Here is a 72,089-nt window from a genome sequence, read left to right on the forward strand (position 1 = left end):
GCGTGGGCCTCAGCAGAGAGCGGGAAAGAGGATGCTTTCAAGAGGGGGCGGGCTTTGTCGGAGTAGTTGGGGACCCATTGGGAATAATAAGAAAATAACCCAGGCACCTTTGCAGGGCTTTGGGAGTGTTGGGCAGGGGCAGCTCCCGTAGGGGGCGCAATCGGTCGGGGTCTGGCCCGATTTCCCCATTCTCCACCACGCTGCCGAGTATGCAGAGGCGCGTGGTGTTGTAAACGCACTTGTCCTCGTTGTAGGTGAGGTTGAGTTTTTGTGCGGTTTTCAGGAACCTCTCGAGGTTCGAGTCGTGATCCTGCTGGTTGTGACCGCAGATGGTGACGTTGTCGAGGTAGGGGAAGGTTGCCTGCAAGTGGTGGTCATCGACCATGCGGTCCATCTCCCTCTGGAAGACCGAGACCCCATTCGTCACCCCAAAGGGGACTCTGAGGAATTGGTAGAGGCGTCCGTTCGCCTCGAAGGCAGTGTACGGGCGGTCCTCTGGTCTGATAGGGAGCTGGTGGTACGCTGACTTGAGGTCGATGGTGGAGAACACCCAGTATTGGGCGATTTGGTTCACCATTTCTGATATGCGGGGTAGCGGGTAGGCGTCTAGTAGGGTGTACCTGTTGATCGTTTGACTATAGTCGATCACCATCCGTTTCTTCTCGCTACCCCTTACCACTACCACTTGGGCGCGCCACGGGCTGTTGCTGCGTTCAATAATGCGCTCTTTCAGGAGCCTGTCTACCTCGGTCGCGATAAACCGCCTGTCCTCCCAGCTGTACCTCCTGCTTTTGGTCGCTATTGGCCGGCAGTTAGGGGTAAGGTTCGCGAATAGCGAAGGCGGCTTTACCTTCAGGGTAGCCAGACCGCACACTGTGAGGGGCGGCTGGGACCCACCGTACTTGAGCGTGATGCTTTGGTGGTTGCACTGGAAATCCAGGCCCAAGAACACGCTCGCACATAGGTTCTTCATGATTAATACTTTAAAATTATCATATACAGTTCCGTTAACGCACAATTGTACCGTGCAGTAACCCAGAATGGTCGATGTCTGGGTTTTGTCAGCCATAGAGATGGTACCCTGAGTAGGGACCACCTTTAGGGAGAGTTGTTGTGCCAGTTCTGGGTGGATAAAGCTCTCCGTGCTTCCACTGTCAATTAAGCATTTAACCCGGCACCCGTTTACCTCGATGTCCACCATTGATCTGGATAGCGGGTGCGGCCTGGTCTGGTCCACTGTGACCGATGCCACTGTAGGGCCCTGATCGATACAAGATGGCGTCCACGCTGTCTGCTCACAAGATGGCGGACCCCACGAGGTCGGGCAAGATGGCGTCCAAGATGGCCGCTCCCACGGCGCACACGCGGCGGTGGCGGGTTTTCCGGCGGTTGGTTTTCCGGCGGGGTTCCCTCTGCACACCTTCCCGAAGTGCCCCTTCTTACCGCACTTAAAGCAGGTGGTGCCTTTCGCCGGGCACAGGTTTCTGGTGTGCTTTGGCTGCCCGCAGAAGTAGCAGTTGGGTCCCTGACGCGTCGCGGCTGTCGTAGGGCTTCTGGGGGGAGAGCGGGGCCCAGCCGGTGTCGGGCTGTCGGGCGGGGAAGATGCCTTCCAAGATGGCGGCGCCCTCGGTGCACACGTGGCGGCGTGGACGGCGCGGGCTGAAGAGTAGGCGTCCGAGTTTCTCTGGGCCACATCCAGGGATCGCGCGGTGTCCGCAGCCTGTTTCAGGTCCAACCCCGTTTTTTCCAGCAGTCTTTGCCGGATGTAAGTGGAGCTGAGGCCTGTGATGAAGGCATCGCGAACAAGCTCGTCAGTGTACACTGCGGCTTTTACATCTCGGCACTTGCAGTCTTTGCCAAGCATTTTCAGGGTGCTTAGGAACTCCTCCACCGATTCCCCAGGTCGCTGTGCACGGGTGGCGAGCAGGTGCCTAGCATACACCTCATTCGTAGGCTGCTGGTAATGCGCCTTTAAGATGTCGCAGGCGGCCAGGTACGTCTCGGCGTCTTGGATGAGGGGGTAAACCCGGTGGCTTACCCAATTCCGCAGAATTCCGAGTCTCATCCTCGCAGCGTCCGTAGCGTCTTTGACAGCTGCGGAATTGTCCAGGAAGAATTCCATACACTCAAACCAGTGTCCGAAGCGTGCTGATGCGTCCGGAGCATGTTGATCCAAATCCAAACGTTCGGGTTTCAGGAGTTGATCCATAGTGTTGAAAAATAAGTTAATAACATTGATGTGCCTCGATAATTCCGAGACTCGAAGTTAGCAGAACAAAAACAAGGCTTTTATTAACTTAGAACGTAACACGTAAGCGAGCGAGATGTCGTCCTTCTGGAGACTGAGGCCAGACTGAACTAGCTTACAAACGGGGCCAGGTATGGGCGGAGCCCTACACACAGCACATTCCAGCACATTCCAGTATACAATACAGCACATTCCAGTACACAATACAATGAGGTCTGGGGGAAGGGAAATGACACTGAAACCGATCTCAGTCACAGGCAGTGATGAATGGAAATATTTCATCACAAGTATCAGCCTAGTTTATATACTCACATCTCTGGAGCTGGGCTTGTGCTCACAACCTTCTGATTCAGAAGCAAGAGTTCTACCAACCGAGGCAAGGCTGACACCTTGACGATGACACCTAGATGGATAAACTTATGAATTGAGTGGCCATCCTCATCTGTATCTATCTTCTGACCTTGTGACCAGGACATAGTCAGTACATACCTTTCTGAAATCACTGAGCAAAATCTTATTTCGATAAAATCATGATTTAAAGGTAGATTACTAACTTGTTGGAAGTTTGACTGTATCATTAAAGGGCACAGTGATAATTGTGTGAATGAGGCTAATCTTTCCATACATTGGGCATATATTTTCCATATATATCTTGGAAAAAATTTAATGTAAAGTTGGCTTTGTACCCACCTGACTTTACCACTAACGGCCTTGTAGATTTTACAAGGTCAGTCTAATTATCATTGTTTCAGCAGGCTTCCGGCTTTCCCTGTTCCTAAAGCAATGTTGGATACCAGGAACATGCAGGCATCCCCTGCATCAATTATTCCTATAATAATGATCAAAATTGTGATGTATGATATTACACCTAATCCATATTTGGGCCGACGTAAACTTAAGCTCATCCAAAACTCTGCTGCCCGTATCCTAACTCACACCCAGTCCCATTCACCCAGCGCCCTTGTGCTCGTTGACTTACAATAGGTCCTGGTCTGGCAAGGCCTCAATTTTAAAATTCTCATCTTTGTTTTCATATCCTCCATTTCCTCGCCCCTCCCTATCACTGTAACCTCCTCCAGCCCTACAACCCAGCTGATTGCGCTCCTGATTCATTAACACCCCCACAATGGGCAGGAGAGTCGGTTCAAGACATAAATATGGGCAACGTGTCCCCATCACTCCACGCACATGCCCCCCACCTTTTTTATGGCGGCAGATATCGGGGCATCTGAGTGTCCCATCGTGGAGAGGTGGGACACTGCATTCACATATTTAAATCGGGCTCTCACAGTGCAATTGTCAGCCTGATTTAAGATTCACTGTTGCTGAATGAGTTTCCCTGGGGCCTGGAAACCTGGCAGTGAAAGGGAGGCGGGATCTGCCGGCTCCACAAGGCAAGTGCCTTCCTCAGCACTCCTAGTGGGCCGGGAGGAGCAGGAGTGCTCCCCCGGCCCCTCAAAGAAGCCTTCGGCCTACCCACTCCTAATCAATGACCTCTCTCCCCCTCCACATCGCGGATTCTCTCCCTGCCTGCCGATTGCCGAGATTGTCCCCAATTGTTTCATGCCGCTGGTGTTCCCTGCCAGCCACTGGCTAGGCTGTCAATTTGGCCAGCTGCCGGGTGTGAAATGGAACAAAACAATCACAATGAGGCCCTGCCGTGAAGTTCAGCAGGACTCCACCTTCAGTGGTTTTCGGTCTCCCCCGCACCCTCCCCGCAAATATAGGGTCATGATGTCTGGTAAATCTGTGGCAGAGCGCCAGCTCATATTGAGTTTAAGTTGCATCTCTATTAGTAAAAAGAAAAAACCTGCCCTTATATGGTGCCCTATCATGTTCTCCACATAGTCAATGAATTATCTTTGAAGTGTGGTCATTGTTGTTAAATAGGCAAACACAAAAGTCAATTAGCGCACAGCAAGGTTTTACAAACACCAAATGAGAGGCTCTCTACACAGGAGTCCTCACTTTATCTATTGGGGACTTGGCCTGGAGGGTGTTGCATGGGGCAGTCCTGTGCAATAAAGTCTTAAGTCGGTTCAGGGACTCCCGGGCAGCCTGGAGGAGTCAGTGTTCCATGTGTATGTTGAGTGTGAGAGGTTGCAGCCCCTCTTCCATTATTTGATTTTTGGCTGCATTTCAGTTCCACGCTCCTGATCGTTGGTCACCCAGTGCGGGGCAGGGGGGGGGGCTAGTGGGCAGGTCGGGGGACCTCCTCGTAAGACTGCTCCTGGGCCTGGCCAAAGTGGCCATCAATTTGTCCAGGCAACGGGCGGTCAAGGGGGTCGTTCAGCCCGACTGCCTGCCTCTCTTCCGTGGCCACGTTCGCGCCCGGGTGGCCCTGGAGATGGAGCACGCGGTGTCCGCCGGCACGCTCGAAACCTTCTGCAACCTGTGGGCATTGCAGGGACTGGAGTGCATCATCACCCCCGGGAATAACATTTTAATTTAAGTTGTTAAATTTCCTTTCATGTTATTTGTTAAGTTACAGCTTATTTGTTTTTGTTGTCACCAAAACGAGTACACCAAATGAGATGAATTACCAAATAATCTGTTTTGATGATGTTGGTTGAGGGCCTCAGTTTGATGTGTCATCCAAATACTGGCACCTTTGACAATGTAGCAATCCCTCAACAGGGCATTGAACTGTCAGTCTAGATTAGGTGCTTAACTCCTGGAGTGGGGTTTGAACCATAGCCTTCTGACTCATGTGAGAGTGCCACCACTGAGCTAAGCTGAGACTTAAGTTCCAGCTTTGTATGCCCAGCAAAATCAGGCTGCACTTGCCTGTGGTGTGGACAGACTCATGCTGGGAGCAGTGAAGACTGGCTCCCTAGCGCAGGGACACCTTATTCAATTGTAACATGCCTACCACATCCCCACTTTGCTAGCATTTTGCAAGACTCCGGAAATAGGGAGCACCTGAATCGAGTGTGCTGATCGCCACACCTGATTGGGTCTCCCTATTGGCACTCCCATCAAGTGAGACTCCACACCAGCAGCAAAATCTTGCTAAATTGATCCTATTGCCTGTAAAATATGCTGTGTGATATTATCATACAAATGCTTAGCACATTCAGATAAAATTCCTCTGTCCAATGTTTAAAGCAGATTACAACCTTTGTTCAAATAGCAGACAAAGGAACTTGATATGACCAAGGCAAGTATTCGTATGATAATATACCATAGGGTAATTGCCAGGCTTATATTCATATATCCAGGCATCAAAAAATACTTAATAAAAATGTATGACAGGTATTATTTCATTTACATGTTGCAACATTGCTCCTGTCACATGATACACTCAATATAAAAAAAAATCCTAAAGCACTCAAGTAAAATCTGCTTTTCATATAAAAATCTTTACTAGAACACCAAATGAAGCTATCTCCAGAGGCTGCGAGACACAATTTCTCCAGTCAGCAGACAAGCTGTAAATGAATGAAGAATTTGGGCTAATATTTCATTTGACAACAAAAAACTACACACTGTCTGCTGAATACATTTTGCCTTATCTACATGAATTAGAAACACAAGAACCTGATTGTGTTCAGTAAGCATATCACCTGTGGAATAAGAAGGGGCTTATTTGCATGAATTAAATAAAGCTAAAGTCATTCCTGTTCTGGTCTTTGTTATACAACCTCTCTAATCCTAATGTAATTTACTATATAAAATTCACTGTGTGCACTGACTTGGAAGAGATATGCCTTGCGTATTTGCAAATGATAAATTTAACATTTTGGTGTAAACTCAAGTTACAACCAATTCTAAAAATGTAGTTAGTCTATGTACAATTTGCACCAACCATGTGTTCATTTTTCAGGATGAACTGGTGACATAGCGCTTGCATAGGGATTGGTGCCATGTGTCCTACAATTCTTCACACAGCAGGTTCTGATCTGAATCTAGTTGACGGAGAATTGCTGTGAGTGAAGGCCAGGCAATTCCAGACTTGGAGGAAGGGAAAGTGAGCGAACAATTCAATCTGTGTTACTCTTGCCCAGCTCCCAGTAGTCAGTTCTAGAGTGACATTGGTGGCGGTCTGGGAGCAGAATAACCGCCTGCCTTTTTCATTAGTGAATGATGAGGCGAAGGGGAACTACTCCGGCGTTGAGTACATCCCCAACTCTGCACTGCAGAGATCACAGAATCACAGAAACCCCACAGTGCAGATAGAGGCCATTTCGGCCCATCGAGCCTGCACCGACACATATCCCACCCGATCCCCATAACCCCTACACCAACACATATCCCACCCTATCCCCGTAACCCCACGTATTTAATCCCCCCTAACACTGAGGGTCAATTTTTATCATAGCCAATCATCCTAACCCGCACATCTTTGGACTGTGGGAGGAAACCGGAGCACCCGGAGGAAACCCACGCAAACACGGGGAGAATGTGCAAACTCCACACAGACAGTCACCCGAGGCCGGATTCGAACCCGGGTCCCTGGCGCTGTGAGGCAACAGTGCTAACCACTATGCCACCGTCACTAATAAATCCATTAGGGAATTCAGAAGAAACGTCTTTACCCATAGAGTGGTGAGAATGTGGAACTCGCTACCACGTGGAGTAGCTGAGGCAAATAGCGTAGATCTAATTAAAGGAAAGTTAGATAAACACATGAGGGAGAAACGGATAGAGGGTTCTGCTGATAGGGTTAGATGAAGTCAGGTGGGAGGAGGCGTGTGTGGCGCATAAACATCGGCATGGGCCAGTTGGGCCGAATGGCCTGTTTCTGTGCTGTAAATTCTATGTAATTTTATGCATACAAAGGCTGTTTCAAAATAAACCAACAACAATAACAGGGAATGAACAGTTCAAGCCTTACAGCCATCTTTTTCTAATAACATAATATTCTAGGAGAAATTACATTTCAGGCTACAAATCACTATACAGCCGTAATTCATTTGTATTCTCCCATCTGTGGTCAGTTCAAGGGAAAATCGACAGTATTTTTAAACCTGGATGCCATTTTGGGGTGGGGTGGGATGGGGGGATCTGAGATTCAGCACTAGTCTTGGATGCCCCCAGTTGACATCCATAGCTTAAAAAAGTCAATCCACATGGAGTTATTTAATGATAGCTGACGTCAGCTCAACACCCCTATTGCAAGTTTGAAATTCACAATAGCATTCCTGCAGTCTGTACAATTACTGTTAAAGTTCTGAGCCTGGATATTCTGGTGGTGCCTATCGCCGCACAAGAGACACCCACTCCACATCAGAGACATCAGAATCTCAAAATGGTACTCCAACTCTCTGAGAGGGGGAGCCAGAGGCCACTCCAGCTGAAGAAGATAAGTTAGAATAATTTTATTCATTTAAATCCAGTAACATCAGGTCCTTCTTCCAATGGCACTCAATCCTGTTTGTTTTGGTGACTGCGATATCCATTTTAAGCCCAGAATGGAATCTATGCCTGCTCTCAGACAATAGGTTCTACTGGGCCAATCAGTGGCCTATCTGGCAGGATTCCCAGGGTATTTCAGAAATTGTACCAAACTGCTGCCAGCATGTATGGTTTGTGGGTTGAAATAAACTAAATATTGGGAAGGCCGAAGCCATTGTCTTTGGTCCCCGCCACAAACTCTGTTCTCTAGCCACCGACTTCATCCCTCTCCCTGCCCACTGTCTGCGGCTGAACCAAACTGTTTGCAACCTTGGCATCCTATTTGATCCGGAGATGAGCTTCCAACCCCATATCTGCTCCATCACCAAGACCGTCTACTTCCACCTCCATAACATTGCTTGTCTGCGGCCCTGCCTCAGCTCATCTGCTCCTGAAACTCTCATCCTTACCATTGTTACTGACACTATCTATATTGAAATTAATTTGCCAATTACATGCCTAATTTTCCAATTACACATACAATTGATAATTTTGTATAAACCATTGGTTAGGCTGTTTTTTAAATTCATTTTTATTATTCATTCTTGGGATATGGGCGTCACTGGCAAGATCAGCATTTATTGTCCATCCCCAGTTGTCCTTGAGAAGATGGTGGTGAGCCTTCTTGAACCGCTGCAGTCCATGTGGTGAAGATACTCCCACAGTGCTGTTAGGTAGGGAGTTCCAAAATTTTGACCCAGCAATGACAAAGGAAGAGTGATCTATGTCCAAGCCGATATGGTGTGTAACTTGGAGGTGATGGTGTTCCCATGCACCTGTGAAGGAATAGCCATGATTCAGAGAAATACACGATACTATGAACAGAATTCTGATATTACTAATACAGAACATACTGGGTTTAAGAGACACAAGTCTCAGCAGAAAAGGCTGCGAACAGAAATACAGGCTTCTGAGATAAAGATCAGTTGATAACAAAGCTGTAAACAAGCTTTGAAATGGGAATTAGTTAAATATACTAAAACAATGGAAGATTGAAGCAAACCATTGGTGCTTCTGAAAGGTCTCGAGTTTGGAGGTAACACAATGAAAATGCCCAGTTTAAAGTGTGAAGAGCTAACACGTAAAACAGAAATACAAACATTACAAGAGGCATGTGTCTTTTGTAGTGTATGTACCTTTACGAGCCCCTGTGTACTGTAATACCGGTAGTGACCACTCGGGCTATATAAGCCTGTATAGTGTCTTGTATCTTTTAGTTCACCTCCAGACTTTGTTCAGTAAACACCTGTTAAACCAACTCCTGCATTCCGTGTCTCCATTAACACACGGATACAACAGTGGCGACGAATTGGAAACGGACTTACCTGCAATTCGGCAGCACCTCAAGGAGATCAATTCCTCACATGAAGGTCAAAGAAAAAAAACAAAAAACTGTGGTTTCACCAGCTAGCCGGGCTGGTGGCAGGTACTGCACTAAATCCTTCCTGGGCGGCAGGCTGGGGCTCGATCGGGTGGCTCTGCAGCAGGGCCGAGCAGCGAGTCGGAAGGCGGAGGCAAACAGAGACGGAGGGTGGGGCACTCGGGAGACGGCCAGCGCTGTAAAGCAGGTCGGCGTTCGGACCAAGCAGAGGGAGGGAAAAGTCCCAGAGAGTCCGGCGGGAACGAGTCTCCAACTATTAAAAATATCTGTGTAAATAAAAACCGCGGAGAACAGCGTTGTCAGCAGCGGCAGCGGCGGGAAAGCGTGGGAGGCACCATTTTTTCTCGGCAGGGAAGAAAGGAAAGCGCAGGAGGCGCCATTTTTGATTTTCAGGATGCCTAAGACTGGCAATATTACTGCTTTCGATAGTGATATAGAGGATTGGACCACATATGTGGAAAGAGTGGAGGTATATTGCACGGCGAATGAAGTAGAGGATGATAAAAAGGCATCGGTACTTCTAAATCTGATGGGCGCAAGGACATACGGGCTGCTACGAAACTTAATCACTCCAGCCAAACCGATGGACAAGAATTTCAAGGAGATTGTTGATACCCTACAGGAGCACTTAAACCCAACACCGCTGCTGATAGCGGAACGATTCAAATTCTTCAGGAGGAATCAGCACAAGAATGAAAGTAACGCTGATTACCTCACCGAATTAAGAAAGCTGTCAAAGCACTGCCAATTCGGGGCAGGACTGGCAGATTCTCTACGAGACAAATTCGTCTGCAGTCTCCTAAGTGAAGGAACACAGAAAAGGCTACTTTCTGAGAAAGATTTGACACTGGACAAGGCTTTCAGTGTGGCTGTATCATACGAAGCAGCAGCAAGAGGAGCCGCAGAGATACAGCAAAAGCCACAGGACTTCGGCACCCATGAAATGACACGAGGTTTCGAGAGATGTTATCGCTGCGGCAGATCCACCCATGACCAGAGGGACTGCTGGTTCAAGGACAAAGCATGCAGGCAATGCGGAAAGATGGGACACATTGCACGTGTATGCCGATCGGGAAACAAAAAATCCACTGACAGAAAAAAAATCAATAAGGAAAAGTACAGAAAGGTACAAATGATGACGGACAGTAGCTCCGAAGACCAGAAGAGCGACAGCGACTCCGGAAACAAGAGACTAAGCTGTCTCAAATTACATAATGTAATTGCCAAAGAAGATTACCAGACCATTTGGGTTACCCTCACGATAGCGGGGTCCCCAGTTAAAATGGAGCTAGATACAGGATCAGCTCTGACCATCATAAGTCGACGGGATTACGAGCGGCTATTTCCGCATATACCTTTGAAAGACACATCCATTATCTTGAAGACATATACGGGGCAGAAAGTATACCCCAGAGGGAAAATAAGGGTGCCTGTTGTATACAACGGCAAGGAAATACAGAAGTTGTATTTATACGTTCTGCAAGATGGTGGTCCACCGCTGTTGGGACGTGAATGGATCAGGAAGATACATTTAGACTGGCACTCCATTCAGGCACTGACGGTGACCAGTAAAAAAAAATGACGATGACGTCATACCTGAACGATTAAAAGACATCTTGGCCAACGCCAAAGAAGTGTTTCAACAGGAACTAGGAACCTTGAAAGGCGTCACCGCCTCAATAAAAGTGGAAGATGCGGCAATTCCCAAGTTTTTTAAGGCAAGGCCGGTGCCATACGCAATTCGTCCAGCAGTCGAGGCAGAGCTGGAGAATTTGGAACAGGCAGGCGTGTTATCCAAGGTAGAATGGAGCGAGTGGGCAACGTTGAATAATGATAAATCTGAAGAACAGAGAAAAATTCGCATCTGTGGAGACTTCAAGGTGACTGTAAACCCGGTCCTTCACACGGTACAGTATCCTCTTCCGAGGATAGAAGATATTTTCGCCTCACTATCCGGAGGGAAACGTTTCACCAAAATTGACTTGGCACAGGCATATCTACAGATGGAGGTTGAGGAGGCCTCTAAAAAGTATCTCACGATAAACACACACAAAGGCCTGTACCAGTACAATCGACTGGTTTTCGGAGTAGCATCAGCTCCAGCTATCTGGCAAAGAGCTATGGAGCAAGTCCTGCAAGGGATTCCAGGGACTCAATGCTACCTAGACGAGATCCTTGTAACAGGAGAAAACGACAACGAGCACCTTGCCAATTTGGGGCAGGTGCTCACTAGGCTGAGAGAACGGGGCCTACGAGCAAATCGCCCCAAGTGCGAATTTTTCCAGAAACAAATATCATATTGTGGCCATATAATTAACAAAGAAGGGTTGCATAAGTCACCTGAAAAAATTGAAGCGCTCATAAAAGCCCCAGCACCTGAAAATGTCTCACAATTAAGGTCGTTCCTGGGATTGATAAATTACTATCATAAATTTTTACCGAACTTGTCAACTGTTCTGCACCCTCTTAACGCACTGCTACAAACGGGAGTAATTTGGAAATGGAGCGAAGACTGTAAACGTGCCTTCCATAAATGCAAAGGCTTGATCACATCCAAGGAAGTGCTGGCTCATTACAACCCATCACTGCCAATCAGACTGGCGTGCGATGCATCCCCTTACGGCGTGGGAGCGGTATTATCGCATAGATTCCCTGATGGCTCGGAGCGGCCGATAGCTTTTGCGTCACGCTCATTGAACTCAGCTGAGCGTAACTATGCCCAGATCGACAGGGAAGCACTCAGCCTGGTGTGGGGAGTGAAGAAATTCAACCATTACCTACACGGACAAAAATTTACCTTGTTGACTGACCATCAACCACTCGTCTCCATATTCAACCCTAAAAAGGGCGTTCCCATTATGACAGCGCAAAGGCTACAGAGGTGGTCCCTTTTCCTAGGGGCACACCAATATGACATAGAATACAAAGGATCAAAACAGCATGGGAATGCTGATGGTTTATTATGCCTACCGTTGCCAACGGTAGAAGAGGCACCTACAATGGACCCAGTGGAGATGTTCCACTCAACCATAGTGGAATGTCTACCAGTAACAAATTCTACCATTGAAAAGGAAACGAGAAATGACCCGACTCTCTCACGAGTCTACGATTTAACGGTGAAGGGATGGCCAGCACATGGCGAACCACTGTTGCCAGCATTCTCGCGAAGAAGAGAACAGCTGTCAGTGTGCCGAGGAACCTTGATGTGTGGATCCAGAGTGGTGATTCCACCCAAACTCCAGGATAAAGTGCTAAAGGAGCTTCACGAGGGGCATCTGGGTGGAGTGAAAATGAAGAACCTAGCCAGAGCGTTTGTGTGGTGGCCAGGTATCAATGGAGACATCGAAGAAATGACCAAGAGCTGTCTAGGATGCCAGAAGGTCCAAAACGCCCCACCACAAGCCCCTCTACATCCATGGGAGTGGCCCTCATCTCCATGGCAAAGGGTACATATCGACTTTGCTGGTCCATTTATGGACTCAATGTTCTTAATCGCGGTTGATGCACACTCCAAGTGGCCAGAGGTAATAAAGATGTCCTCCATCACCACGGAAAAAACCATCACAGTATTAAGGACCATATTTGCCAGGAATGGGCTGCCTGAACAGATCTGTTCTGATAATGGACCGCAATTTGTGTCCGAAGAATTCAGGAAGTTCTTAAAAAACAATGGGGTTAAGCACTACACGTCCGCCCCATACCATCCCGCCACCAATGGATTAGCTGAAAGGTTTGTCCAGACCTTCAAGAAGGCCATAAAGGCCATGGGTAATGAAGACATAAATCTACAACATAAGGTAGATAACTTCTTGTTTGCGTACAGGAATGCAACACATGTGGTTACAAACCAAACTCCCGCCATGATCTTTTTCAATAGAAGACTAAGATGCCGGCTGGATTTGATCAAGCCAAACATCAGAAGGGATGTAGAGAACCGGCAATTTCAAGGCATGAATGAAAGGCCAACTAGAACCTTCCAGATAGGTCAACAAGTTTTGGCCCGGGACTACCGTACCGAGAAATGGCAGCCTGGGACTATTTGCACACGACTAGGACCGCTGATGTATACCGTGGACATTGGAGAAAGCATAATAAGGCGCCATGCTGACCAGATCATAGAGTCATCCGAAAAGTTACAACCTACACCACAACTCTATACGCCTAATGGTGAAGCAGAGATACCCATAGTATCTACCTCCGATCCGGTGATACTGGAACCAGATGAACCCGACACTGGCATTCAAGCCGAATCGACCTTGCCAAAAGAACCTACTACACCACCGAAAACTACTACACCACCGAGGCATTATCCGGACCGAGTCAGGAAGCCTCCAGAGAGACTGACTTATAATTGATTAACTGCAGCAAATGTGTAGATTATTGTTCTTGTAAACATGTTAATTAATGATTACTTAAAATGTTATGTACTAATTATCTAAAAGGGGAGGAATTGTAGTGTATGTACCTTTAAGAGCCCCTGTGTACTGTAATACCGGTAGTGACCACTCGGGCTATATAAGCCTGTATAGTGTCTTGTATCTTTTAGTTCACCTCCAGACTTTGTTCAGCAAACACCTGTTAAACCAACTCCTGCATTCCGTGTCTCCATTAACACACGGATACAACACCTTTGAAACATGACATCAAGTAAAAGGAACAACTGCTGGTCAAATAGTTTTATTTTAAACTTGGATGACAGGAAACACGATTAAATATGCAACCAATTGAGATAGCTAGAAAACAAGTAAACACACACTTAAAGTGGTTTTGATTTACATATATTGTAAATATAATACCAACAAGAAGGCTTTGAAAATATGACTTCAATAGAGACACCAAGCAATTGCATTGTGTTTGTATTAAACTTGGAGCAGAACGGGGTCACGTCTGCAAAAAACCAGTAAAGCCAATATTAAGAATTGAATGAAGAATCTTCGATAAGAATGGCATCAAGCAGAAACCATTGCTGTCATTGTTTTTATGATGGTTTTTGGAACACCTAATGGTAGAGAAATAATTATGCATGCAATAGTAGAATTGATAGTAAGAATAGAAAGCATTCGAAAGAGGTATCAATAAAGACAATTAGCTAACATCGGCAGAGAACATCAAGGAAGAAACCACTGCCAAAAGGGTATAAAAATAAGACCTTTTCAACAGAAAAGTCAGAACACGCTGAACGGGCAAAGCGTTTCTCAACTCTTCAGAGAAATCTCTAAGTTTTTAACTATGAGTCTCGGGAAGTCAAGTTGATTGATTTTGGTGGATGTTCTGGATTTAGAAATAAGTAAGAAATAAGAAATGTAACGAAGTAAAGATTTGAGAATAAGGATCTCTGAGAAATAAGAAATGTAAGCTAATTGTATTTTGAATTGTTAATGTTGCGACTGATTCAACAGATGTTAACTGAAAGTCGGCTCTTAAGTAAAACTATATATTTTTAGAATTGTCTCAAAGAGTAATTCTGTATAGACTTGCGAACCCACATTTCTGTACACTCTTTTGTAAGGAGTTGCAGAATTCTGGGGGGTATTCCGGACCCTCATAATATCCGGAAGGTTACAGTCTAGTTCAACTTATTAAAAGTACTATCTGGAGGACGGTACCATCTTTAGTCATTCCGTTCCTTTAGGAAGAGATAGCCTGAACCTTTAGACCCATTTAAGCATCTTGTGGAATTTGGCTATCTCTAACTTAAGTTGAAGGTGAATGCCTGGGGAATACGCCTGATCTGGGGTAGCCCAAAAGGGCTAGGACTGTAATTATCCCTTCACACCTGCTGCCTAGTCCTTATAGGTGGGGGAGGTCACTGGTTTGGGGGATACCGTCAAAGAAGCCGTGGTGAGTTGTTGCAGTACAACCTGTAGGTAGCACACACTTCAGCCACAGTACACCGGTGGTGGAAGGAGTGGATGTTTAAGGTAGTGGATGAGCTGCCGATCAAGTGCACTGCTTTGTCCTGGATGGCGAAGAGCTCGAGTGTTGTTGGAGCTGCACCCACCCAGACAAGTGGAGAGTATTCCATCACACTCCTGCCTTGTGCCTTAGAGTACTGTGTACAGTTTAGGGTGCCGCACTATAGAAAGGACATTAAAGCCATAGATCATAAAGGAGTAGGTTCACCAGGTTGATGCCAAAGATGAGAAACTATATTTATAAGGAGAAACTTATTGGAAAAATTTCCTGGGGAATAAAGGCTGAGAGGCGGATTAATCAAGGTTTTTAAAATTATGAAGGGGTTTAATAGAGTCATTAAGGAAAGATTATTTCCTATGGTTGAGGAGTCAGTGATGAGAAGTCATCAATTTAAAATTGTTACTAATAGATGTTAGAAGAATTTTTTTTACAGAGGTTGTTGGAGGATGGAATGCTTTTCCACAGACAGTAGATGAGGCAGAGACGATTGTACCTTTTCAGGGAAGATTGAATAAATATTTGATAGAGAGAGAAATAGAGGACTATGAGGAGAGAGTGGGGCAGTGGGATTAGTTTTGGATTTCTCTCAAAAAGATACAGCACATTCATGATGAGGCTAATGGCTTTATTTTGCACTATAAACTTCTATGATTCTTCTTTAGTTCTACAATATTCCAAAAATGCCTGCCAGAAGTGTATATAAGTAGGTGATTTAGAGGATTAAATCACCTACTCACAGAGTGCTAGCAGCAGAGAGTGCCTTTTGAGAGTTTGGGTAAGTGAGAGAGTTCGGGTAAGTGGGGTGTGAGGTGCTGTTTTTGTTTTGTTTTTGCCTTGTTTTTCCTGCCAGTCTCAGGATTAGCAGACATCACAGAGGCGGCGCAGTGAGGCGAGGCCCAGTCGAGGCAGCCGGGAGCAGCAGCGGGTGTCGAGTCGGAGCAGCGAGGCGAGGCAGCCTAAACAGGCTACATTCCAAAGGGAGGCCAGAATTTAAAAGTGACATCTCAGCCAAGCTGGTAGGTGATTGGCTGGTTGGTGAGTACTTTTCCTTCCCTTTTAAACCTTTATAAGTAGGTAAGTTCAATTAAATAGAGGTGTGATATTCATCAGCTAGAATCGAGGCAGAGGGTATTTAAAAATAATAATAAATTTAATTAATTACATAGAATGGCAGAGCAGGTGATGTGTTACTGCTGCAATATGTGGAGCTGGTGGACACCACTGATGCTCACGGTGATCACATTTGCAGTAAGTGTTGGCTGCTCGAGGAACTCCGGCTCCATGTTGATGAGCTGGAGTCCGAGCTTCAAACACTGCGACACATCAGGGAGGGGGAAGAGTTACCTGGACTCTGTGTTCCAGGAAGTAGTCACAATTAGATTAACTAATTCAGGTGTATTCCATGGTCAGGGGCAGAAGGGTGCGACTATGAGTGAGGCAGGTACGAGGATCCAGGAGGTAGTGTTGGAGGAGCCACAGCCCTTGCTCTTGTCCAACAGGTTGGAGGCTCTTACTCCCTGTGAGGACAGGAACAGGGACTGCAGGGAGGATGAGCAACCTGTCCACAGCACCGTGGAACGAGGGGCCATTCAAGTGGGGGGAGTAAAAAGAAATGTTGTAGTGGTAGGGGATAGTATCATTAGGGGTATAGATAGGGTTCTTTGCAGCCGAGAGCGAGAGTCCCGAAGGCTGTGTTGCCTGCCCGGTGCCAGGGTTAAGGACATCTCTTCTGGGCTGGAGAGAAACTTGGCGTGGGAGGGGTAGGATCCAGTTGTCGTGGTCCATGTTGGTACCAACGACACAGATAGGACAAGGAAAGAGGTTCTGCTGAGGGAGTATGAGCAGCTAGGGGCCAAATTAAAAAGCAGAACCACAAGGGTAATAATCTCTGGTTTACTACCTGAGCCACAAGCAAATTTGGCTAGGGTAAATAAAATCAGAAAGTTAAATGCGTGGCTCAAAGACTGGTGTGGGAGAAATGGGTTTTGCTTCTTGGGACACTGGCACCAGTACTGGGACGGGAGAGAGCTGTTCCGTTGGGACGGACTTCACTTGGCCAGTGCTGGGACTAGAATCCTGGCGAATTGAATAACTAGGGCTGTAGAGAGGGCTTTAAACTAATTAGTGGGGGGGAGGTTTCAAGAGAGCGAAAAATAAAAATGTCAGCGGAGAAGGCAATAGAGCAAGGTAGCAGTGGGGGAATTAAAAACCAGAGTGTGTCAGGAAGGGACAGAATGTATAAAGATAAAGGTAGAGTAGTAAAGGGGGTAAAAGCAGGAATAAATTGTCACAAAACATATTTAAAAGTTCTTTATCTGAATGCACGCAGCATTCGTAACAAAATAGATGAGTTGATGGTACAAATAACTACACGAGTATGATCTGGTGGCCATTACAGAAACATGGCTGCAAGGTGACCATGACTGGGAACTAAACATCCAGGGGTATTTGACAATTAGGAAGGACAGACAGGAAGGAAAGGGAGGCTATAAAGGATGGAATCACTGCAATAGTGAGAAATGATATTGGGTCAAAGGATCAGGATAGTGAAACAGTTTGGGTGGAGATAAGGAATAATATGGGGAAAAAGTCAATAGTGGGCATAGTCTATAGGCCTCCTAACAGTTGCAACTCTGTTGGTCAGAGTATAAATCAGGAAATAGCTGGGGCTTGTAATAAGGGAACAGCTATAATCATGGGGGATTTTAACTTTCATATTGACTGGACAAATCAAATTGGGCAGGGCAGCCTTGAGGAAGAGTTCATAGAGTGCATTAGGGACAGGTTCCTTGAGCAGTATGTAACTGAATCAACCAGGGGGCAGGCAATCTTAGATCTGGTCCTGTGTAATGAGACAGGATTAATAAAAAAATGTCCTAGTAAAGGATCCCCTTGGAATGAGTGACCATAACATGGTTGAATTCCAAATTCAGTTGGAGGGTGAGCGAGTTGGATCTCAAACCAGCGTACTAAGCTTAAATAAAGGAGACTATGAAGGTATGAGAGCAGAGTTGACTAAACGGGACTGGGAAAATAGATTAAAGTGTAAGACGGTACATGAGCAGTGGTGTACATTCAAGGAGATATTTCACAACTTTCAAGAAAAATATATTCCAGTGAGGAAAAAGGGGCGTAAAAGAAAAGACAGCCATCCGTGGCTAAGTAAAGTAATAAAGGATAGTATCCGACTGAAAACAAGGGCATATAAAGTAGCCAAATCTAGTGGGAGGATAGAAGATTGGGAAGCATTTAAAAGCCAGCAAAGAATAACTAAAAGGTTAATTAAGAAAGGGAAGATAGATTATGAAAGTAAACTAGCAAAAAATATAAAAACAGATAGCAAGAGTTTCTACAGTTATATAAAAAGAAAAAGGGTGGCTAAAGTGAATGTTGGTCCCTTAGAGGACGAGACCTGGAAATTAGTGGTGGGGAACATGGAGATGGCAGAAACGCTGAACAAATATTTTGTATCAGTCTTTACAGTAGAGGACACTAAAAATATCCCAACACTGGATAAACAGGGGGCTATGGGGGGGGGGAGAGCTAAACATGATTAAAATCACAAAGGAGGTGGAACTCGGTAAGATAATGGGACTAAAGGCGGATAAATCCCCTGGACCTGATGGCTTCCATCCTAGGGTCTTGAGAGAAGTAGCGGTAGGGATTATGGATGCATTGGTGGTAATTTTCCAAAACTCCCTGGATTCAGGAAAGGTCCCAGCAGATTGGAAAACTGCTAATGTAACGCCCTTATTTACAAAAGGAGGCAGACAAAAGGCTGGAAACTATAGACCAGTTAGCCTAACATCTGTGGTTGGTAAAATGTTGGGAGTCCATTATTAAGGAAGCAGTAACAGGACATTTGGATAAGCATAATTTAATCGGACAGAGTCAGCATGGTTTTACGAAGGGGAAGTCATGTTTGACAAATTTGCTCGAATTCTTTGAGGACGTAACAAACAAGGTGGATAAAGGGGAACCAGTGGATGTGGTGTATTTGGACTTCCAAAAGGCATTTGACAAGGTGTCACACAAAAGATTACTGCACAAGATAAAAAATCACAGGATTGGGGGCAATATACTGGCATGGGTGGAAGATTGGCTATCTAACAGAAAACAGAGAGTTGGGATAAATGGTTCATTCTCGGGTTGGCAATCAGTAACTAGTGGTGTTCCGCAGGGGTCAGTGCTGGGACCCCAACTCTTTACAATCTATAATAACGATTTGAAGGAAGGGACCGAGTGCAACGTATCCAAGTTTGCCGATGATACAAAGATGGGAGGGAAAGCAGTGAGTGAGGAGGACATAAAAAACCTGCAAAAGGACATAGACAGGCTAAGTGAGTGGGCAAAAATTTGGCAGATGGAATATAATGTTGGAAAGTGAGAGGTTATGCACTTTGGCAGAAAAAATCAAAGAGCAAGTTATTATCTAAATGGAGAGAAACTGCAAAGTGCTACAGTACAAAGGGATCTGGGGGTCCTGGTGCATGAAACACAGAAGGTTAGTATGCAGGTACAGCAGGTGATCAGGAAGGCCAATGGATCTTGGCTTTTATTGCAAGGGGGATGGAGTATAAAAACAGGGAAGTCTTGCTGCAGTTATACAGGGTACTGGTGAGGCCACACCTGGAATACTGCGTAGAGTTTTGGTTTCCATATTTAAGAAAAGATATACTTGCTCTCGAGGCAGTTCAGAGAAGGTTCACTCGGTTGATTCGGGAGATGAGGGGGTTGACTTATGAGGAAAGGTTGAGTAGGTTGGGCCTCTACTCATTGGAATTCAGAAGAATGAGAGGCCATCTTATCGAAACATATAAGATTGTGAGGGGGCTTGATCGGGTGGATGCGGTAAGGATGTTTCCACTGATGGGTGAGACTAGAACTAGGGGGCATAATCTTAGAATAAGGGGCAGCCCTTTCAAAACTGAGATGAGGAGAAACTTCTTCACTCAGAGGGTAGTTAATCTATGGAATTTGCTACCTGAGAGCGCTGTGGAAGCTGCGACATTAAATAAATTTAAAACGGAGATAGACAGTTTCCTAGCTGATAAAGGAATAAGGGGTTACGGGGAGAGGGCAGGGAAGTGGACGTGAGTCTAAGTTCGGATCAGCCATGATCCTATTGAATGGCGGAGCAGGCCCAAGGGGCTGTATGGTCTACTCCTGCTCCTACTTCTTATGTTCTTAATGCTTAGTGCCAGGGAATGGGAGAATTCAGTTTGATTCCCTCAGTCCACTCAGTTTCTGATCTATGCGATAATGAGTGGAGAGTGCCGCAGGGAAGGGAAAATTGGATGAGAGCGCCTCACCAGGCTGCTGTTGTATGCCTCCTGGCAGCCAATCAAGGTGGACATTGGTGGAGAGTTTTGTAAACAGCCCACATTCCTGTCCTTTCAATGGCAAAGGCCCAGAACCCAGGTGAGATATTTACAAAAGGAAAAAGGTGAGGGTGCATACTCTTAAATAGAGGGTAAGTAACTTTCACAAAACCCAGGAAGATTTTTTTGACCACCAATGGTGCACATTACACAGTCAAGAAGAGCCCAGCACAAATTGCTGTCAATGACTGGGCTATAGATGAATCTACAAATCAGGTTTCACCCTGTTTAATTATGCTAGGTAGGTTTACAAGAGGGGATAGTGATAGTTTTATGTTGAGTTAAATTTTAAATGACAATCCTAATGCCAAAACTAATAAAATATTGAAGCTTAACTTCTTGAAGACTGTAGTAGCAGTCATGCACCAGAACAAATATAATCAACACATTTGTGGATTTGTGACCCATTAGAGCTCAAAAATCATCAGAACTTAGATACAGAATTTGGCCTTATTCCTTTTTAGCCTTTGACATACTGTCACTCTCTTTATAATGAGAATCCCATCCACAATGTGTTAAAATTAATATGCTGCTTTTAATTTTCAACAAATCTCACTTAAGCTTTAAACATTGATTTCACAGATCTACTAATGGTGAAATTTCCAATCCTTAGAGCCTTTAGAGTTACAGTTTTGCATCAGATAATCAAAAGAATATCTTAGGTCCTATGATTGAGAAAGGGAGGAATCACAAAGGCGTTGCATTGAATGCATGTGAAACCATAAAAATACATGATGAATTAAAATTGCTGTCATTCCACACAGAAATGGAAGCTTTAAAGAGGTTGTCCAGCTAATTTTCCATGAGGGCAAGGGTAAGAAATGCATCATACTACAGATGATATGTAGGAATGCATTAGTATGTGATAACAGATGCTAGAAGTAATGGTCTACATTTATGCCTTGTTTTACAAAGTCAAAAGCTGTTGTTGATTTTAGTCGTGTGTTCAAATGAGTAAAGCACAAACAAAGTTACAAAATTAAGAATGTTTTTTCCACGATGATCATGTATCAAAGCCGAAGAAAGTAGTGGGTTTTTGGAGCAAATCTGGTTTGAATGTGAACGTACACGAGTGTAGTATCAGGGCCGACACATATTCCCTTGGCATGATTAAAGAAAGACTAGTTTCTGTATTACGTAAAGTGGGAGAAATAATGATTGTAAGGAGGTCAATGTTGCAGTAGAAGTTTTATTTTGCCAACAGCTGGAAGGTTCCACACATCCAGGGAATTTTTTGCCCCTTTCGGCAGCCTTGCATAAATACAGCAACAGAACTGTGGCGCCCACCAAGCAATGCAACTGAGTCTTTAAAATTAACAGTTTTGCTTGACTGACAACAATGAAGGCAAAGGGTCAAGGGTGTTCAACAAGAACAGCTGGGAGCCAGTCACCTCAACAAACATCAGAATTTAGATGAGATAATTATAATAGTGTCGAATAACATATAATTGAATAAGCCATAAAGATTCATTGAGTGGAAAACAATAATAGCACCTCTGCTGGGTTATGGAAGAGCTGGCAGCAAAGAGAGACTTTGCTATGGTCTGGCACTAACCCAACTTATTAATATACAAATTCATTAAAGTTGGAAGAATTCTCAACAGGCATGCTTCTAAATCAGTCAAAGTAAACAGTGGCATCTGGTGGAATCCATTTTTTTTTAAAGTGAGTTCAGGATTGTAAGAGAGAAATTGTAGCTTAAGAATTGAAGCACTTGAGATTGCTCCTATGCTTTATAGTAATGACAGGTTTTGTATAACAGTAGTTGACACATTTCAAGACAAGTACTGACAAAAATATCACACTACAGCACATCCATGGAATTCCTTAGCTTACAAAACATCTCAGGGAAAATTTCTTGTTTGCTATTTGTACTGAAATCTTAAATGTTTGCATGAAGAATGTTTTCATGTTGACAGATAATTTGCCATCATTTTTGCCACTTACATGATTTAACCAGCAAGCACATCTTCACCTCCCCTCACCATCACTTTCCAGAGGGACCATTCCCTGTGACACTCTGGTTCATTCTTCCTGGTCTCAACTTCCAACTGCCCTTTTCCTGGCACCTTCCCATGCAACTGCAGGAAATGCTACACCTGTTCATTCACCTCATCCCACACCACTGCCCAGGGCCCCAAACTCTCCTTCCATGCAAGACAGTAATTTACGTGTACCAACCTATATTCGCAAATATAGAAAACAAATAAGAACTGTTTTTTCCGCAGTCACTGCGTCAGATTTCACGCTACATAGTACAAAAAATCGGCATTAACATTCCCGCTGTTATTCTACACTGTTGTGATTTTCATTGTGTTAATTTGCATATATATTGATATAACTGTTCTTCAAAGGCATCTGTAGAAAATGTTTGAAGGACTCGACTTCTTCCAGCGTCTCCCATTTGTACCCGTAAATCGGGATTCGTGACAATTTTTTCCATGGCTTCAGCGAAACTGTTCGGCGACGGCTGCCTAAGAAACCCGGTGACTTGGTCGACTACGGACTCGAGGGGTCCGCCTGAATTCACGGCGATGACCGGACAACGGGTGTACATGGCCTCCAAGGGCACGATCCCGAAGTGTTCGTTGCTCGGTGTGTACAACACGCAGGTACTCCGGCGGAGCAGGGAAATCTTCTGCTCATCCGAGAACGACCTGACAAAAGTCACGTTGTCAGACAGCTGCAGTTTGCTCGCCATCTCCTTCAGCTCCTTGTAGTGCTCGACGTTTTCCACAACCCTTTCGTCGTAGCCTCCAGCCAGGACCAGGTGCACCTTCTGCCAGTCCGTACAAGCCAGCCGGCCGCGGAGGTCGTGCAAAGCCTCCAATGCCAGGGGCAAATTCTTCTTCCTCTCGAATCGGTTGATGGACAGAAAGACGAACTTCTTGCCTGGCGGGACCGAGTCAATGATGCCCACGGGCTCGGTGTCGAAGGCGGCGAAGTTGAGAGACGGATAAAGAACATCAGGCTCCAGGTGGGACAAGGACTTGAAGGTCCGCTTGAAGACGCCGGCCGTGAACTTGCTGTTGACCACGACCAGATCCGCCAGGCCAGTCGTGTACTCCTCCAGCCAGTCGATGGGCAGGCGATACAGCCTCTTGATGCGCGTCAGCCGCTGGGTGAGCAGCTGGTCGGGGAAGTGGCAGTAGAACAGCACCCGCTTGGCTCTGCGGCACAACCTGAGCACGGGGATGCAGGCCGAAACCTGGTCGCAGAACACCACATCGAACTCGACGCCGCTGAGGAAGACCAGGTAGCAGGCGACCAGCAGCATGCGCAGGTAGGCGCAGACGGCCAGGCCGCGGCCCAGCACGGTGCGCGGCAGCCAGCCGCCCACACAGCGCACGCCCAGGCCCGGCTCGCGGCTCTCGGCGAAGCAGTGCGCGGGGTCGTGGTGAGCCGTCCAGATCTGCACCTGGCAACCGCGCCTGCGCAGCGCCGCCGCCGCGTCCAGCACCAGCCGCTCGGCACCGCCGATCCCCAAATCAGGGTGCAGGAACACCACCTTTACCATCGCCGCCACACCCCGGGCTGAGGCCACTCGCACTACAAACCGTGTCCCGGCCGATTAGAGAGTTGGGCCCGGAGCCCCGGCACCAACCCACCGGCGCGTCATCACCACCCGGCCAGGCTGCCCTGAGTGAAGCCTGAGTGCAAAAATCCCTCTCATTGTGTGAATGATACCAGATTAAGGAACATGTATGCGAGTACATTTAAAAATGTAACCGGGTGCGGATTTTTTTATTTTACAATGTTTGATGTTTATTTTTTCGTGTTTTGTTGTTGATTTTTATCAGGCGGTGTAAGGGCGCCAACGCTCTGGGAGGGGGCCTGAGTTGTGTGTCGTGGCCACATTCGGGCTGGTCAGCAGCAGGCGCTCGCTCTTTAACTGTCGGACCCGGGGAGTGAGGCTCGAACGGACAGCGGCGCTAACATGGTAACGGGCATTGTTCCTGGCGTTCCACCGCGCGGGAAGCTCCAGGGACACGTTCTTTCAATGGGCCAGAGTTCCGGGGGGGGGGAGGGAGGATGGACGGGCGAGGCTGGCTGGCTGGCTGGCAGGCAGGCAGGCAATTTAGACATGACCGCCGCATCAAGGCCTTCAGTGTCTCTCCGCCGCAAATTCAATATTTCAACTTTATTCTGTATCTTTCAGGAGGGAGTGATTTCCCCCACCGTTTGTTATGTATAAGATAGACGTGCATGCTCTAGTTAGCATTTCGATTTGTTTGTTTGAACCCATCAGAAGATTTCGGAGTTGTAATAAAGCCACGTCAGCAATAATCAAAACCCAGATGGCTTTAAATACGTTATATTTGCAGTATATTCTGCAGTGTGAATATGTTTTGTTTGAATACTCCTTAAAATGAAATGGGCTTACAATATATGGAATATTATTGGTGTAAGTGTAAATTTGTGTGTGTGTTTGTGGTTATTTCCATTCTCAGAATTTTGTATTCAGCTTGTTATCTTCACATTAGAATTATATGGAAATAAAAGGTCTGGTAGGGAGAGAAGTCTGAATCCTGTTCTGTGCTCCATAACGTGCATGTGTGATAGATTTCCAAGTTTGCTAAATAATGAATTAGATGATTTATTTGAACGAATACAGGGGAAAGACATTTGATGTAAATGTCACCTTGACTCAATTTTGCTCCACTACAGTCTTGAACACATAATCTAGTCTGACACTTCAGTGTAGTACTGAGGGAGTGCTACATTATTGGACATGCCACCTTTCAGTTGAAACACTAAGTTGAAGCCATGTCTGCTTGTTCAAACATCCCATAGTACTATTTAAAGAGCAGGGAGTTCTTCCAGCAATAACAACAGAAAATGCTGGAAATACTCAGCAGGCCAGGCAGCATCCATGGACAGAGAAACAGAGTTAACGTTTCAGGTCTGGGACCCTTCATCAGAACTGGAAAAAGCTGGAGATGTAACAGATATCAAGGGGGAGAGTAAGGAATTGAAGGGGGGGGTGGGGAGAGGAAGGAATTGAAGGAATATACTGTGCTTTTGTAAGAGGCAGGAAAGATAAAATGTTGCAAATGGGAATGGCAAAATCATACAGCATGAAAAATGGGGGCAGGGATTATAGTTTGAAATTGTTGAACTCAATGTTGAGTCCAGAAGGCTATAAAGTGCCTAATCGAAAGATGAGGTGCTGTTCCTCAAGCTTATGTTGAGTTACATTGGAACAATGTAATAGGCCGAGGACAGAGAGATCAGAGTGGGAGTGAAGTGGTGAATTAAATTGACAGGCAACCGGAAGCTTAGGGTCGCCCAATCTGCATTTGGTCTCTCCAATGTAGAGGAGACCGCATCGTGAGCAGTGAATACAGTATATTAAATTGCAAGAAGTACAAGTAAATCGCTGTTTCACCTGGAAGGGCTGTTTGGGGCCCTGGACAGTTGAAGGGAGGAGGTAAAAGGGCATGTGTTGCATCTCCTGCGCTTGTTATTTCAGATTTCCAGCATCCGCAGTATTTTGCTATTGTATTTGAGTTCTTCCAGCATTCTTGCCAACATTCCTTACTCCTTCAACACCACCATAAACAGATTGCCCTATTGTAACTTCATTTGTTGTTTTGTCGGAAATTGGTTGATATATAATAGTGACTACTTCAAAAGTAATCCATTACATGTGATCCTTGCACGACTGTTCCATGTTAATAATTAGTATGTAGCTGATCTTTTTACAAACCAAATTGGGATTTCTTTAAAATTATATTTTAATTAATTTTGTTCCCGGAGATGTGGGAGTGTGTTAAAATAAAACCTGCCTATTCGTCTGCCTGTGAAAAAGAATAGTGGCAACTAGTGGATGTGTTCCATGCATGCAACTTGACACCACCCAACACAACCATTTTAAATATGACACTATCTCCTGAGTCCACAGTAATCCCTTCAGCTAACTCAGTGAGTTTGGGGATGTTGACCTTGGAAGCTATAGGGATTCAGAGTTGCAATGAAGAATTGATCAATGTACTTTATGGTGATGGTAGTTACCCCATTTTGCTTCACTACTGTTTTCCTTTAAGACCCAAGATCAAGAAACCATTTTATTCACAACTCCTGTACAGATATCCTGTCCTGTTTGTAATATATGGCTCAAATTCAATGTACTTCTTGGAAACAAAATGATCAGTCCCAATTGATAATACTTTGGACATGCACTTTTATCTACTGTATTGGTAGGTTGTGCTTCCTACTTTGGATCTTAGTAGATGTTTACTGCTTATAATGTATCGAAAGAGCATTTTATTCCCTTTGTGCTAATATCTTCTTTTGCCCTTTTTAGCCTGGACCTGCTGCAAGTGCAACAAATGTCGGTGCCTCTAGCCGATCGCCCAGTAAAGCTGTGGCACCCCGGGCTGCTGGTGGTGGATCCACAGTGAGACAGAGGTAAATAATTTGGAGCAGCCACCGCATCAAAGTGATGCAGTACTTTGAGACATTGTTGTCTGGCATTTGTTCTTCGTAATATCGAACATGATGGGGGAGTGCAAGTTGGATACAGTTCGATCTTTACATTGATAATATGATTACTATTGATAATCTAGCTTAGGTTGTTCTCAGCAATTAACAACTGCTCATTTCTCTGAGCAAGACGATGCCCGTTAAAAGATGGCCTTGAACCCTTTGAAGGTCAAGAGTTATGCACGCGTACAAAATAATCTGCACAATCTTCTGTACTTGGCATGCAGTACATTTCACCCCTTTTTTATTTTACTAATTTATTTTAATGCAAATGTGGGGTTAGGAGATCAATTACGGATTTTATAGGTTGAGTATTAGAAAGTAAAATTTAATTTCAGAGTAATTTCTTGCATACTAATGACCGTTAACTCTGTTACTGATAATTTTGACTTTTTTTTCTTAAGATGTGATTTCAATTGCGTTTTTGCAAAACAAAATTAATGGGAAAATATCAACGATGTAGCAACAGAAAAATGCAGGAAATGATCAGCATGACAGACAGCATCTGTGGAAAAAGGAACAACATTAATGTTTTGAGTATAGCTCTTCATTAGATCTGATGTAGTTTAGTGTTTGGTTTGAATAAATATTATGGTTATTGTAATGAGCAATTGTTATTTCCTCTTATGACAGTGAGATGTAGGGGCTAAAAATTAATATACTTGATGGCAGTGTGGAATATGTTTTTCTTTTTAGTAGATGAGTGAAAAGAGTAGGCAAATTGTTTTTATATATGAAAGTATTAAGTTCCCTAATTGCTTAAGGAGTGGAAACATTGTTCAACATAGTAGTAAGCCATACAGAGCAGAAGATCTTTGGTTTAAGTCTTGGGCTGTGCTAAGTTAAGTAGTTTCAGCAGTTGGGGTGGTACAGTTGGCTTCCACCTGTGTGCCAGAGAAGTGGGTAAAAAAAAATTTGGAATACTTATAAATGTTTGAAATTGTGTAAGTTGTGATATATTAATATTTAGTTGGATAAAATACAAATTGTAAAATATCTGTAAAATCAAACTTTAGAACCATTGAAAATTTTGCAAATCTTTTCGATGTTTCTCATCCCTAGCAGGTGGACCTGAATTTCCTCCCTCTGCTAATTTTGGTGAAAAATTTCACAAGTAAAAAGTGGCCTGGAGAAAATGCTAATTGGTGATTCATGCACGTTTCTGAGCAAAAAAAGTCCTAATTTCTACTTATTAAAAGTAATTGACGATGAACTTGTGTAGTGTTCCAAACTGCTCAGTCAAGTCGAAAAATGATTATTTTACTTCAGCTCAGCCCAGCGCTTAATGAGGGGGAAAACTTTTAAGGATCATCACAACAGGGAGAGAAGTAAATAGAGCATAGGAGTTTTCTGTCTGAGAATATGGATGTAATATCCGTTTATATATGTGGAGGCCATAAGAGGCACACGAGTTGTAGCAGTATTAGCCCAGGCACTGGGAGTCCAGCAACAGTTAGCTGCCTGACATCATAGAGGAGCAAGGCATAAGGAGGCTGAAGTTCAACATGAAGACGTGAAAGGACAGTTAACCTTGCTCAGTGCACTACTCACAATTTGCGAATGTCACCACTGCCATCGACTGTTTAGTTGCATGGATCTTTCGGGACACCCAAGTGGGACATCATAGGGGTTGGACAATTAGTTTGATTTTTAAATAACTGATACTTTATTTTCAACTTGATTTTTAAAAAGCAAATTCATTTCATTTAGTTGTGCATTGCTAGTGATTTAAATATTAATGCATTTTGCTGCCAAGTTAACCCCAGGAATGTTGTGAAATTCTCTGTCTTGTTTGTGGATGTGTGCTACTGCTAAATGTACTAGTTAGGGGAGTAGTTCTAGTAGATGACTGTATAGCCATTTGGTGATCCGTAGGGGACACAGAGGGCCAATACTTAGATCTGCAAATAGCCCATTAGTGCTAGGTAGTTCATTTGCTGTGGGTGTAGAAATTTCAGAGCTGGTGCTTGCTGTCATTGGTGCAATGCTTGGCTCTGTGGTGGCACAAAATTTCTATTGATATAAGTACCAATTGATTGCCCCTGTTCCATTGCACAGATGCAACAGGTGGAGTGCATTTCATGTTGATACTCGTCAATGTGTAAACATAAAATGCTGTGCATCTATGAGCTTTTGGTGTCCCTATATATGGTTGCCTGATCTTCTCCAACTACGTTGATGATAACCCTGCCTGTATCTTGGAAGTTTAAACCCCAAAGTCACCATGGCAGCAGTGGCAACAATCGTGAGGCCTACTGTGCCTATGGACTGCTTAAATGAGATCTCCAAATATCACATATTTAGTGGCAGACTGGTTCAGATAGATGTTGCTACCTGATATTGCTCTTGAGAGATGGCCGTGCATATCCAGGTGTTGGACTCTCTCGCACTAACTATTGTGTGTAAGAAGGCAGATGATTCCCTCCTACATTGCTGCAGTAGCACCTCTATTTGAAAGAAAGAACAGGGTTAGTGATCATATTTATGCTAATAATGCCCAGTTTTGCCTGTTCATCACCAACCGTAACGTAACTGTTGATGTGCTTTGACTGCTTATCCACGTCACGTTGTGGGTGAGCCAGATATTTTTCCAGCTCAACATTGACAAGACCAAAGCCAGAAAGTTCACACCTGAACCCTGATTCGATTTCCCTGGCTGTTCAATTGGGCTTAATCTGAAAGTGCAAATTTTGTTGTACTGTTTGACTCTGAGGTGAACTTCCATCCCCGTGCCCTATCTGTCACAAGGACTGCCGATACTGAAGCCCTCTTTCATGCTATTGTGACCTCCAGGTTTGGCCTCTCCAACATTGTCTCGTCCAGAGCTCCACCACCTGTATCCTATTCGATACTAAGTCTGATCGCCCTGACCTCCACTGGCACCCCATCAAACACATTGATTTCAAAATTTTCATCCATATTTACAACCCCTCCTTGGCCTTACATCATCTTGTGTCTGTAACTTTCTCTAGCCCTATGTCCCAACTTGAATCCTATGGTTTCTGACTAGCCTACTGTGAAACAGCCCCAACCCCAATCTCCATTTCCTCCCCCCCCCCCCCCCCCCCCCCCCCCCGCAAAATCAGTGGTAGCGCCTTCAGCCATCGTAATCATGCATTCTAGAATTCTCTTCCTAAAACTCTTTGGCTTGTTAGATCTCTTCCCTACCCTCCCCCCACCCCCTCCCAATTAGTTCTGCGCTCCACTCAAATCTCCTATGTTCCAAATGCCTTCAAAACTGTCCCTCCCAAACAAATTCAGTGATGACTTCCTCATATGGAGTGAGTTGCTTAATGTCATTGGGTCCACCACTGGCTCCCTCTTCTGCCAGTAAATGAGCATTGGGGACACAGAAGCAATGCCGGTGATGTTCCCAAGCAAATTCCTTCCTGCAGTATATTGTATATTCCCATATATAAAGTAACTTGCACAACCTTGCTATTTTCGTGTCTCAAATATTACTTGCTACAACCTTGCCAATATTTCTCTGGCGCATGGAGATTTTTCACAACTTTCCTTTTTGTTCATTTATGTTGTACTGATATGTTGCAGCAATAATCATACCCTACTTTTGTATTGCCACAGTTTTGAGTTGCCTTTACATATTTGGAGGTCATCCACCAATAATAAGAATGTTCTTGCGTTACTGCATCAGAGTTTTCCAGTGATTATAGGCGCTTATCATTGAGTCATGCTTTGCTTTGTTGATGTTTAGTTGTTTTAACCGCAAGTAGTTCACTCCATGGCTGGATTAACAAGTTTCAACATTTGTACTGGTTAAGTGGCTAGTTAGCTGCTTGAGAAGTGTTAAAGGATCATTAATAATGGCCCAAATATTCGATCGCAGGCCTCCCGCGGGCGGAGGGCTGTGATCTGCAAAAATCTGCACCCTTACCTGAGGGCTCCCGGGAGGCGCAGAGTTCCGCTGCTGGGCCTCCAAACTGCCGGTGCGCAGGGCCCACGTATCCCAGAGGTGCAGGTAGTTCGCAGCGTCTCTGGGATCACGTGGGCCATGGGGAGCCAATCAGAGAAGGGAATCTCTCTTCATACATTTGACAGGAAGACCTGTCAAATATATGAATGGAAATCACCCCAAAACATAGTAAAACTTCAAATAATTTTTTTTTAAATCACATTTTTAAAATTACTTGAAATTACATAAATTAACTTTTAAACAATTAAATTTTTGAAAAAAATAATTAAAGTTTTTAAGAGGCTAAAAATAAACTTAGCTTTTTTTAAAAGTATTTTTAAATGATAAATCAGTGGGAAAATTTAATTTTTACTTTTTTTCAACTCTTAAGCGTAAGAATTGTAAGTGTTTTCTGTGGGCGGAGGGTCTCCAAAAAGTAGAACTCTCCGCCCGCAGAGGCCCTTCTCCCGGGCAGGCGGAGGATCTGTCGGGGGGAAATGCCGGTTTTCAGCACATGCGCAGTGTGTGCCTGAAACCGGCGTTTCCGATGTCCCTACGGGTGGGTACACAGCGCGTACCCACCCGTAGGGATCGGAATATCCGGCCCATTGTACATTGTGATTGGCTTTTTTTTTTCCATTGCTGTTAACAAAATGGTATTGTCAGAAATTGCACAATTTAATTTTGAAAAACAGGCATTTTTCTGTGAAACAAGGAATGTTGAGCTCCTTGTCTTGTAGATGCTTCAATGTCAAAATTTGGCAACAAATATAATGGCCCGTAATTTCTGATAGGAGGCTTCCGCACGCAGGAAGCCTCCTATCGGAAAAATATCTACGCCCTTAACCTGAGGGCACCCGAGGTCCGGACACATCCGATCCTGGGCCTCTCCACAGTTGAAATGCGCAGGGCCCAGGTATCCCAGAGGCGCATGCGGTTCGCAAGCGTCCCTGAGATCACGTGGGCCAGGCCAGCCAATAGGAGAAGGGAATCTCCCTTCATACTTTTGACAGATAGACCTGTCAAATGTATGAATGGAGATCACCCCAAAAACATTAAATACATTTTTTTAAATCATGTTTTTAAAATGAGTTAAACTTAAATTAAATTAAATATTTTAAACAAAAATGTAATTTTTTGAAAAAAATGTTTTTTACGGAGCTAAAAATAAACTTACCTTTTTTTAAAGTATTTTTAAAATTATAAATGAGTGAAAAACATTTTTTTACTTTTTTCAACTCTTATGCTGGTAAAAGCAGGCCTTACGCTTGCTTTTACCAGGCGTAAGATTTTGAAGTGATTTCAGCGGGCGGAGGTTCTGCAGAAAGCAGAACTCCACCCGCAGAGGCCCTTCTCCAGGGCAGGCGTCCGATCTGTCAAGAGCATTCTTGACTGATCGGAAATGCCGGTTTTCAGCACATGCACCTTGCATGCCTGAAACCGACATTTCCGATGTCCCTATGGGTGTGTACATAGCCTGTACACACTCATAGGCATCGGAAAATACGGGCCACTATTTTTTTTTTAAAAACACATTTTGGTCTCGTCGGTCCTTTAAAAAAAACGCTCAAAATTGAATAAAACAAATACTAATTTCTGGCTACAAGTCAAACCATTGTACTTTGAATTGCAGAAATGCCCCATAGTATGTAATAAAGCCCTCCAACGTTGAGTATTGTAACTTTCTTGGTCATTTCCGAGACAGTTTAGTCACTACGTTTGCTGTCTGATCCTCCAGTACAGGCAGTGTAAACTCAGTTAGCATGCTTAGCAATGGGAAGAAGTCCCAGGCTTCAATTTACGCCTGCAGACAATTTCCACTGCCTTGAAAAGGGCAAAGAGCTACTGAAAACTTTCACTTCAATTAGTCCATTCTCAATTTTGGTGTACAATGTGAACACTGCTAGGATTTGTTTTGAACTCTAAAATGAAAGCCAGCTTCATATTTCCAGTCTTTCTCAACACCCTTCCCCCTCCTCCCCAGTCTGCCTTGCTGGGCCATGTACCAGCTATGGGAGGTGATGCAACACTTGATGCCAATACTGCTCTTGGCCACTAGGAGGTGTTTGAGTTGCTTGGCAATGACTTGGCCTCCTAGTTTCCTTTTCTCTCTTTTTTGACCCCTTCCCTCACCAAAAAAAACATGATTCCTGGCCTGTGCTTGGGAGTTTTGTAGAGAGAATGATCAGATCTGTGGCCCACCACTGTTGTGCTGCAAGATAAGGCACTGTGTTGTCTATCACTCTCTTCAGTTTAATTAATGCTCATTATAAATTTTGCACCGTGCAACAGTTCCAAAATACAACATTGATGGAAATTGGTAGTTTGAGCTTCATCTTTTATTATTTGTTGATCTAATTGGTAGTTTGAGCTTCATCTTTTATTATTTGTTGATCTAAAGCCCTCAGGATAAAGAGGGTTAAATAAAGTCTGAACTCCGAGATGACAACAATGCAATCAAACTGAGAGCATTACTCCTGCTTGTATCAGTAGCGAACCTCATTGTATCCCAATGGAATGTGTGGAGGTAGAACATTGATACAAGATTAGTTTCGATTCACAGGACTCTTGAAATGCCTGTCACATTACAGGGAGCTTCACATCGTGCCTGCTATTTTTTTTCTTTGTTTCAGCCAATGTTGGCTGAAACACAGGTGGCCAAATCAATTGATGCAGCAGCATTTTGGCAAGCTATTTGTGCAAATTTTATATGCTGAATAAATGCATGCCACATTAGACAAAGAGTTCAAATATGTTGTGTGCTATTTGTTTTTTAGTCTGCACTTCTACTTGTCCTTGGTGTAAATTACTGAACAACAATTCCTGATGCAAGTGACTGCTGGAGAAAGGAGGATGAGCCCCGCGGGGTTGACTCTCATTAAGTCTGCAAAGTATTGCAGGGTTCCGGAGATGGTGCTTCATCTGCTGATAGTGGTGTTCGTCATGCTGGGACAGGAGGAATTTGTCAGCTAGGTGGTGGAAAGGGATAATCTGGCCCTCCCTGGAGGATCTGACCTAATCTGATGATCCCTTTCTGATGCCAGGCTGTGAATATCACTGAAGTAATTGAGGAGATAGGTGTTAGACCCGGTGGGATCTTCAAGAAGGCACCAACCTCCTTCCAGATTGAGAGGGCTGGTGTGGCAATGGGGTGTTTTGGTCTGTTGTGAAAGGTTAGCTGTACAATGTTGATGGGGAGGTCCTGATCTCCACTCCCAACCACCATGACCACTAATATGCAGGGCTCTTCCTCTCCTTGGTCTCCAGGTCTAATTAACCTCTGGAAACCAGACCAAATCGGCTGCCTCAACCCTGTGGCCCACATTACTCCCAGAGTAAGCACAGTCGCAGAAACCTGGACCTATCGATGTCATCCTTCTGCAAGCATCATACAATCAAAATGTACAATGGCTGCCACACATATATGTGGAAATATACAGTTTCATAAAATATGTGAATCTATCTTGTTGAGCATTCAAGTTTATAAAAAAAAAAAAAAAAAAAATCCAGATCGAAGCATGCATTCACCCATATTAAAAAGGTATATTATAAATAAGACAACATGGAGTGTTTTCCAGGCTGTAATCTCTGCATTAAGATGATCGTTATAAACCACTAGGCCCTTCAATTAAAATATCACATTGTATTTATCTCCAATACCCAGTAGTCTATTCCTAGGTCTTAAACTGCTTAATATTGTTAACATGCTACATCATTTTGCCTATAAATGGTGGGCCCTAATGTTGTCTTGAAGTAGCAAACTTGTCAATCAATCTGCCCATAAATCTTCATTTTTCATTACAAAAATGAGTTTTAATGATATTTGGGTAGCCCCCCACCCTCCAAACCTGGTTTCTTTTTGTATTTTTACTCCCCATTTCTTCATTAGCCTTGCCAAATACCTGCAGTCGAGTGGGTGGCCTAAACGGGACTGCACTTGCCCCAATGTCCCCTACATGACGGGAGGTGACGAAAACTACCCAGGTGCCACTCCCTCCCCCCCCAAAATCTGGAGGTGCCACATCCTCCATGTTAAAGATGGCCTGAATTGGGAACCGAATGGAGCCCCACTCAAACCTACCCCCATCCAACTCCACCGCACTGAATGTGAGCGCTCTGCTGCTCAGCATTGCCATCTGTTCTTGTGCTTGCAAATTTTTAGCTTTTAGCTAAGAGTTTTAAGCTTTAGTACCAACCTCCTCTTAAAATAGTGTTTTGAGTAGAGCTTTATTTTTGCGCAGAAATAAGAGGTACTTTTTAGGGGGTGAAGTAATATTCCATGTACTGTATGTATTTTTACATTTTCTACTGTAATATTTGGATTAGGGAAGAAAAGCAAAAGAAATACAGTTTGTAAAGCTAAGGATTGTGAACACCCAGTAAGGAAATCCACTGTCTATTGCCAGAAATTATTTTAATTGGACCTGTCAAAATGACTCTAATCTTGGGTAAAAGGAGGTTCCTGCTAACAAAATACTGCCCCTGATTACAGTGCTTAGTAAGGGGTTTATAGTATGATGTGCAGCTAATGTCTATTTTTCCTTTCCCCTCCCTCACAGGAAAGCCACCAGTAGTGCAGTGAGTCGTGCTGGTCGAACCACCTCCACGGGCACTGGGGGTATGTGGCGGTTCTACACGGAAGATTCTCCTGGGCTTAAAGTGTAAGTGCATCCTATGGACACTGAATCACAACACAATCTTCATTCTTCTAGCTATGTGTGATTGCATTGCTGTAAAATCAGCCAACGTGTGCTATTAATATCCTAATCCCTATAACATCATCCTCATTTTTCGCTAACCATTTTTTTGTTTATTTACTAAACAATAATTGCTGATGACATCTTTGAGCCGACTGGCTTGGAATAATTACTGAACCTGATCGTATGACGGAGCTGCATTAATATACCCACTGATGCTAAAGGCACCCAGGTTAATGAGTGAATCTCATTGGTGTTAATTCAGATTCCATACACTGTTGGGTTTAAGCTAGTGATGTATTTTACAGTAATTCTCCAGATTTATGTCTTGTACTGCATCTTTTACCTTCATTAGAAAATGAAGATCCCCTCACTTCTTTAAAAAAAAAAAAACACGTTCTGGAGATGAGCTGCTTTTTTGGTAGGTTCAAAACCCCCGCAAGAGTGCCATAGTTAAAATGTAGTAAAGGTCGGATCAGACCGAAATCTGCCGGAGTATATTGTGTGTAAATATAAACAAATTAGTTGCAACATTAAATCTTCAGCCTAGAACCCATAAAATATAATGATGCTAGGAGTTTGTAATTGGAATAGAAACACAAAAGCACAAGATCAGAGAGAAGCAACTCTGATCACTTACTTTTTAGATCCACCCACTCTTTAGTTATCTGAAGTGCATTGTCCCTGTACAGTTAATCTCCTGATCTTGCTGTACAAGTAACCTTGCAAGGGTTTGCCTCTGGTACTGCAGAGCCTGTGCTCTCAAACTGCTAATATTGCAATAAAAAAAAGACTTGCATTTATATAGCGCCTTTCACGACCTCAGGACATCCCAAAGCGCTTTACAACCAATGAGGTATTTTTGAAGTGTAGTCACTGTTGTAATGTAGGAAACACGGCAGCAATTTGCGCTTGGCAAACAGCAATGTGATAATGACCAAATAATCTTTTTTTGTGATGTTGATTGAGGGATAAATATTGGCCAGCACACCAGGGAGAACTCCACTCTCTTTGAAATAGTGCCATGGGATCTTTTACGTCCATCTGAGAGTAGACGGGGCCTCGGTTTAACGATTCATCCAAAAGACGGCACCTGCAACAGTGCTGCACTCCCTCAGCACTGCACTGGAGTGTCAGCCTAGATGTTTCTACTGATGTCTCTGGAGTGTGACTTGAACCTACAACCTTCTGACTCAGGCGAGAGTGCTACCCACTGAGCCACAGCTAATCACAGGATAATTATGGATGAGGAAAACATTCAGCCTTCTTAGTTCATCCATATCGGAAAACCTTCTGTCAACATCCAATTGTTTAAGTGATTTCCAAGTTTGTGCCTCCACTACCCTACCTTGAAGTCCATTCCATGTATTGATCACTTTTTTGAATGAAGAACAACTTCCTGGCATCTGTCCCAAATTTGTTTTGAACCTGTGGCCCCTTGTCCTGCAGTTAGATTACTTGAAGTAGTACTCGATTTACCTTTTTCTATATTGTTCACTATATTTTGTACCTCCCGAGGTCCCCTCTCAGTTGCTTACCTCTGAGTTGAAAAGCCCAAGCTTTTCCAGTCTTTCCTTAGAACTCTGTTCTTTCATGGATCTATCTTCGGACTCTGCAGCATCTCCAGGACTTGAAATGTTTTAAATAAAAACAGAAAATGCTGGAAGCACTCAATGACCTTAGTTGTGTCTCAGCAGCCAAAACTGGATACAGTGCTGAAAATGTGGACTGACCAAAGCACTGTGTAGTTTTTACATTACATGACATCCTACTTTACTGAGTGCCAGATCTATTAGCTGCTACAACTCTTTCAGCTTCACTCTTGTCTAACTCAATATGATTCAATAGGATACATAAGTCTCATCTGCAATAACTCTCACTTATCCATAACGGAAGGAGTATTGACTGCTGTTTACTGTATTAGGTTATCAAATGAATTATCCTTGAGCTTCTTGATTAGTCTAATAATCCTTCCTCTACATTCTTGTATTTAGAATTGCCATGTCTGCACTGGCGTTTAATTGGATTTTAATTTTCAATGTTTACACTTGTTTGTTTGCTCTCTCTTTCCCCTGCCCCCTTCCTTGTTTATATACTAAATGTTCCATGCTTAACAAGCTTCCTCCCCTCTCCATTCAATCTCCTGGTATGACTCGTAAATAGCAATCTTATTATTCTGGCTTACAACTTGGAAGTTCATGTGGCTGACATTAAAAGGATGCAGGAGGTGGGAGTTTTTACTGCAAAGTGCATAACTGCATGTGATGGTTTAGTGTGAAACTGCAACTGTGGTATAAATGGGAGGGATGAGACACATTTCAATTGGTTGTAAGACATCAGTAAAATTATTGCATGTTTTTTAGCTTGGGATAGCACAGGAGGAACATTATAATGGCATTAGCATTAAAGCTTCAGCTTCTGAGAAGACCAAAGATTCACAGTAAACCTGCTCTGTTTACACTTCCATTATTTAAAAAAAATACCCTAACCTATCATACAGTTCACTATATAGAGGACTATACAAGAGTACAGGAAACAGTTATTGACTTAATGTGATGTAACATTATTTCCCTGGGTAGAATGTACAATTCTGGAGCTGTTTTAATAAGTTACTTCAGTTCTCTTGCAGAGTTAGAAACAGTAACTTAACAGTAACCTTTCAAGGTAAATATCCTAAAATAAAAACAGAAAATGCTGGAAACACTCATCAGGTCAGGCAGCATCTGTGGAGAAACACAGTTAACGTTTCAGGTCGATGACCCTTTGTCAGAACTGGGAAAAGTTAGAGATGGAACAGATTTTTAAGCAAGGGCAGGGAAAGGGGGAGGGGAGGAAAGAACAAAAGGGAAGGTCTGTGATAGGGTGGAAGGAGGAGAGATTAAAAGACAAAAGGGATGATGGTGCAAGGCAAAAGGAGATGGTAATGGGACAAGTTAAGAAATAAAAGATGACTAGATGTAAATGGCAGAATCATCAACATTTGCCATGTGAGAGACAAAAAAGGTAAATACCCTGATGTCCTCGAGCTTGACTTTTTAAACAATCTTTTTTTAAAAAGAAAGGGAAAAAACAAATCTAGATTTAATTCTTGCAACTTTTTTTTTTAAAGAAAGGAATCTTGGAGTGAGACTCTTTTTAAAACATTTATCTTGTAGCACTTGGATTTTGCTGAAAAGTAAAAATTAAGCAACTCTGGTCCTAGTTTTGTGGTCTTTAACTGTTCTTGGCCTAACAGTTGCTAGCATAAATAAAAACAGGAAATGTTGAAAATACAAAGCAGATCATCGTCATTTGTGAAGTGCAAAGACGGGTTAGCATTTCTTTTTACAAATGTTGAGACCTCTCACTTTCTGTCTTTATTTGAATTACTAGGTTTTTTTTCCTTTCGTTCTTTCTCTGATACTTGCTCTCCGAGTAGCTTATTAATTTAGGTTTTCATGTGTACCTAGGATAGTATAAGTACCAGCATCATACCGCTTTTGCTCAGTAATTCCACAAGTATTCCTTTACAATTTAAAAATGTTCTTTCCTGCGTTGAACACCTCCATGCCTCGTGCCATCACCAACTTAAAAAAAAAAGACTAGTTTCAAGCCTTTGCTACTTTTGAGTGAGAGGGTGACTAGTTATCTTTCATTATTGTCTTGCATTCCTTGTGCAGAAACAAGTAGCAGATCTAATCACACAATACAGTTTTGTTATACAATGGTGCTGGCTTAACGTAAAATAATACTTTCCTTTGAAAACCTAATGGGTGAGATTTGTGGGTCCATTGGTATTGCTGTTAGTTTAAAAAAAAATTGTGTTTGGAGGTAAAAGTAAAGAGAGAACCAGTTTTGAACTAGATGACCAATTCCTCTTTTACTTTGTGTGAGGATTGAAGTCTCACATTTATGTAAAGCAGTGCCAAGCAGTTATTTTGAGTACTGAATATTCTATTGATTTTTGTTGAATTTCTAGTTCTTCGGGATGGTTTAATGTGCCAGAATATTTAACAGTTTGCTGGTTAGAGGTCCATCAGTAAAGATCCTGCTTTTAACAGCCTGTTGGCCCCATTGATTAACCTAGTGCATTGTTGCAAGTTTACCATACAGGATACTAAATGGAGATATTATACAGGTTGAATTAATTTATAATTAAATGATCAGCATTGCAGGATGAAATGTATGTAAAATAGAGTTGCATAAGCATCCCACCTTTTTAGTTTGACAACTAAATTGCCATACAATTACAAATAAATGGAGTTATTATTTTGCATTCTGAACTTTGTAGCCATGCAGCAGGTTATGATTGGGGCAGTAACCTAAATGCAGTCTCGTGTGTTTCAAAGGATGAAAAATAGAATGCTGTGCAAGCTGAAATTTAGAATACAGTCTTTTTGATGAATAGAAAAAACAACAACTGTCTCTTAACTCCCACATTGAGTGACCTTTTAAATTTGGTCTTTTTATCTTTTTAAAAATAAATTATCTCCTACGTGATGCCTGCCTCAGGTTCTCTACAGTGAGATAAGATGTGCTATGATAAGCTGATTAAATCACATCCTACGCCATTTCTTTAGGGAGTTGGGCTACAGAAATGAGAATTCAAGACACTCAAGAAAACTAAATGACATGTGACCCATCAACTGTTTTAACTGGACAAAATTCACCTTGACTTCTACAGAGCCAAAGCAAGACTACCACTACTGATTTGTACCATAAGACATGATTGCTCTTTACACTAAATTTATTTGACAGTAATAACTGGTGATGTGAGTTATTGTATTTATTGGCCTCCATTAACTCTCTTGACTCAGTTTTGCATATGTTATCACCGGTAAGTACTGGGGATTAGGTTGAAGGAAGGAAGTACTTCGGTAACTATGGCTTTCCCAATTTTATAGTTTAACAAGAAAAGAGATTTCACTCAAAACAGTTCAATGCTTTAAGTAAAGTTTGACATGGTTAAAGTCCAGTTATTGATTCTGAAATTTAGTCAGTGCTGTAGAAACTGGGGGAGATGGGAAAAGGTTTCACGTACCTGAGGTTTAGATGATTTTAACTTGTTCGTACCAGATTTCTGTAGCTGACTATCTGTGGCTATGTTGTAACTTTAGAGTAACTTGACTAGGGTGTGTAGCTTTCTGCTCATTGTGATCAGAACTATTTTCCTTGCCCATATTTGGCAACCACAGGTGAGGGGGGGGTGTGCATATAGTCTTTTTTTAGCAGATTTTAATTGATTGATTTAGTTGATTAAATCTGACAAGTGACTCTACTTCAACAACAACTTGTATTTATAAAGCACCTTTAATGTAGTAAAAACATCCCAAGGCACTTCACAGGAGTGTTCTCAGACAAAATTTGACACGAGCCACATAGAGATATTAGGACAGGTGACCAAAAGGAGCGACTTAAAGGAGGAGGAGAGAGAGGCGGACAGGTTTATGGAGGGAATTCCAGAGCTTGGGGCCTAGGCAGCTGAAGGCACTGCTGCCAGTGGTTTAGCGATGAAAATTGTGAATACGCAAGAGGCCAGAATTGGAAGAGTGCAAAGATCGTGGTGGGTTGTAGGGCTGGAGGAGGTTATAGAGGGGGCGGGGAGGCCATGGAGGGATTTAAACACAAGGATGAATATTTTAATCGAGGTGTTGCCGGACTGGGAGCCAATGTAGGTCAGCGAGCATGGTGGGTGATGGGTGAATGGGACTTGGCGCAGGTTAGGATACGGGCAGTACTATTGGATGAGGTTACGTTTACAGAGGGTGGAAGGTGCGAGGCCGGCGAGGAGAGCGTTGGAATAGTCAAGTCTAGAGGTAACAAAGGCATGGATGAGCTGAGGCAGGGCGATATAACAGATGTAGAAGTAGGTTAAAGGGAAACAGTTTAGGGGTATATTACCCTAATGTACAAAGCCTAACTTTAGATGTACCCCATATTAAGAAATATGTGTGTGTATTATCAGCATCCTTTATTGAAGGGCTTCTGTGCAGATCACAGGAGTTGTACCCTGTGATTGTGTACATGATTCATTAGACTCCCTTGCCTATCATCAGACTGTATCAGTAAGTGGGAATGTACCCCATTGGCGTGTATGCACATTGAAGATCTTCCCTGTACAGCCTCAAAGTCTTATCTTAATAGAAGATCTTCAATAAATCTTTGTAAGACACTAAAGGGGCAAAATAGCTGTCTTCAAGACTTGACTGGGGTGGGGGGAAGTACTTGTGGTGTTCATTGCTTTTTACTTCATTCATTTTAGCCAAAAAGATTGAAGGTGGGTGTTTCACCTTGCAAGTATCTGTTTTTAATCATGCACTTTAACAACATTTGTATTAATCCTTAAGTCTTTATTTCTTTTCACGTTTCATCTTTTAAATTTGGTTAGGTGGCATGAGTTGCCGTTTAGGGTAATATAGGGTGTTTCTCGGGTATTTTCACCCATACTTCTTTTAAGGTCAAATAGTACCTTGGTTATGTATGTCAGTAGTAGATGAGTTTTATCAGCTTTGACTGTTTCAACGTATATGCACACATTGATCTGGGGCTTTCAATACCTTGTGCTCATTGTACACATGGGAAATGAAACAAGAGCTTTATGTCAAAGTCCATTCTTCATCCAATATCTGCAATGAGACAGATGAGTTCAGAATTTGAAAAAATAAATTCAATAGTCAAGACAGTGTGCGACTGCCTTTATTTTAAGGCCCAGAATATTGTTAGTCTCTAACTCTATAAAACGAACGTTCAATTTAAGTAAAAAGCAGACCAGTGAATTCTACCTTAATTAAATTGTCTCTTTGGTTATTTATCCACAATTTAAGTACATGGGCTATTTGTTTTAATATAGCTGAGCTTTTTATATACATTTGCTAATCAATTTTCTTTTATAATATCTTCATAATCCTGAGCTGGCTGTCATGTACAAGAACTTGAGTTTTTAAATGTCTCCTGCAAATTCTTCTTGCCCAGATCGATAGAAGTAATATTGTGTTGACGATGGTGTGACCTGTTTCCCTGCCCTCTGTTCCAGTCCAATTTATGCTATGTGCGGCATTGATAGCCAATCAGATTGGATACATTGGGAATTAGATAAATACTTGAAGGGGAAAAATTGCAGGGCTATGGGGAAAGAGCAGGGGAGTGGGACTAATTGGATAGCTCTTTCAGAGAGCCGGCACAGGCACAATGGGCCAAATGGTCTCCTTCTGTGCTGTACCATTCTATGATTCTAGATACCAGTATTTAATGTTTATGGGCAGAAAGGGGCCTTTCTGTGTTCAACTATTTTAAAGGCAGCTTCGCGTGAAGTCTGTTAATTTTATGCCTGAGTTAAGCCCCTCACTAGGAGGGAAGATCAGAGCAAATGGACAATAATAAAAAGGACGTGTGTGTGGTTATGCTGTGTGTGATACTGCACTTTGTTTTGCTAAGATCTAAATCAGAAGCTAGTGTTACTTAAAATTGCTGTACACACCCTCGAGTTTGTTGTTGCCGTCAAGGTTTTTTTTCAGTTTTCTAAAAATGAATTGCACTTCACACACAACTCTTCTAGATATTGGAAAATGTGCTGGTTCTGAACTAGAGAACCACTAGGATCCAGTGAGAGTGGGAGGTTCTGTATTTGCACAATTAACTTGATAGCTGTTTAAATTCAATCTCCCCATAAGCTGATGAGAATCGGCTGTGAACAATTTTGTGTGTGGTTAGAATGTGAACGGGATGTTCTGCTCGTGTGCAAAATTCAGAATATGTAATACAGGAAACTTTGTGCTATCCGGCACCGACGGGACCAAGCTGCTGCCGTTCCCTCAAAACTGCCGTACACTCCAGAGCTAATGTTGAAACATACGGAGATTTTAATCTCCGTATGAATCAACAAACCCTGTTGCTTAGCAACAGCCTCTAAACAGTCGGCAAGCGTCTCTGTAGCATCTCTAGCTGAAGCTGTTGCTTAGCTGCAGACCCTGCAGAGCTTGACTGTTCAAAAAAAGCAAATAAAAGAAACGAAAAGAATAAAAAACGGCTCCTGATTTTTGCCGGTGGCTCCAGCTTGCCAGACGGTTCGGCTCCGGATAACACAAAGTTTCCTGTATTGTGATAACTGTCCTGCATTATTAAGTTGTAATTAAATCTACTTTTTTGGGGTCTGGATAGCTTAAAGCTTGTGTCAGAGCTTGATGATTTACGATAGAGAACTGCTATGGGCTTTAATGCTTGCTGAGGACTATCGTGCAATGTAGATCCGGTACATTTAGCTTTAACTTCACTGGTGGAGGGAGAAGTGAAAGCAAAGCTGTGAGGAAATTTAGTTTTCCAATCTAAATTGTGCCTAGGTTAAAATTGTAGGCGCAGTTTTTTTTTCTGATATTCTTCATTTGGGTTTAAAATCTTTAACTATCTCTCATTTTTAATAGACTTAGAAAAACTACATAATACAACATATCTAAAGTGACTAATGGGCAGAATGATGCATGCTGTATAGTTCTGGGCACAGAATCCTGCCTAAGATGAGGAAGCAGGAATAACTCTGCGTGTGTGTTTGATATGCTTTTTTCCCCCCAACAGTGCTGGTAAAACTAGCATTGTGTGGGTACTCTTGCTGTACCACTAGGTGTCTCTTTTGTCCCTCATATTACTGTCATTGCATTGACATTGAAACTATAAAAGCTCGCAGTGGTGTAAGTACTTTTAAGTGTGCTTGTATTGATTTTTTCCCTTCTCTCCTCAGTGGGCCTGTTCCAGTGCTTGTTATGAGCCTACTGTTCATCGCTTCAGTATTTATGCTGCACATCTGGGGCAAGTACACTCGCTCATAGACAAGACTTCAGCGACTTTCCCTCCTTTCAACTTCATGTATTCATTCATCCTGGACCAAATGCCTGTTTTTATGGGAACTGAATTCTGACATGTTAAACCTCACCTTCCACTCTTGAAGATTAAAGCGAAGACCATCTCAACAGGACTCGGTCCTTTTCCTAATTTTCACAAGGAGAAGTGTTGTCTTTGTGTTGGATTTCTGAAATCTTTGTTGAAAGTCTCTTTCCTACCTTTTGTTTTACACCTTTTATTTTTTTTGTAAAACAGCTCACTAATGTTCTGCAATAAAGGAAGTATTACTTATTTCTATGTTTTTTCAGCATAAACAAAGCAATTTTATCTACATAATTCACTCTACAAATTATTGTATGTGAAGCACTTTGGAATGCTCTGATAGACATTATAAAGCATCAAATAATTGCAGATGTTAAATCATATTTAACACTGAGAGGGTTAATCACAATGCACCTCCTTTTGATAAGATTCCTGTTAAAAAATACTCTTAGAACTGGGTGACACAGTGGGCTAGACACTGATCTTTCACCTATGGGACTTGGGTTCAAATTCAGTCTATATTGATGGGGTGAAAATCTCTTGTCTGTTGACTGTTGGTTTCCTATGTAGCGGTAAGGAATTCTCTTCTCGGGCTGAGGCACGTTGGGCCAGTGTAGTGAGAGCTTCACTCTTCATTTAGAAGTCCTGTACTTGGGAGTGATTAATTCTGACTGGGTGTCTGAAATGGAAAGTTTTTCATTCCCTAGTACTAACAGCCCCCTGTTGAGCACAATACTCCTAACAGGATACTGCTCCTCGAGCCTGTCCCACCACTCTATTAGATCATGGCTGATCGGTACCTCAATTCCATTTACCTGCCTTTCCTCCATGTCCCTTTATACACTTTCCTAACAAAAATCTATTGATCTTAGTCTTGAAAATTTAAATTGACCCTGCCTTTTGGGGTAAGAGATTCCAGATTTCCACTACCCTTTTATGTGGAAAAAGTGCTTCCTGATTTGACTCCTAAATGGCCGTACTCTAATTTTAAGGTTATGCCCCCTGTTCTGGATACCCCCCACCAGAGGAAATAGTTTATCTACCCTATCAAATTCTATCATTTTAAACACCTCAATTGGATTGCCCTCAACCTTCTAAATTTGAGGGATTACAAGCTACGTTCATGCACCCTGTCCTCATAATTTAACCCTTTAAATTATTATGGTGAATGTGCACTACACCCTCCAAGGCCAATATATATTTCCTGAAAACTGAACACAGTATTCCAGCTGTACAACTGAAGCATCATTTGCTAATTTGTGAATTCCAGCCCCCTTCAGATAAAGGCCAACGTTACATTAGCCTTTTTGAACCTGTGCACTAGCTTTTAGTGATTTATGTACAAGGACACCTAAATCCCTTTGCACCTCCACAGCTCCTAGTCTCTCACCATGAAGAAAATATGCCGATTTGTCTTTGATCCAAAGTGGATGATCTTACTTCCCCACATTTAACTCCATCTGTCATAGTTTTGCCCACTCACTCAGCTCCTTTGTAACTTCCTGCTCCCATCTACACCACTTACTATGCCTCCTAACTTAGTAACAACGCTGTAACCATTACAAAGTGCTTTAAAACCACTTTTGCAATTCAGCCTGCAAACAAACATACGACTCATGGGATTTGCTTAGGTTAGTGGCCAAGAATACCCATTTCAGGGGAGCTACTAGAACTGGTACTGTGCTGGAAAACACAACTGCTTCAATTGAAAACACTTCTATATATAAAAAAAAAAAATTGGATCTACCTGACTTTACCCTAATTTAAGTATATAATCCTATAATACCTCTTTGCATTCTACCAAACAGCTGTGCAGAATCCAATACTTTTGTCAAAACCAGTACCCTTCATTTTCACCACTAACACACCATCAGCTAGCATTGTACCACTAGTAAATCATTATCTTGCTGTTTACATTTCTCACCAGATGCTAGCAAATATGTGGGTGAAATATTACTCCAAAAAACACTTTAAAACTCTAATCTTCATATTACATTTTTCTGAAACAATACATTGGAGACCTGCAGTACAAATATATCCATTTCTATCTAAGTATAATTGCCTCAGAGAAACACTATTTGACTACAAATATAGTTGCACCAATTAATCTTTTCCTGCACGTGTTTCAATAATAAATAATCCAGGTGTCACTAACTTTGCCTTTTTTCTTTCAATAACACATTTTTGATCAGTTGGTTCCCAAGATTTTTACTTCACTACCTAACATGGCAGTCTTGTGCTTATCTGAAGCAACTTCAAGAAGGAAGAACTTGCCATATCATTAGATTTTCAACTCTATCATAGGGTTTTCAGCCATATCAATGGGTTCACAGCCACTGGCTTTCTGAAAAGAAAATCATTTTTTTATTTATAAAGGAGATTGTGTACAGAAAATGGAAATGCCTTAAAGGTTTGACAACAGGTAGGTGAACCTGAGGTCTTAATAATTGCTGTCTTTAATGGTGCCTGTGGGAACTGCTGGCCCACAGAGAAATGGCACATCATTATCATTATTGAATAATTGCTATCTTTAGGGGTTGCCTTAAAAGTCATCAAACTATCCTAAATGATGTTTTAATTTGTGCTTGGTTCTTCCAGTTTTTCAGTCCAACATTCAAAGGAAGTTTGTTTTGGATTTGATCTTTTAAGATCAAAATTATAATTGTCAGACACCAGTCAATGAAATTTAAAGATGATGGATTATTAATCTGTTAATGCAATGGAAGCTCCTCACATGAAAAGAAATGTGAACACTGGGATTCAAGTAAAAACACAAAATACTGGAAATACATAGCATCTGGAAGAGAATGGTCAATGTTTCAGGTGGGTCTCTTCATTAAAGCTGTGGTTTTCTTTAAATTGCTTTTTTCCCACCTTATGGGATGCACCCATCGGCCTAGGCTCTCTGGCCCTGTCCTGCTGGTCTTAAAATGGATCTGGGACAGATGGGGTCAGAAATTTGCTTGGGGATGTGCTTCACCATGTCCTGCTTCCTCCCCTTTTCCAGACAATGGGCATGATGGAATAAAATATGCTGGTACATATGTGGCACATGCAAATGGGATTACAATTTGTTTCTGCCATCCACTTTGGATCCTGCAGGATCCAAGCCTCCCTGTTAGGCCCTGAAATCCAATGTTCTGATGCCTCTGGAGGGACCCTCTTTTTTGTGAAAGGGGTTTGTGTGATTGCTCTGAATGTTGCTGTGCTCGGGTCCCAGGAGCAGCATTTTAAAGCCCTGTAAAGTCTCCTAGGCTCAGGGTGCATCTCGGTGGCAGACAGAAATCCTACCCTGATGTAAATGCTTTCCATTTGGAAAATCTAGGCCATAATGTTTCAGTAGTTAAAGATACGTTGAAACTCCTGATTTTTGATCTTGGAAGAAGTAGGGTTGAGCTAGCCCAGTGCTCAGACTTTTCTGCACCTTCAACAGAAGACTAGCCTGGCCAAATCTTACACTAGGAATCGCTCCCTGTAATTCAGTTGACGACTGCCTTTTTCAGTAAAGCTGTACAGGTGTTCCCATGCCACTTTGATATAGATCAAAGAATCAGGCCCCAGTTTGGAGTAGTGGGTTTGATTGACAGCTGTGAGACCTTTGAGAGAGGGACGGTCATTAATTGACTATAGTCCTCTTTGACCAGCCTCCTAGTGCAGCTCTAACAACACTCAAAAAGCTTTGCACCGTCCAGGACAAAGCAGTCCGTTTGATTGGCACCCCATCCACCACCTTAAACATTCACACAGTTTTCTGTTCAATCATCTGTCTTAAATAAATAATACCACTTGTTGGTTCAGTGCCTGAATGACAAAACCCTCAGGTAAGAGAGTAGATCCAGTCCACTTTCAGAGTGCAGAATCATGTGGCGGCATATGATACAGCCCAGTAGCTGGTGTATTGAGTCAGGGTATCATTTACCTAGATACTGGGCAGAAAGGGTGCCCTCTGAATTAAAGGGGACACTAGGTCTGCTTCTGACCAGTGGCTAGTGGGGGTGGCTGGTGATGCTGAATCCAAAGTATGTAATATAAAAAACCAAAACCGTGAGGGTGGTAGAAGTTTACTGGGATCTGGATAACACAGACTGAAGGCCACTTAAAAGTTTAAAAATTGAACAGTAACAAAGTGATATTTAAAATAATTTTGAGTTCAGAAATAATTAGAGAAATAATTCGTTATCTTTGGCAGCAGAGGATAAAACAAAAGATTGAGAATTTCAACGAGAGTTGGTGCAATGTAGACAATTTAAGTTGGTGCCATGGGCTCCACAAGGAATGTGAGCACAAGGAGTACATTCACTTTCTCCTTGCTCCTGATACCAGCAAATGCCTTTCTCATTTGCAACCAAGTATGAGGGACCTGGATGACTGCATTGACTTGGTTGGCAAGCTCCATCCATGCAGCTAGCACCTGTACGTTTGCTGGAGTGTGGCCTTCAGTTTAAATAGGCCATTGCTTCACAAGACAGGGTGGGGGGTGAAATTGGGCCCTGTAGCACCATTTTTTGGGTGCCATATTTATAAGGGGGTTAGCACGTGCACCAACAACCACCGGCAGCATGCAGAGCAGGCAGATCATGACGTCAATCAGCATCTAACATTGATTTGACGCCAGCATTGCCATTTTGGAACTCCACGCTCTGGCCGCCATCCTCTCTTAACCTCCCACAGCTTAACATGCATTCAATGGCATGAAGGACCCCCCCCCCACCAGTGCTACTTAAAGCAATCATAAAGCTGGATTATTTCTTCTGGCTGTTGCTGCAATTCTACGCATTTTGGGTGCTATTCCATGCTTGTTAAAAGTTTCAATAGTCTACAGGGAGTGGTCTGGCTGGTGCTGAAGTACTTTTTTGGTCACTTAAAGGCTTCTGCACAAACCAGTTGCTTCCAGACATGGGTGGCCTAGTAGAGCTTTTTGGCCTTGAAAATGACTGGAAGAATGAGCAGAGGCCACGCAGAGCAGGACAAGATGCTAGAAGAGGAAGGAGGAGGAGCGGAAGCGCTCTCATCAGGAGGCTATATCCGCAGAGGGTAATTAGGAAACAGATCTGCTGGAGAATAGATTGCTGGCGTCCTGTGATGTCCTGGAAGCCCTTTGTACACTGGTATCAATAGCCATGATGGCAGCAGTCTGAGCTTCCACTGCAGTATTCAGACTGGGTGGATGCTGCTTCTGCTGCAATGGAAGCTGAGACCGACCATCAGACGCTGCATCATGGTTAGCTCCACAGACGTGTTGATGGAGGTAGCCACCCATTCCATGTTAGCAAGGATGGGCTCCAAGCACTGCGCAAAGCCCTGTACCAAATTGATGCTGGACTCCTCCATGCTCCTTGACACTGAGTGCAGGCTATCCGGCAGGCTTCCCAGAGCTCCAAACATTTGGGTGTGTACACCCATAGCCTTCTTCTGTAGCCTTGCTGATCGAAGTCCTCATCTGAGTCCTCTGCAGCAGAACAAGTGTGTGACCTCGCCCTCCATCGAGCTAGCACCTGCACTAACCTTTCCCCTAGCCCTGACTCCAGCACATTTGTGCCCGGTGTCTCACCACGTGCAGATCCCGCCTCTATACTATCCTCTAAATTACATGCAGAGTCAATATCTGAGCTAGTGGCTGAGACTGTAAAATCGTGTGATGGTGTCTGTTCATCTTTACTTCTGACTCTTCATCCACTGCTTGGGCAGGTTCCAGTTCTTGAGTATCTGATATGAAAAAGGGACAAATGTTGGGTTGTGAGGGGAGAGGAGAAAATAAGAAGTGCATGCTTACACCATCTGCAGCTTGTGAGTTAGAAGAGATTGAGGGATAAGGGAGAAGTAGGATGAGAGAAGGAGGATTAGGTATATAGATGCCCTCTTCAATGGCTTCAGCCCTGCTGGTGACCATGGCCTCAGCAATGGCTCTTTTCATAATGGTCACCACTGCCTCTTCCCGTTAATTCCCCCTGTGGGTGGAGGACCTCTCTTCCAGTGTTGACTCCCTGCACAAAGCTGGAGTGCAGCGTCCCAGACCCTGGGTGCCCTTCTCCTGGCCTGTTGAGCCACTTGTGTTAGTGCTGAAGCACTTTTAGCAATTTTCATGTGCAGAATGTAGTTCAGCTTTCATAGAAACATAGAAGATAGGAGCAGGAGTAGGCCATTCGGCCCCTCGAGCCTGCTCCGCCATTCAATGAGGTCCTGGCTGATCATCCAAATTCAGTACCCTGTCCCTGCATTCTCCCCATATCCCTTGATTCCTTTAGCCTTAAGAAATATATCTAACTCCTTCTTGAATATATTTAATGAATTGGCCTCAACTGCCTTCTGTGGTAGAGAATTCCACAGGTTCACCACTCTCTGGGTGAAGAAATCCCTCCTCATCTCTGTCCTAAATGGCTTACCCCTTATCTTTAGACTGTGACCCCTGGTTCTGGACTCCCTGACCATCGGGAGCATCCTTCCAGCATCTAGTCTGTCTAGTCCTGTTAGAATTTTATAAGTTTCGATGAGATCCCCTCTCATTCGGCTAAACTCCAGCGAGTACAAGCCCAATCGACCCAATCTCTCCTCATACGTCATTCCTGCCATCCCAGGTATCACCCTGGTGAATCTTCGCTGAACTCCTTCCATGGCAAGAACATCCTTCCTCAAATAAGGTGACCAAAACTGCACACAATACTCAAGATGTAGCCTCACCAAGGCCCTGTACAACTGCAGCAAGACATCCTTGTTCCTGTACTCAAACCCTCTCGCTACGAAGGCCAACATACCATTTGCCTTCTTAATCGCCTGCTGCACCTGCATGCTTACTTTCAGCGACTGGTGCACAAGGACGCCCAGGTCTCGTTGCACTTCCCCTTCTCCCAATCTATTGCCATTTAGATAATAATCTGCCTTCCTGTTTTTGACACCAAAGTGGATAACCTCGCATTTATCCACGTTATATTGCATCTGCCATGCTTCTGCCCAATCACCCAACCTGTCCAAATCATACTGGAGTTTCTCAGCATCCTCCTCACAGCACACACGCCCACCCAGCTTTGTGTCGTCTGCAAACTTGGAGATATTACATCTAGTTCCCTCGTCCAGATCATTAATATATATTGTGAATAGCTGGGGTCCAAGGACCGATCTCTGCAGTACCCCACTAGTCACTGCCTGCCACTCGGAAAAAGAGCCGTTTATTCCAACTCTTTGCTTTCTGTCTGCCAACCAGTTCTCTATCCAAGTCAATACCTTGCCCCCAATCCCATGTGCTTTAATTTTACACACTATTCTCTTATGCGGGACCTTATCAAAAGCCTTTTGAAAATCCAAATACACCACATCCACTGGTTCTCCCTTATCTATTTTACCAGTTACATCCTCAAAAAATTCCAGTAGATTAGTCAAGCACGATTTACCTTTTGTAAAGCCATGTTGACTTTTTCCGATCCAGTCACTTTTTTCCAAGTGCTCTGCTATTACATCCTTTATAATGGACTCTAGCATTTTCCCCACTACCGATGTCAGTCTGTAATTCCCCGTTTTCTCTCTACCACCCTTTTTGAACAGTGGGGTAACATTAGCTACCCGCCAATCCATGGGTACTGTACCAGAGTCTATCGAATTTTGGTAGATGACCAGCAATGCATCTACTATTTCTAGGGCCACTTCCTTAAGTACCCTAAGATGTAGATTATCAGGCCCTGGGGATTTATCGGCCCTCAATCCCATCAATTTCCCTAACACCATTTCCCTACAAATACTGATTTCTATCAGTTCCTCCCTTTCATTAGACCCTATGTTCCCCGACATCTTTAGGAGGTTATTTGTGCCCTCCTTTTTGAAGACAGAACCAAAGTATGTATTTAATTGGTCTGCCATTTCTTTGTTCCCCATTATAAATTCCCCTGATTCTGACTGCAAGGGACCTACGCTTGACTTCACCAATCTTTTTCTCTTCACATAGCTATAGAAGCTTTTACAGTCAGTTTTTATGTTCCCTGCAAGCTTACTCTCATACTCTATTTTCCCCCTTTTAATTAATCCCTTTGTCCTCCTTTGTTGGATCCTAAACTGCTCCCAATCCTCAGGTTTACTGCTTTTTCTGGCCAATTTATATGTCCTCTCCTTGGATCTTATGCTATCCCTAATTTCCCTTGTTAGCCACGGTTGAGTCACCTTTTTTGTTTTATTTTTATGCCAAACTGGGATGAACAAATTCTGTAGTTCATCCATGCGATCTTTGAATGTTTGCCATTGCCCATCCACCGTCAACCCTTTGAGTGACATTCCCCAATCAATCCTACCCAACTTGCACCTCATACCATCGTAGTCTCTTTTATTGAAATTCAGGACCCTAGTCTCTGAGTCAACTATTTCACTCTCCATCTTAATGAAGAATTCTATCATATTATGATTGCTCCAACCCAAGGGGCCTCGCACAACAAGATTGCTAATTAATCCTTTCTTATTACATAATACCCAGTCTAAGATGGCCTGATCTCTAGTTGGTTCCTCGACATATTGGTCCATGAAACCATCCCGTTTACACTCCAGGAATTCCTCCTCCACAGTATTGTTACTAATTTGGTTAGCCCAATCTATATGTAGATTAAAGTCACCCATGATAACTGCTGTGCCCTTATTGCACGCTTCTCTAATTTCCCGTTTAATGCCATCCCCGACCTCCGCATTACTGTTTGGAGGTCTATATATCACTCCCACTAACGTTTTCTGCCCCTTGGTATTTCTCAGTTCTACCCATACAGATTCCACATCATCAGAGCTAATATCCTTCCTTTCAATTGTGTTAATCCCCTCTTTAACCAGCAATGCTACCCCACCTCCTTTTCCTTTCTGCCTATCTTTCCTGAATATTGAATACCCCTGGATGTTGAATTCCCAGCCTTGGCCACCCTGGAGCCATGTTTCCGTAATCCCAATCATATCATATTTGTTTACCTCTATTTGTGCAGCTAATTCATCCACCTTATTACAAATGCTCCTCGCATTAAGACACAAAGCCTTCAGGCTTGTTTTTTTAACGCTCTTAGATCTTTTAGAATTATTATTTACTGTGGCCATGTTTGATTTCTCTGCCTGTCACTTTTGTTTTTCTCCTTCCTGTCTTTTGCTTTTATCCTTGTTTCCCTTTCCTCTGTTTCCCCGCTCAGGTTCCCAACCCCCTGCCATTTTAGTTTAAACCCTCCCCCAGAGCACTAGCAAACACTCCCCCTTTCAGAGCTGCAGACTGCCTAGTGCTAAAGGATTCTTAATTGATTTTGTGTGCAGAAGGCAGTTCAGCTTTAAGAGCTGGAGACTGCCTTGAAAAGCAGCAGGCTAGCTTTAAGTAAAGCTAGCCTCGCTCCATGGATGCGAACTTCAGCCCCCTGCTGAGCGCACAGCCAGTCAACAGTGTGTTTGCCGCTAGGCTGTGCGCTCCTATCCTGTTAATTATTCCAGCCCCCTTGAGATAAAGGCCATCATTACATTAGCCTTTTTGAACCTGCGCACTAGCTTTTAGTAATTTATGTACACGGACACCTAAATCCCTTTGCACCTCCACAGCTCCTAGTCTCTCACCATCAAGAAAAGATGTCGATTTGTCTTTGATTGGCACCAAATTGGCAGGTGTGGGCATATCTTGCATTGCGGTGCCCACGCCTGTTTTTGGGCCTTATCAAACTTGAACCCCACAGTGTTACCATGTGTAACATACTGTTTTTAGCAATGCAAGTTAAAACTTCACACAAACAGAAGTATATTTTTGTCACAGCAGCTCAGAAACCCATCTTCCTCATCTCAATTATGCAGTGCAATCAGAACCCCAAAGGAATACCCATCATTACCCCTGTGTAAGCTGCAAAGTCAAAGCTAAACAGCAACCAAAAATAATGAGAGAGTATTGTTGGGGGGGATCAAAATTGATGATGACCCAGCAAAACATAATACATAGAGTAAAATGTAGTAAGGGGTTCAGCAAGTGCAAAGTGCAAAGAAATCGATGTTTGGGAAATTAGACACAGTGGGAATTATAGCTGAGTGCCCAATTTCCTGACCACTGTCCTTGAGGCTATGAGCCACCAGTGGAGTCTTGGAAAATTTCCCCCTAAGTAAAGACAGAAAACGCTGGGAATGGACAAGTTGAAAGAACATTTTTGCGACATTTGAGGTGTGTTTTGGGTAGTTTCGAATTTTATAAATGGTTTTTAAAAGAGAGGTTAGTAAATTTTAGAATGTCTTCCTTTTGTAGCAGATGGCCAACATTTCTGAATACCACAACTTCATTATGGAGCCCCTATATAAAAAAGCTTATTTTGCTGGAGAATGTGAAATTCTAGGGCTGTATTGGAAAAAGACATGGCTACAAAGTTTTAATCTAACGTGCATGATATGCTGGTCTCCTATAAATAAAGCCTGATTATCACTCCAGTTCAAATGACATGATTTGATGTCCAGAGCCTGCAGTTTTCTGCTGCCTGTATGGCATCTGCTATCAGCCTTCATTTGAGAATTAGCCACTGAAAATAAAATAAAATCACTTCCAAATGTCACTTGCAAAAAATGATGCAGGTTGAACAGTTTCAATGATGCAACCTTAGGGTTCCGATGCAATTTGTAAACTATACTTTGGTCTCATGGTTTTAGCCCATTAAAACTGTGTTCCTCCTGTGAAAGAATTCAACCCATGTGATATCCTTCATGCGTTGTGTACAGTTTTTGTAAATATAGTCCCAATTTTATTAGCCTCTAATATACAAATTGAACCTCAATGATACAAAGCTACGAAACAGACCTGCACAAATTGCATTTCACTCTGATTGAAATGCTTGGTCATTAAACTGATGAGTTTCATCTCATCCTGGAAGAGAGACTGATAGCGGATTTCCTAGAGGGAGTGTTAATGAGATGGCTTCCCTTGTCATTTTAATGCGCATATTAATTCCACTGAGGTTTAATTTTCTGATTCAAATAATCATTTTGTCCCAATCTTGTAAGAAACCAGTTTAAACCATCTAAGCAAAGCTGGCATCTAAATTGTTGGTAACAGCACAAGTGTGAAAGATTGATAGTAGTTAATTTATTAAAGTATGTTCAAGTCCCATGCTAAATGTAAGCTATCTCACAGAAAAGAGTGAATTCGAACAGCTTTTCTTAAGCATTAAGACCCTTAAACTAGAGTTTGACCAGTTTATCTTTCTCATAAACAAGCATTTGGAACTTGCCATCTTCCTTTATTCTACAGTTGTGCCGTTCCTGTTATGAGTATGCATATTTAAAGAACTGATTTGACAAGGGTAGTCATCTCATTAAAATTCCTTGTAGGAAGCTTTGTATTAGTTTCTCTTCCAGAAGGCTATGAAACTCATGGTAAAAAGTTTATTTATGTCCTCAAATCAGATTCTGCAACATTGTGCTCTCTTAAGACCGTAATCATTTCACACATGTGGAATAGTGATGCTGTAGGCAGTATACCCACAAACTATGCTGATCCACTGCATTCACACCACGAATTAAAACAACGGACTATAACCATGGCTGCCACTAACAATTGCTTAGGAGCGGTTTGGAATTGGCCAATCATTTTCTTTCACCTCCCTCCTCTCTTGTTTCCTCTCTCCTTTCTCCAACTCCCCAAAAATGCAAAACAATAAATGCAAAGAACAAAAGCTTTGGGAGACTGCATGATGTACTGGGTGAGCACTATGCCCTTTCACCTCAGTGACCTAGATTTCATTCTAACCCACACTGATGGGATGAAATCTGTTTGCTGGCTGTAAGAGTCCTAAGTAAAATGAGTTCCGCCACTCTCAAACCAATTATGTATGGCATAACCAGACGTGGAGTATTTTGCTCCAGCATGTACCTTAATCCCAAATCTCAGGCAAGCTCTGCATCTGTGTGTGTTTCCTTGACCTGGGAGATTTTTCAGGCTGACACTGGTTAAGAAAATTGGAAAAAGTATTCCATTCCCCAGCCATCGCTTTAATTAGCACAAAACTCACCTCCCCGCCATAAAGTAAAAAGCACCAGACTTGAGTTTCAAACCTATAATAACAGTGGCTATTTTCTTATGCTCGCCAGTTTTAGTGAAAAGTAGATGTGGGTATAAAAGCAGTCAATTTGTTTTAATACTTGAATATAGTTTTGCACTAAAATTAGCAAACAGGGGAAAACGTACTCCCAGGATGGAAAGGAAATGCTTTAACTGTCACCACATTATTCTAGAATCTGGAAATATTTACCCCCAATCTCACAAATGTGGTCTATCATTTCTCGTTGTAGCCACAGTGGTATGTTCCATTATGGGAAATCAAATTAACCATGAACAGTCTGTACTTTATACAACAGTCCATAAAGTGGAGTTTACCCACTAACTTTTTGTAAATTTTGACAAGTGGAAATAGACAAGCTGGAGCATATAAACACCAATGGGCTTCACTGTATGATATTTAGGTTTGTTTGTGGCAAGAAAATCCAAATTTATGGGAAGATTATTATGTTAAAAATTCCTGTAGCAAATCTCATGTTTTCCATTGTGCAATATTTTCTTTTTACAGAAAATTTGCAACTTTACAATAATACATTTTTTTGTGTACTTCCACTCTTTCTCCCCCTCCTTTGTCTGACTATGAGGAGGAGAGGTGACATTTTGCCAGGCTGCTGCCAATAATGCTGTTAACTGACTGCTAGCAGACAGGCCTGGGGTAAGTTGATCTTTGTTTGACATCGCTCCTTTGGAAAGCTTATGGCAGTTCTGGAAATGAATAATATTACACCAGGTCTTTCCTTCTGCTGCTTTCCATTTTATTTTTATTTGCAGGTGAAGCACTTTAGACACAAAGTTAATTACAGATACTCCAGCTATGCCTGAGACATTGAGATCTATACATCAATGGCAAATGAACATTCAGGTTTCTGAACTGATCTGAATTTTCATTCATTCTTTCATTTACCTTCTTCCTACATGTAGAGAAAGAGACAAAAACTCAACAAACAGTAAAATTTAATAAAATGAAAGGTAAAATGGTTCCTAAGAAAAGGTTATTTGGCCCACAATGAAATTTGCCACTGACACGAAATTGGGTGTGGTAAATTGTGACGAGGGTTATGATGGACTACACGAGGACATAGGTATGATGGCAGGTTAGGCAGATACATGCATGGTGCAGTTTTATGCCGTAAAATGTGATGTAATACATTTTGGAAATAAAAATAGAGACAGGAAATAAACTAGGGTTGTCAACCAATTAAAAAAAAAATCATGATTAATCTCGCTTAAAATTTAAAATCTCTGTTAATCTTGGTTTTAACCACATATTTAATTGATACAATTACTGCATCCATCTCATTCAAGATGTTTTAGTTCTGGAACTATTGTTATCATCCTAAAACAACTCCGCATTAAAACCCTGGAATGTGTACAAGACCACAGGCTATAATTGGTCGATTGTGTACAGTTTTGGACACATTCATTATGCGAAGGATATAAAATGGAAAAGGGGCATCAAAGATTCACTAGGCTGTTGCCAGGGGTAAGGGGTTATGAAGAGGGACTTGAGAAGTTAGGTCTTTTTTCATGACAACTGAGAACATAAGAACATAAGAAATAGGAGCAGGAGTAGGCCAATCGGCCCCTCGAGCCTGCTCCGCCATTCAATAAGATCATGGCTGATTTGATCCTAACCGCCAATCTACTATCACTGAACTATCTCCTGAATCTAACAGAATTAGACACACGAAATAGGAGCAGGATCAGGCTACACGGCCCCTGGGCCCGCTCCGCTACCCACAGGGCCATGACCGATCCGAACCTAGACTCATGTCCAAATTCCTGCCCGTTCCCCATAACCCTTTATTCCCTTTACTTCTAGGAAACTGTCTATTTCTGTTTTAAATTTATGTAATGATGTAGCTTCTACAGCTTTTTGGGGCAGCATATTCCATGGACCTACCACCCTCTGAGTGAAGTAGTTCCTCCTCATCTCAGTTTTGAAAGAGCAGCCCCTTATTCTAAGACTATGCCCCCTAGTTCTAGTTTCACCCATCATCGGGAACATCCTCCCCGCATCCACCCGATCCAACCCCTTCACAATCTTATATGTTTCAATAAGATCGCCTCTCATTCTTCTGAACTCCAATGAGTAGAGTCCCAATCTACTCAACCGCTCCTCATATGTCCATCCCCTCATCCCCGGGATTAACCGAGTGAACCTTCTTTGTACTGACTCGAGAGCAAGTATGTCTTTTCTCAAGTATGGACACCAAAACTGTATGCAGTATTCCAGGTGCGGCCTCACCAATACCTTGTACAACTGAAGCAATACCTCCCTATTTTTATATTCTATCCCCCTAGCAATGAAAGCCAACATTCCATTGGCCTTCTTAATCACTTGCTGCACCTGCATACTAACCTTTTGAGTTTCGTGCACCAGGACCCCCAGATCCCTTTGTACTTCAGTACTTTCCAGTTTCTTGCCATTAAGATAATAACTTGCTCTACGATTTTTCCTGCCAAAGTGCATAACCTCACACTTTCCAGTATTGTATTCCATCTGCCAAATCTCTGCCCACTTACTTAGCCTGTCTATGTCCCCTTGCAGGTTTTTTATGTCCTCCTCACTCACTACTTTCCCTCCCATCTTAGTATCATCTGCAAACTTTGATATGTTACACTCGGTCCCCTCCTCCAAATCGTTAATATAGATTGTAAAGAGTTGGGGACCCAGCACTGACCCCTGTGGAACACCACTAGTTACTGATTGCCAGTCCGAGAATGAACCATTTATCCCAACTCTCTGCTTTCTGTTAGATAACCAATCCTCTATCCATGCCAGAATATTACCCCCAATCCCGTGATTTTTTATCTTAAGCAATAATCTTTTGTGTGGCACCTTGTCAAATGCCTTTTGGAAGTCTAAATACACTACGTCCACTGGTTCCCCTTTATCCACCCTATATGTTACTTCCTCAAAGAACTCCAGCAAATTTGTCAAACATGACTTCCCCTTCATAAAACCATGCTGACTTTGTCCTATTAAATTATGATTATCCAAATGTCCTGTTACCGTCTCCTTAATAATGGACTCCAAAATTTTACCTACCACAGATGTTAGGCTAACCGGTCTATAGTTTCCAGCCTTCTGTCTACTGCCCTTTTTAAATAAGGGTGTTACATTAGCAGTTTTCCAGTCTGCCGGGACCTTTGCTGATTCCAGGGAGTTTTGGAAAATTATTACCAATGCATCCACAATCCCTACCGCCACTTCCCTCAAGACCCTAGGATGTAAGCCATCAGGTCCAGGTGATTTACCTGCCTTGAGTCCCATTATTTTACTGAGTACCACTTCCTTAGTGATTTTGATCGTGTTTAGCTCCTCCCCCCCTATAGCCCCCTGTTTGTCCAGTGTTGGGATATTCTTAGTGTCTTCTACTGTAAAGACTGATACAAAATATTCATTCAGTGTTTTTGCCATCTCCATATTTCCCACCATTAATTTCCCAGTCTCATCCTCTAAGGGACCAACATTTACTTTAGCCACCCTTTTTCTTTTTATATAACTATAAAAACTCTTACTATCTGTTTTTATATTTTTTGCTAATTTACTTTCATAATCTATCTTCCCTTTCTTAATCAATCTTTTTGTTACTTTTTGCTGTCTTTTAAAGTTTTCCCAATCCTCTATCCTCCCACTAGATTTGGCTACCTTATATGCCCTTGTTTTTAGTCGAATACTATCCTTAATTTCTTTACTTAGCCACGGATGGCTGTCTTTTCTTTTATACCCTTTTCTTCTCAGTGGAATATATATATTTTGGAAGTTGTAAAATAACTCCTTAAATGTACACCACTGATCATGTATCGTCTTACACTTTAATCTATTTTCCCAATCCACTCTACTCAATTCCGCTCTCATACCTTCATAGTCTCCTTTATTCAAGCTTAGCATGCTTGTTTGAGATCCAACCTTCTCACCCTCTAATTGAATATGGAATTCAACCATGCTATGGTCACTCATTCCAAGGGGATCCTTTACTAGGACATTTTTAATTAATCCTGTCTCGTTACACAGGACCAGATCTAAGGTTGCTTGCCCCCTGGTCAGTTCAGTTACATACTGCTCAAGAAACCCATCCCTAATACACTCAATTAACTCATCCTCAAGGCAGCCCTGCCCAATTTGATTTGTCCAATTAATATGATAGTTAAAATCCCCCATAATTATAGATGTTCCCTTATTACAATCCTCAACTATTTCCTGATTGATACTCCGTCCAACAGAGTTGCAACTATTCGGAGGCCTATAGACTACGCCCACTAGTGTTTTTTTCCCCTTATTATTCCTTACCTCCACCCAAACTGTTTCATTATCCTGATCTTTTGACCCAATATCATTTCTCTGTATTACAGTGATTCCTTCCTTTATTAACATAGCCACCCCACCTCCCCTTCCTTCCTGCCTGTCCTTCCTGATCGTTAAATAACCTGGTATGTTTAATTCCCAGGCATTGTCACCCTGCAGCCATGTTTCTGTAATGGCCACAAGATCATACCCATATGTAGTTATTTGTGCCATTAACTTGTCTATTTTGTTACGAATGCTACGTGCATTCAGATAGAGAACTTTCAAATATGTTTTGTGACACTTAGTTCCTGCTTTTGCCCTTTTTATTACTTTACCTTTTACTCCATACCTTCTGCCCCTTCCTGACACACTCTGGTTTTTAATTTCCCCACTGCTACCTAAGTCTATGACCTTCTCTGTTGTCATTTTTATTATTTGCTCTCCAGAAACCTCCCCCCCACTAATTAGTTTAAAGCCCTCTCTACAGCCCTAGTTATATGATCCGTCAGGACTCTAGTCCCAGCACTGGCCAAGTGAAGCCCGTCCCAACGGAACAGCTCCCTCCTGCCCCAGTACTGGTGCCAGTGTCCCAGGAAGCAAAACCCATTTCTCCCACACCAGTCTTTGAGCCACGCATTTAACTCTCTAATTTTATTTGTCCTAGACAAATTCGCTCGTGGCTCAGGTAATAATCCAGAGATTATTACCCTTGAGGTTCTGTTTTTTAATTTGACCCCTAGCTGCTCATACTCCTTTAACAGTACCGGCTTCCTAGTCCTATCTACGTTGTTTGTACTAACATGGACCACGACAACTGGATCCACCCCCTCCCACTGCAAGTTTCTTTCCAGCCCAGAAGGTGAAAGGGGATCTGATTAATTTTTTTAACTAATTCCTAGGATGTGGGCATCGTTGGCAAGGCCAGCATTTATTGCCCATCCCTAATTGCCCTTGAGAAGGTGGTGGTGAGCCGCCTTCTTGAAGCACTGCAGTCCATGTGGTGAAGGTACTCCCATAGCGCTGTTAGGGAGGGAGTTCTAGGATTTTGACCCAGCGATGATGAAGGAACAGCGATATAATTCCAAGTCAGGATGGTGTGTGACTTGGAGGGGAACTTGGAGGTGATAGTGTTCCCATGTGCCTGTTGCCCTTGTCCTTCTAGGTGGCGGGAGGTGCTGTCGAAGAAGCCTTGGCAAGTTTGTGGTCTACATTAATGATTTGGATGTGAATGTAAAAGGTATGATCAGTAAGTTCGCAGATGACACGAAAATTGGTGGGGTGGTAAATAGCGAGGAGGGAAGCCTCAGGCTACAGGACGATATAGATGGGTTGGTCAGATGGACGGAACAGTGGCAAATGGAATTTAACCCTGAAAAGTGTGAGGTGATGCATTTTGGACGGACTAACAAGGCAAGGGAATACACAATGAATGGTAAGACCCTAGGAAAGACAGAGGGTCAGAGGGACCTTGGTGTGCATGTACATAGATCCCTGAAGGCAGCAGAACAGGTGGATAAGGTGGTTAAAAAGGCATATGGGATACTTGCCTTCATTAGCCGAGGCACAGAATATAAGAGCAGGGAGGTTATGATGGAGCTGTACAAAATGCTGGTAAGGCCACAGCTGGAGTACTGTGTGCAGTTCTGGTCGCCACACTATAGGAAGGATGTGATTGCTTTGGAGAGGGTGCAGAGGAGATTTACCAGGATGTTACCTGGGCTGGAGCGCTTCAGCTATGAAGAAAGACTGGACAGGCTGGGGTTGTTTTCCTTGGAGCAGAGAAGGCTGAGGGGGGACCTGATTGAGGTGTACAAAATTATGAGGGGCATAGATAGGGTAGATAGAAAGGAACTTTTCCCCTTAGTAGAGGGGTCAATAACAAGGGGGCATAGATTCAAGGTAAGGGGCAGGAGGTTTAGAGGGGATTTGAGGAAAAACTTTTTCACCCAGAGGGTGGTTGGAATCTGGAACTCACTGCCTGAAAGGGTGGTAGAGGCAGGAACCCTCACAACATTCAAGAAGCATTTGGATGAGCACTTGAAATGCCATAGCTTACAAGGCTACGGACCAAATGCTGGAAAATGGGATTAGATCAGACAGGGCTTGATGGCCGGTGCGGACGCGATGGGCCGAAGGGCTTCTTTCTGTGCTGTATAACTCTATGACTCTATGACTCTAAGTTGCTGCAGTATATCTTGTGGATGGTACACACTGCAGCCACAGCCACAGTGGAGGGAGTGAATTTTTAAGGTGGTGGACAGGGTACCAATCAAGTGGGCTGCTTTGTCCTGGATGGTGTCGAGCTTCTTGAGTGTTGTTGGAGCTGTACTCATCCAGGCAAATGGCGAGTATTCCATCACACACCTGACTTGTGCCTTGTAGATGGTGGAAAGGCTTTGGGAGTCAGGAGGTGAAACGCTCGCCACAGAATGCCCAGCATCTGACCTGCTCTTTTAGCCACAGTATTTATGTGGCTGGTCCAGTTAAATTTCTGGTCAATGGTTACCCTCCAGGATGTTGATGGTGGGGGATTTGGCGATGTTAATGCCAGTGAATGTCAAGGAGCTGTGGTTAGACTCTCTCTTGTTGGAGATAGTCATTGCCTGGCATTTGTGTGGGCAAATGTTACTTGCCACTTATCAGCCCAAGCCTGAATGTCATCCAGGTCTTGCTGCATGCGGGCATGGACTGCTTCATTATCTGAGGAGTTGCAAATGGAACTGAACACTGTGCAGTCATCAGTGAACATTCCCACTTCTGACCTTATGATGGAAGGAAGGTCATTGATGAAGCAATTGAAGATGATACAAAGCTGGGTGGGAAGGTAAGTTGTGAGGCAGCTGCAAGGAGGCTTCAAGGGGATATAGACAGACTAAGTGAGTGGGCAAGAACATGGCAAATGGAATATAATGTGGAGAAATGTGAAGTTATCCACTTTGGTAGAAAAAATAGAAAAGCAGAGTATTGTTTAAATGGTAAGAGATTGGGAAATGTTGGTGTTCAGAGGGACCTGGGTGTCCTTGTACAAGAATAACTGAAAGTTAACATGCAGGTACAGCAAGCAATTAGGAAAGCAAATGGTATGTCGGCCTTTATTACAAGAGGATTTGAGTATAAGAGTAAAGACGTCTTACTGCAATTATATAGGGCCCTGGTGAGACCACACCTGGAGTATTGTGTATAGTTCTGGTCTCCTTACCTAAGGAAGGATATACTTGCCATAGAGGGAGTGCAACGAAGGTTCACCAGACTGATTCCTGGGACGGGGGGATTGTCCTATGAGGAGAGACTGAGTAGACTAGGCCTATATTCTCTAGAGTTTAGAAGAATGAGAGGTGATCTCATTGAAACATATAACATTCTTACAGGACTTGACAGGGTAAAGGCAGGGAGGATGTTTCCCCTGGCTGGAGAGTCTAGAACCAGGGGTCACAGTCTCAGAATAAGGGGTCGGCCATTTAGGACTGAGATGAGGAGAAATTTCTTCACTCAGAGGGAGGAGAGTCTTTGGAATTCTCTACCCCAGGGGGCTGTGGAGGCTCAGTCATTGAGTATATTTAAGACAGAAATCGATAGATTTTTGAATATTAAGGGAATCAAGGGATATGGGGATAGTGCAGGAAAGTGGAGATGAGGTAGAAGACCAACCATGATCTTATTGAATGGCGGAGCAGGCTCGAAGGGCTAAATGGCCGACTCCTGCTCCTATTTCTTATGTTCTTATGGTTGGGCCTAGGACACTGCCCTGAGGAACTCCTGCAGCAATATCCTGGGGCTGAGGTGATTGACCTTCAACAACCACAACCATCTTCCTTTGTGCTAGGTCAATGCCAGGTGGTCCATCCGGTTTTATTCTTATTATTGTTTTTCATAGCGGTTTGGTACAACTGAGTGGCTTGCTAGGCCACTTCAGAGTGCAGTTAAGAGTCAACCACATTGCTGTGGGTCTGGAGTCACATAAAGGCCAGACCAGGTAAGGACGGCAGATTTCTTTCCCTAAAAGGACATTAGTGAACCAGATGGGTTTTTATGACAATCCGGTAGTTTCATGGTCACCATTACTGTTACTAGCTTTTTATTCCAGATTTATTTAATTAACTGAATTTAAATTCCCCAGCTGCCGTGGTGGGATTTGAACTCATGTCTCATGCTACCATACCCATAATGTCTTCAAGATTATGAGGGTTATAATTAATACTGATAAATTATTTCCACTGGTTGGCAAGATGGTAACAAGAGTGCATAAATTTAAGATATTCACAAAAAGAATTAAAATGGAGGTTAGAAAACATTTCCTTACATAGGTGGAATTCTCTGCACAAACCATTGTTGAAGCTGAGTCCATAAATAATTTTAAAATAAAATTAGTTGCTTAAAAAGAGAAGAGGAATATTAAAGAGTATACGAGGAGCGAGCAGGAGACTCGATGGCTCATGTGGACAAAAGCACTGGCGCAGACTTGATGGGCCAAATGGCCTGATTCTGTATACCATTCTATGATTTTATGACCCATTGATCCCACTTCTTTGGACATGGATTCTGCTTTTGAATCCCCTAAGGAGGTAAATAACTACAAGTAAATCTTTGAAGAAGAAAAAACATCTGAAATGTCACCCTGACCAGCAAAGTAACTGAGTGACAACACCACAATAATAGCCTAAGATTATAGTGCAGGTTATTCAAACTATTTTTTAAGTCCCAGCAGACCTAAATCCATAGCGTATGTATAACAGATGTATATAAGGATCTGTAGTTGAATATTGCTGCATTACAAAACATGTTTTAACCTTTTTCCCAGGATTTGTTTTATTTCTCTCATTTGTCTTCCTGAAGGGGCTGACTCACACAGGTAGTGTGCTCCATGGGTGACAGCTGCTACCTTATCCAAGTGGCTATTCTTTGTGTGTGAGCTAAGACACTGAGTGCTGGATCCTATTTGACTGTGTGGGGAGAAGGAAGCAGCCCAAACCTGTCCCTGCCCAATGCTCTTTCTTACAGGGTTCACTGGTAGCAATCAGGAGTAAAGAAAGAAAGACTTGCATTTATATAGCGCCTTTCATGACCTCAGGATGTCCCAAAGCGCTTTACAGCCAATGAAGTACTTTTGAAGTGTCGTCACTGTTGTATTGTGGGAAACGTGGCAGCCAATCTGCGCACAGTAAGGTCCCACAAACAGCTTTGTGATAATGACCAGATTATCTGTTTTAGGTGTTGGTTGAAGGATAAATATTGGCCAGAATATTGAATTTTTAAAAGTTGTATTTTATTCCTCTTCCTTAGCTTCGGGACACTGAAGCTGATTGTAGCAACAGTATTGCTGTCCCAGTGGATTCAGTACACAACAGAGTTCAAATATGGCACTTTCCTGGCCTTTATTATTTAGGGCAGCCCTTTGTGTGGACATTTGTCCATTGAGGAAGAACTCCTTTATAAGGAACTAGCTGAAGTGCCCGGCGGTGCCGAGGGATTTTTGAGGGGATGTTGTTGTTGGAAGAGAGAGAGAGAGCGACTGGGGGGAAGAGAGAGCGTGACTGGGGGGAAGAGAGAGCGCGACTGGGGGGAAGAGAGAGCGCGACTGGGGGGGAAGAGAGAGAGCGACGGGGGAAGAGAGAGCGCGACTGGAGGGAGGGGGGAAGGGGAGGGGGGGAGGAGGGGGGAATGGGGGGGAAGGAGGGGGGAAGGAGGGGGGAAGGGGGGAAGGAGGGGGGAAAGGGGGGGGAGGAGGGGAAGGGGGGAAGGAAGGGGGGAGGGGGAAGGGGGGGGAGGGGAGGAGGGGGAGGGGGGAGGAGGGTGGAGGGGAGGGGAGGGGAGGGGAGAGGGGGGAGAGGGGTGAGGAGGGGGGAGGGGGAGGGGAGGGGAGAGGGGGGAGGAGGGGGGAGGGGAGAGCGGAGGGGGGAAGGGGAGAGGGGAGAGGAGGGGGAGGGCAGGGTAGGAGGGGAGGGGAGGAGGGGGGAGGGGGAGGAGGGGGGAGGAGGGGGAGGGGGAGGGGAGAGGGGAGAGGGGGAGGAGGGGGGGAGGAGGGGGGAGGGGAGGGGAGGGGGGGGAGGGGGAGGGGAGGGGAGAGGGGAGAGGAGGGGAGAGGAGAGGAGGGGGAAGGGGAGGGGGAGAGGAGGGGGAGGGGGGAGAGGAGGGGGAGGGGGGAGAGGAGGGGGGAGGGGGAGAGCAAGGGGAGGGGGGGAGGGGGTGAAGAGTAGGACCCCAGAGCTCATAGATGAAACTAAAGATCTGGATATTATCATTTTACAGGAAACTTGGTATAGAGGAGAAGGACACACTGGCCGTCCCCAAGGGTACACAGAGCTGGTGGTCCCCTCCAATAAATTGCCAGGAGTAACCCAAGGCAGAGACTCCGGAGGCATACTGATTTGGTTTAAAACAGAGCTTAAGGATTGCATCAAATTTATAAAAAAGGGCGAAAACCACATGTGGCTCAAAATTGAGAGGGGGGATTATCTCTAACACCCAAGATGTTTTCATTTGCGCACTCTATATCCCCCAATGGAATCCCCGTACTTTAAAGAGGACACCTTCTCCAACATTGAGAGGGAGATTATCCAATTCCAGGCCCAGGGGAACGTGTTGATCTGTGGTGACCTCAATTCAAGAACTGGCGAAGAACCAGACTTCACCAATAATCAGGGAAACAATTACATATTCAGGAATAACCACTTCGATATCCCTTCCCATCCATACAGGCATAACTGTGACAAACAGACAAATACTAATGGAAAACAGCTCCTGCAGCTCTGTCAAAGCCTGGGTCTCTACATTGTCAATGGTAGGTTCATGGGAGACCTCCTAGGAAGATCGACCTATTGCTCACCTCTTGGCTGTAGCACCGTAGACTATATGATTACGAATTTGGACCCATCCTCTTTCAGAGCATTCACAGTCAAACCACAAACAACACTGTCAGACCACAGTCAAATTACTATGTATCTTAAAAAGACAGAAACAACCAGCACAGAAACACAACCCAGTAAGCTGTACAACACCAAAAAATCGTATAGATGGGCCAAAAACAGCACGGAAAAATACCAGAAAGCAATTAGCAATCAATCAACTCAAGCTCTCTTGGACACCTTTCTGGAAAACATATACACTCACAATAAAGAATAATATTTTTGATAATTTGGCAACAAGGTCAAACTTGAAAGCTCGCAAGAACAAACCCAAAACAAAAAACTATGAAAAATGGTTTGACCCAGATTGCCATAACATGAGGAAAAAACTTAGAAAAATATCAAACCAAAAACACAGACAGCCAGAAAATGAGGAATTACGCCTTACTTATTGTCAGACACTAACACAATACAGAAACACACTCAGAACCAAAAAAGAGCAGTATATTAAGAATACACTCAGCTCCATTGAGGAATCCATTGATTCCAATTGTTTCTGGGACAACTGGAATACATTACACAAAAAACAACACGACGAATTGGCCATTCAAAATGGAGACACATGGGAAAACCACTTTGAAAAATTATACCAGAAAAAACACACTAAGCCCAGAGCAACACCAAATATGCAAAAAACTGGAAAAGCTCGAAATGGCCATAAAAGATAACCAAAACCCGCTAGACTCCATAATAACAGAAAAAGAACTATTTGAAAAACTCAAGGACCTGCGACCAGGAAAAGCTTGCGGGGCAGACGGCATACTAAGCGAGATGATTAAACACACAGACGATAAAATGAAACTGGCTATCCTAAAACTCTTCAACTTGGTTCTGAGTGTCGGTTACTTCCCTGATATCTGGAACAAAGGACTCATAATGCCCATATACAAAAGTGGGGACAAAGTCGACCCAAATAACTATCGAGGCATCTGTGTAAACAGTAACCTGGGGAAGGTATTCTGTAGTATCATAAACAAAAGACTTATAAACTTCCTTGAGGAGCACAATGTCTTGAGTAAAAGCCAAATTGGATTCCTACCAAACTATAGAACATCAGATCATATCTTCACCCTACAGACCCTAATTGACAAACATGTTCATCAAAACAAAAGCAAAATCTACGCATGCTTTATAGATTTCCGGAAGGCTTTCGATTCCATCTGGCACGACGGTCTATTCCTGAAACTTAACGAAAGCGGGGTAGGGGGAAAAACATATGATGTAATTAAATCAATGTATACAAACAATAAATGTGCAGTTAAAATTGGAGACAAACAAACAAAATACTTCCCACAGGGGCGGGGGGTGATGCAGGGCTCGCCCATCTCACCGACACTCTTTAATATTTACATAAATGAATTGGCAAAACTACTTGAACAATCTACAGCACCCGGCCTCACCCTATATGAATCCAAGGTTAAATTCCTCCTCTATGCAGATGACCTGGTTCTGCTGTCACCAACTAAGGAGGGTCTACAGCAGAACCTGGATCTGCTGGAGTCGTTCTGCCAGACCTGGGCCCTGACAATAAATCCCCAAAAAACCAAAGTCCTTGTGTTCCAGCAAAGATCCAGACATCAGGGACCCAAAATAAATTTCACACTAGGAACAACCAAAATTGAACAAACCACTAACTACACATACTTGGGCTTAAAAATCAGTTCTACGGGAAATTTTCATCTGGCTGTGAATGAACTGAAAGAGAAAGCAAGAAGGGCTTTCTATGTGATGCGCTATCAATTACTCATAAAAGACTGAGAGTTAAGAGAGTAACTAAAGGCTTTTATTAACAAAAGAATGAAGGTCTGCCTCGAGTGGTCGACCGGTCCAGAAATACAAAGGGCTGGGGAGCAGTCACCTTTATACTAGGACTTGTGGGAGGAGTCAGCCGAGGCATGTCCAGGCATGTACACAGTGGAATACAAACAGTGGTTTACCACATTCACCCCTTGTTTAAAATTGAGTCCGGCGGGGTGAAGTCTATTAAAAGTTAGTGTATTGGAGTCTCTCCGGAGGTCTTGTCTGCCGCTGTGATCGGCGTGGCGACGGCAGGGGTAGTGGAGCTTCCGGCGTCGAGTCCTGCGTAGGCTGTGGCACAGGCGTGTCGTCCTCGTAGATGTCGAGCGGGTCGCGGGGCCCAGGTCTGCCGTCTGCTGGGGCTGGATATCGGATCGTGGGGGGGGGGTGGTAGTGAATAGTGGGTTACTGCGGCCCCCGAGGGTGCAAGGTCTCTTATGGAGACTGTGTCCTCCCGCCCGTCCGGGTATGCAATGTAAGCATACTGGGGGTTGGCGTGGAGGAGGTCGACCCTCTCGGCCAGGGGGTCCATTTTATGGGTCCTCACGTGTCTTCTCAGTAGGACCGGCCCTGGGGACGTCAGCCCTGGCGGGTAGCGATGTCCCCGATGCGGACTTCCTTGGGAAGACAAACATTTTCTCATGAGGGGTGGCGTTAGTGGCAGTGCAGAGCAGTGACCGAATAGAGTGGAGCGCATCGGGGAGCACATCCTGCCAGCGGGAGGTTGGAAGGCCCCTAGACTTTAAGGCTAGCAGGGCGGCCTTCCAAACTGTCGCATTTTCTCTTTCCACCTGTCCGTTCCCCCGGGGGTTGTAACTGGTGGTCCTGCTTGTGGCAATACCCCTAGTTAGCAGGTACTGACGGAGTTCGTCGCTCATAAACGATGAGCCCCGGTCGCTATGGATATAGCTGGGGAAACCGAACAGGGTGAAGAGGTCGTTCAGACATTTAATGACCGTGGCACTGGTCATGTCCGGGCAGGGGATGGCGAACGGGAAACGGGAGTACTCATCAATAATATTGAGGAAGTACACATTGCGGTCGGAGGAGGGGAGAGGCCCTTTAAAATCAACGCTCAGGCGCTCGAAGGGGCGAGTGGCTTTTATCAGGTGGGCCCTGTCTGGTCTATAAAAGTGCGGTTTGCACTCAGCGCAGACTTGGCAGTTCCTGGTCATGGTCCTGACCTCCTCAATAGAGTAAGGCAGGTTGCGGGCCTTGATGAAGTGGAAGAACCTGGTGACCCCCGGGTGGCAGAGGTCATTGTGGAGGGCCCGCAGTCTATCGATCTGCGCGCTGGCGCAGGTGCCACGCGATAGCGCATCCGGGGGTTCATTGAGCTTCCCGGGCCGGTGCAAGATCTCGTAATTGTAGGTGGAAAGTTCGATTCTCCACCTCAAGATCATGTCATTTTTGATTTTGCCCCTCTGCTTGTTGTTAAACATGAAAGCAACTGAACGCTGGTCAGTGAGCAGGGTAAATCGTTTTCCGGCCAGGTAGTGCCTCCAATGACGCACAGCCTCCACAATCGCCTGGGCCTCCTTCTCAACAGCGGAGTGTCTGGTCTCCGGGCCTTGGAGGGTTCGTGAAAAGAAGGCCACGGGTCTCCCCGCCTGATTGAGGGTAGCGGCCAGGGCAAAGTCGGACACGTCGCTTTCCACCTGGAAGGGGATGGATTCGTCCACTGCGTGCATGGTGGCTTTGGCAATGTCCTCCTTGATACGGTGGAAGGCTAAGCGGGCCTCTGCCATCAAGGGAAAAGAGGTGGACTTGATCAGCGGACGGGCCTTGTCCGCATAGTAGGGGACCCACTGGGCGTAATAGGAGAAAAACCCTAGGCACCTCTTCAGGGCCTTGAGGCAGTGGGGCAGTGGGAGTTCCATAAGGGGATGCATCCGGTCGGGGTCGGGGCCGATGACTCCGTGTTCCACAACACAGCCAAGGATGGCGAGGCGGTTTGTGCGGAATATGCACTTCTCCTTGTTATATGTCAGGTTCAGGAGTTGGGCGGTGCGGAGGAATTTTTCGAGGTTTGCGTCATGGTCCTGCAAGTCACGGCCGCAGATGGTCACATTGTCCAGATATGGGAAAGTGGCCTGCAACGCATTTTGATCTACCATCCGATCCATCTCCCTTTGGAAGACGGAGACCCCGTTGGTGACGCCAAAGGGAACCCTAAGGAAGTGATAGAGGCGGCCGTTTGCCTCAAAGGCAGTATACTGGCGGTCCTCAGGGCGGATAGGGAGCTGGTGGTACGCTGATTTCAGGTCAATGGTCGAGAAGACGCGGTACTGCGCGATCTGGTTGACCATATCAGCTATGCGGGGGAGTGGGTAGGCATCCAGCAGGGTGTAGCGATTTATTGTCTGGCTGTATTCGATGACCAGGCGCTGCTTCTCGCCGGTCTTAACGACCACAACCTGGGCTCGCCAGGGGCTGGTGCTGCCCTCAATAATCCCTTCCTTCAGGAGCCGCTCCACTTCGGTTTTAATGAAAACCCTGTCCCCGGCACTGTATCGCCTGCTCTTTGTGGCGATGGGCTCACAGTCGGGGGTGAGGTTAGCAAACAGTGGGGGGGGGGGGTGACTCTGAGTGTGGAGAGGTTGCACCTGGTGCGCGGCGGGCAATTTGGAAGCTGCTGGCTGCGGACTGTGAGTGGGGGTAGGGGTCCACCGTACGCCATCGTAACACTTTTAAGGTGGCACTGAAAATCTAACCCCAGCAGGACGGCAGCGCAGAGGTCGGGCAGGACCAGAAGTTTAAAATGATCGTACACAGTCCCGTCTACTACGAGTGTCACCACGCAGT

The 72,089-nt window shown here is 43.8% G+C and overlaps 2 protein-coding genes across 2 annotated transcripts; one reads left to right on the plus strand and one right to left on the minus strand.

Moving 5' to 3' along the window:
- Nucleotides 1-13,687: 13,687 nt before the first annotated feature.
- alg2 (ALG2 alpha-1,3/1,6-mannosyltransferase) lies at nt 13,688-23,976 on the minus strand. The gene has a single exon (XM_085988180.1). The coding sequence runs from the start codon at nt 23,838-23,840 to the stop codon at nt 22,632-22,634; it is 1,209 nt and encodes a 402-aa protein (XP_085844306.1). The 5' UTR covers nt 23,841-23,976; the 3' UTR covers nt 13,688-22,631.
- Nucleotides 23,977-24,123: 147 nt separating this feature from the next.
- On the plus strand, nt 24,124-44,521 carry sec61b (SEC61 translocon subunit beta). The gene is made up of 4 exons (XM_085988181.1): nt 24,124-24,263; nt 26,631-26,734; nt 35,282-35,383; nt 44,130-44,521. Exons 1-4 carry the CDS (start codon nt 24,261-24,263, stop codon nt 44,215-44,217), a joined length of 297 nt encoding a protein of 98 aa, XP_085844307.1. The 5' UTR covers nt 24,124-24,260; the 3' UTR covers nt 44,218-44,521.
- Nucleotides 44,522-72,089: the final 27,568 nt, after the last annotated feature.

The sequence above is a fragment of the Somniosus microcephalus genome, chromosome 5 (assembly GCF_052327205.1).
Source record: "Somniosus microcephalus isolate GS21.2 chromosome 5, FLI_Smic_1.0, whole genome shotgun sequence".
NCBI lineage: Eukaryota > Metazoa > Chordata > Chondrichthyes > Squaliformes > Somniosidae > Somniosus > Somniosus microcephalus.

Bases quoted from the DNA above. Each gene is read 5' to 3' on its own strand.
- alg2 (XM_085988180.1), bottom strand. From the start codon at position 23,840: ATGGTAAAGGTGGTGTTCCTGCACCCTGATTTGGGGATCGGCGGTGCC.
- sec61b (XM_085988181.1), top strand. The intron at 26,735-35,281 runs GTAAATAATTTG...CCTCCCTCACAG, and splicing joins GGATCCACAGTGAGACAGAG to GAAAGCCACCAGTAGTGCAG. The intron at 35,384-44,129 runs GTAAGTGCATCC...TTCTCTCCTCAG, and splicing joins GATTCTCCTGGGCTTAAAGT to TGGGCCTGTTCCAGTGCTTG.